The 70,378-nt window shown below is 37.9% G+C and overlaps 6 protein-coding genes across 13 annotated transcripts in view; 2 read left to right on the top strand and 4 right to left on the bottom strand.

The window, feature by feature from the left end:
- The window catches only part of cldn19 (claudin 19), a 10,789-nt gene extending 8,107 nt beyond the window's left edge, over positions 1–2,682 (bottom strand). The window contains exon 1 of one of the 2 annotated variants that reach the window (XM_043252524.1): positions 2,005–2,682. In XM_043252524.1, the coding sequence (XP_043108459.1) occupies positions 2,005–2,227 (223 nt within the window). In that variant the 5' untranslated portion in view covers positions 2,228–2,682. The remainder of the gene's footprint in view (positions 1–2,004) is intronic. The other variant, XM_043252525.1, reaches the window with a different exon arrangement.
- A 13,288-nt stretch (positions 2,683–15,970) lies between these two features.
- Positions 15,971–23,851, bottom strand: p3h1 (prolyl 3-hydroxylase 1). Its single transcript, XM_043252918.1, has 15 exons — positions 23,293–23,851; positions 22,329–22,481; positions 21,912–22,101; positions 21,601–21,732; positions 20,377–20,516; positions 20,199–20,288; positions 20,069–20,121; positions 19,868–19,989; positions 19,635–19,792; positions 19,442–19,534; positions 18,509–18,647; positions 18,320–18,410; positions 18,161–18,236; positions 17,659–17,799; positions 15,971–16,731 (listed from the first exon to the last, which is right to left on the bottom strand). Exons 1-15 carry the CDS (start codon positions 23,746–23,748, stop codon positions 16,291–16,293), a joined length of 2,475 nt encoding a protein of 824 aa, XP_043108853.1. The 5' UTR covers positions 23,749–23,851; the 3' UTR covers positions 15,971–16,290.
- An 829-nt stretch (positions 23,852–24,680) lies between these two features.
- c11h1orf50 (chromosome 11 C1orf50 homolog) lies at positions 24,681–28,521 on the top strand. 2 transcript variants are annotated; one of them, XM_043252923.1, is made up of 6 exons: positions 24,698–24,836; positions 25,153–25,235; positions 25,742–25,857; positions 25,941–26,027; positions 26,565–26,696; positions 28,223–28,521. In XM_043252923.1, exons 3-6 carry the CDS (start codon positions 25,777–25,779, stop codon positions 28,406–28,408), a joined length of 486 nt encoding a protein of 161 aa, XP_043108858.1. In that variant the 5' UTR covers positions 24,698–24,836; positions 25,153–25,235; positions 25,742–25,776; the 3' UTR covers positions 28,409–28,521. The 2 variants fall into 2 exon arrangements, with proteins under 2 accessions (XP_043108857.1, XP_043108858.1); XM_043252922.1 differs by lacking the exon at positions 25,153–25,235 and having other exon boundaries at positions 24,681–24,836.
- A 300-nt stretch (positions 28,522–28,821) lies between these two features.
- Positions 28,822–33,079, bottom strand: ap5b1 (adaptor related protein complex 5 subunit beta 1). Of its 5 annotated transcripts, none has more exons than XM_043252916.1 (4): positions 32,975–33,076; positions 32,606–32,697; positions 31,935–32,090; positions 28,822–31,541 (listed from the first exon to the last, which is right to left on the bottom strand). In XM_043252916.1, exons 3-4 carry the CDS (start codon positions 32,076–32,078, stop codon positions 28,890–28,892), a joined length of 2,796 nt encoding a protein of 931 aa, XP_043108851.1. In that variant the 5' UTR covers positions 32,079–32,090; positions 32,606–32,697; positions 32,975–33,076; the 3' UTR covers positions 28,822–28,889. The 5 variants fall into 5 exon arrangements, with proteins under 5 accessions (XP_043108851.1, XP_043108849.1, XP_043108852.1 ...); XM_043252914.1 differs by lacking the exons at positions 32,606–32,697; positions 32,975–33,076 and adding exons at positions 32,170–32,293; positions 32,430–32,593; XM_043252917.1 differs by lacking the exon at positions 32,606–32,697 and having other exon boundaries at positions 32,975–33,079.
- Positions 33,032–46,289, top strand: cdc42 (cell division cycle 42). 2 transcript variants are annotated; one of them, XM_043252919.1, is made up of 6 exons: positions 33,032–33,158; positions 38,127–38,269; positions 38,423–38,495; positions 38,876–38,985; positions 40,507–40,704; positions 44,946–46,289. In XM_043252919.1, exons 2-6 carry the CDS (start codon positions 38,165–38,167, stop codon positions 45,033–45,035), a joined length of 576 nt encoding a protein of 191 aa, XP_043108854.1. In that variant the 5' UTR covers positions 33,032–33,158; positions 38,127–38,164; the 3' UTR covers positions 45,036–46,289. The 2 variants fall into 2 exon arrangements, with proteins under 2 accessions (XP_043108854.1, XP_043108855.1); XM_043252920.1 differs by lacking the exon at positions 44,946–46,289 and adding an exon at positions 42,780–43,526.
- Positions 46,290–56,658: 10,369 nt separating this feature from the next.
- On the bottom strand, positions 56,659–68,546 carry wnt4 (wingless-type MMTV integration site family, member 4). Its single transcript, XM_043251422.1, has 5 exons — positions 68,050–68,546; positions 59,262–59,497; positions 59,052–59,183; positions 58,555–58,697; positions 56,659–58,471 (listed from the first exon to the last, which is right to left on the bottom strand). The coding sequence occupies exons 1-5, from the start codon at positions 68,124–68,126 to the stop codon at positions 58,001–58,003; spliced, it is 1,059 nt and encodes a 352-aa protein (XP_043107357.1). The 5' UTR covers positions 68,127–68,546; the 3' UTR covers positions 56,659–58,000.
- Positions 68,547–70,378: the final 1,832 nt, after the last annotated feature.

Here is a 70,378-nt window from a genome sequence, read left to right as displayed (position 1 = left end):
ACCGTGTTTAGTTGTCAGCGCATAATAACAGTTGTTCAAGAAAAGACACTAGAACTTCAGCAGAAAAGGGGCAAACAATGCAAGTTTGTGGGAGGCTGTCTGTACATACAGAAGCCAGAACATTGCAGTCACTATCCAACCAGATGACCTAAGGCTGGGAGGAGGGGGGGGGCAATGGAATCAGATGGTCCCGTCACCCTTTGTGGGACGAGGGTTACAGATTCCACCACCAGCAGTACAGTACTGAGTGTAGTCTTTGTGTATGAGCAGCGGATGTGTGATAGAGATGTTTTTAAAGCCAAATGATATTCCACAAAACAGTAATGAGGCAGAAAGTGTCAGCCAAGGCCATGAAAGGTCTTTGGATGAATATTCCATGCATAAATCTGTCAGATCTCATGTGGAAAGTTGTTCCTTGATGAAGCTAAGTGGCATTAATACCAGTATTTTAGACAACATTGCTGTGGTGTTTGCTTTGGAAATTCAACAAAGCCTACAGCAATGATGACTACGATTAATGGCGCTCTTTAAAGTAATAAGATATTTTTCGATGGTACTTTGTTGCATTTTCGGTTCAGCAGAGAATATTTTCCTCATAAAGAACCATTTTCGGCTTCATAGGATTGTTGGGGTTACTAATTGGTTCTTTGGAGATTAAAACTGCTTTTGATGTTGCGTTATACTTTAGTTCTTCTGGTCGATAAATTGATCACAGTAGATGCTCTTTGTGTGGAACAAGTTCTCCATTGGAAGTTCTCCAATTACATCATATAAGAACCTTTTTGGTTTTGTTTGGAACCTTTATCAGACAAAATCTGTAACAACAAATGTAGCCAATCTTATTTGCTGTCAAATGTTTGTTTGCTTATAATCTCCTCTAAACAACGATGAAGACGACCTGTGTGTTGTGTGGGGATGTGCATTCTGAACATATCTTTGGTGTTTGCCTAAACACTGGCCTTTTCTTCTCAACACAACTGCCATTCATCACTTCGAGACAATACGCTGTTATTAAAGCAATGATGCAGAATATAAGATGGCAAACTGTTTTCTCTGAACCATGCCACATTTATATTTCGTTTTCATTTTGAAAGTGTCTCATAACTCCGTTACAATGTGTCACTGCCTGCAATGGTATGATATTTAACCACAAATCACAAACAGATGTGGCTATGATGCTATTTGTCATGGAAGAAAAATTTAATCATCCTAAACGTGCAATCATCAGCCACCATTCATAATTGATTTTTAGAGACGTCGTCTTCCCAGGACGGTCCCAGAAATAAACGAGAAGTGACTGATTCTGATTAGACATAACAAGACCCCACAAAATTGACAATGACAGTGGCGCTAAATGTTGATTAATCGGCATGTAATTGCATTCAACGGCAGTCTGGTAGAGTCAGCGCTTCAGTGAGGGTAATGTCACATAAGACTTTCATTATAATATGTCAAAATGCACATATTTTAATTTGATCGATTAAACGAGTTGATTAAAACCATGTGCACACAGCAGCTCTCTTGTTTGCGCTTTTTTTTGCCACCAACCTATTCTAGCCAAAGAATCTTGATTTAATTATTATTTCATATAAAGTTTTTTTTAGATTTGTGTTTTTCATAAAACTTGAACAAATTTATCGTATGCTCAAAATGAAAGTTTCTTTACTGGCATCTATGGTTCTGTTAAGTCCATGGTACCTAGCCTTTGCACAATGAGAGGAAAAGGTTCTTTTAAATATTAAAATGTTCTTCACACTAGAAAAAAAAAACCCCAATGGTTCTTCTGGAACCCTTATTTTCATCAAAGTTTAACATACTTATGCCATTCTATCTAAACCAATATGCCTGACTTTCTTCTTCTGTGGAATACTTTGAATAATATTTTTGCTTGTACATGGAAAAACATCCTACTAAAGACCTTTTTGTGTACTCATACAGGTGACATGAATTTGAGTAAATGATGGTAGAACTGTGAACCACCCTTTTTCTTTGTTTAGTACTTACCATCCAGCGAGAGCAAGGAGTCAAAGATCTTGCACTGCACCTGGCCCGTACTCTGAGATGCACAGGACATCCACAGGCCTTCATACAAGCCCACGGCCATAATGATGGCATCCCCTGCATAAGAGGACTGCTTCCATTGGGGCAGCACCGTAGTGGAGATGATGCCAATCCATCCACCCAGAGCGAGAAAATAGCCCAGAAGCTGAAACCCAGAGTTTGCCATAATTGTCCTTTTCAAACTTCGGTTTCAGAGTAGAATTAGAGTTCAGCGAATTTCTCCAGTCAGGAAGCCACCTGCAATTCCCTCAAGAACGTGTAAAGAAATCCACCTCGCTCAGAATGAGTCGAACGAATCGAGGTGAGCAGTCAAAGTCTGTCTGATTCTCGCCAACTCTTCGGTCACTCGTTGTATCCCTTTGTAACTCTCGTTCGCTTCAGTATCTCTCATTTGGAGGCTTCCTGTGACATCCCCTGATTCTGTCTAAAACTGAGTCCTTCAAGTCTCCTCTCTGAAGGTACCCCACTTCTGGAGCCTGTGGAAAGAGCGTTTGAGATGCCCAGGATGCCGTCAGGATGTGGTTGAGTGCTGCTTTACTGTCTGCATAGCTGTTCTTGTCACACACCAGTGCGTCTGGATGGTGCTCAGGGGGCAGAGCAGCGGGAATGGGGGGAAAAAAAGGACGGAGAATACTTCACAGACAAAAAAAAAAGCCTTGACAGAGTGAATGCATTGGGGGGTGGAGTGCCAGGCTGATGATTACTCTCTGATTGGTGGTTTAGTGAAGAGAAACGCCTACTGAAAATACTGCAGGAGGGACTAATTAAGCCCAGATGTCACTTGTGGAGTCAATCCGCAAGAGTGGGACGTGCGATACTCCACAAAGCCCTAATTGCGTAAAATTCTCAAAGTGAGCAAGTGTCTTCAAATCTTCACAGTCATGTGTGGATTAAAGTTATTGCTCCTGTGTCAGAAATGTGGCATCTGTTGGGTGAAGTTGTTTTCCCCATTTGAATGCGTTCCCCCACTGACCCTTGTGAAGCACTACAGAGGCGCATAAATCAGCGTTTAAACTGTGCTCGTTTGAAAGGAAGTGTCACCCGCACACAAAAACTCTTGCTTCTGGTGGAGATTTAGGGGTTGGCCTGTGACAGCTCAGAGGATCTCCATGGGAACTCGCTCGGTTTAATCACCGAATGAGGGAAACACACAGCGGGTCTTGCTGCAAGGAATGGAGGCGCCTTTTGGGTCTGATCATGGAGCAGTTGAACAGATTGTGAAAAACTTTCAGTAACAAACGTAGAAAATGATTTTCATTTACTCATTTATTTTTGTGGAGAAATTGCAAGAGACTTGACCAATGCAACCATGGCATCATGATGTCAGGCTTTTATACGCTGCTGCTAATGTGTTCCACACATTACCATATTATTTTCAGATATTATTACATACATGTATTAGTGTGAGGCTGTTGACCTGCTAACTTGACCTGCATACATACAGTATAGTTAAGTAAACTCATATATACTATACAGCAAATGTCAGCTGTCTAATTTAAATTTTCTTGAAAAATGTAACTATATTATCATCAAGCTCTTTATAAATCTATTTATTTACAAGTATGAATAACTTTATGCTCACACATACAATGTATTTATGTAGGGCGATATATAATGTGAGACAAATTTCAACTGCTTGATTGCTTGTATTATTGATAAATGTATTATCACCTAGCTCTCAAAATCTGACTACAAGGCATGAAGATAAGGGTTCATTTGTAAACTAGTTAGACTAAGTCTGTTACTCACCATTGTGTCTTTCCAAACCACATTTTTTTTTAATTACATCTGAGAACACAACTGATGCATTCAAGGCTCAGAAAAGGTTCTATCATAATAATCCATTCGATATTAGTCGTTCAGCTGTGATTTTATTAAGCTATGAGTATACTTTTTGTGCATCTAAAGATTTTGACAGAGAGTATGCCTTGCAATTTTTTATCTAGCCTTATGCATTCGAACTTTAATATATGTATTACATAGTACCTTTCTGGGCCTTGAACATGTCTTAACTTGTGTTCGGAAGATGAACAAAGGTCTTACAAATTTGGAATGATATGAAGGTGATAAATGAATGAATTTAAATGTTTAGGTGAACTTTACCTTTAAGATTATAAACATTAGCATCATGATTTTCTGTAAATCCTCTTTGAAACAATGTGAATTATAAAAGATTTTCATCCTGGCCCAAGTGAAAAGCCTTAGATCCATTCAACAGAATGCTTCTCCTCGTCAAGTCAAATTATCATGATTTGAGTTTAATACTCTAGGTACTTACAGGTAATTAATTACTCCAGGTAATTCATTTTCATTAATTAATAAAATTGCAAGTCATACTCTCTGCCAAAATCTTTAGATGCATAAAAAGTATTCTTATAGCTTAATAAAATCACAGTTGAACGACTAATCTCAAATGGACTATTATGATAGTACCTTTCTGGGCCTTGAATGCGTCAGTTGTGTTCTCAGTTTCTACCAAATTCCTAACTCTACATATGAGCAATAGCAACAGTAATGCTTGCCTTATCAAAGACCACAAATAATAAAATACATTGAGGAAAGAGAAAGAACACACTGACCTACATATTTTGCAAGCATAGAGCTACAGCTACAACAACAAAAACATCCCAAAAAAACCTCCAGACCTCAAACTGCAATCAACTTTTGGACCATTTTAAATTAGATAATTAATCTGGCGTCTAAGAACTCGTAGATGGCCATTACACAAGAGCTGTGAACAGGGAATTATGAAAAACAAGTCATTATTTCATTGACCTCGAAGAGGTGGAGCAGTTCTGTGTTTTCCAAAACGTCTCATTAGGTTTTTCTTTGAAGCATCCTCTCGAAACAGGATTAGCCTCCACGGTCCATCCCGACACAGAGTCAAGGGTCGAATGCTCACTCGGGGGCCCCTGGGATTGGTGTTATTACAGGGAGAGGGGTTAATTATCTAGATAGCAATGAACCTTCTTTTTTTTTTTACAGAGACCACAAGACTATCCATTCCTTCTTTCCATTCATCCACAACCCCATTCCTCAATACAAGTCACACACATGCACAAAAATAAATTCATAATCTCAGCCCCCGTCCCATGCACCGATAACCCTAGGGTTGCTGTTTACATTCGAGTGGGTCTCACTGAACTATGTAGCTCAGACAAACCCTTTTACAAACAGCTCATCAGCCCATCTCTCTGCATGGATTAAAATACCGTGTAACCATGCTTGTATGCGCCTGCACAAAACCCACCGGGGGTAACAAGACAAATCCAATGTTCACGGGGGTCAGCATGGGAGATAAATAGACTAATAGATGAAGTAGATTAACTTGAACTGCATACTTCCTTAATATTTTAACAATTGAAACAATGTCTTGTAACTGGTAATGTAAAAAATGTGTGTCAAATTAAATTACTAAATTACATTTTTATTTTATTTCTCCCTTTGTCTTGATCTGTTTCACAAATGTATCAACAAATCCTGATTTCTAGGACAATTACCACCTTTTTTTTTTTTTTTACGCAGGGCAAATTTAGAAGTTTACAAAAGATTTGGGTATATGGGTATTAAAAAATGTGTCTGTTTAAAGTACTCCTTATTTTGCAGACTTAATTGTCTATAGTGAAGTTATATATGGCTCAAGTATTTATTCTTTTATTTGCTCTGTAAAATGGTTGTGTAACGCTGGAATACAATTCATTGTCTATGGATTTCCAGACTGAAGGCAAGATGCTCGAATAGCTTTAGCCATGGAGACAGTTTACGATTTCACGGTTTACGATGGAAAACGATTAAAACAATACCAACCTCATACACTCAACTGTCCTGTTGCTTGTCTTCTCCAAAGACCTGTCTGATTTCAGATTCAGACACAATCAACATGGTAGAGTATGAACGATACAAACAGTACGTTGAGTAATTTTTTTTCCAAGCTGAGAAAATTGTAGCTATAATTGAACATTTACACTCAAAAGTACCTTTTAAAAAAGCAGCATGGATAAAGATGGAGGTAGAGGAGACAAAAAAGTGGAGAAACTAAAGTGGATTTTAGTGAAAGTGTCCCCCCTTCACAGGCCCAAACTTCAGCGGCTTAGGAGCTCTCTGGGAAACTTTGACCAGTGAAAAGACCATCTGGTCAAGTTCACTGCTGGCTAATTAGCAATGAGACATTCAGAGGCTTTTTTTCACCTCTGCAGACTGCAGAGGCTTGTGTAAAAATAAAGTTACTTGCAGTTCAGACAAAATGGAGAGAATCAGCCAGAGAAGAGATCCACACATATGATGGATTGCTTTTATATTAACTGACTGCAGAATTGTTGTTATTCTATAACAATAAGCATATAGAATGGCGTGTTTGTTGTGTTGCATTAAGGTTGAATTACCAATCAAAGGACAATGTTACAATCAACTTTATTGCCAGCATGGGGAAATTTACACTGCTACTACTTAATACATTGTCCAAATTATCCCTTATATCTAGTTACATACAGATTATGTCTTGTCAAATATGTTTTATTTGTAGTGCTTTGTAGGAGCTAAAGTAATAAATGGGTAACACTTTATTTTGATAGTCCCTTATGAACATTCTGTTGACAATAAGTAACATTGCACCTACATGTCAACTAATTGAAAACAATATGTGATCTAAAAAACGTAAAAAGTGTCAACAGACTTTTCAAAAATATGGGCAAAAGTATTACAATGAGCTATTTGTGCTAAACAAAAGACACTAAAAAAACTGAGTATAAAAGGTTGTTTCATTTTGTACAAACAGTCTGTAAATCACATGACTTAGTGTGTTCCACACAGGAAACTGGTTAATGAGATTGATGAACTAAACTAAATTAGGGCGTTATCGAATTGTAAAGTATACTCAGCCGCTGTTATGTTCATGAGGTTAGAAGGGTGGGAATGTTGCGACGCGATCTAATTTGAAAATCTAATTTAATATTGCACAAAGAGGAACAGAGTAGACCATGCGTAGTAAATGTGTTGAACTGAAGCAATACATTTTGACATCGAGCTGTCAGTATATAGACAAAAGTGGTCCTAAGAGTATTTCCTATTCCAAAAGGCAAGCTGTCAAGCCAGTCCGTAGATATCTGAAGTTGTCAGTTTGATTAAAGGTAGTAAAATTGGACAAAATCAAAAGCGGATGAAAAAATGTGTAAATGGAAACTGCTGTACTGGAAATGATTGTCAATGAAGCTTTAACAATGTTATTGAAAAGAGGAAAGAGAGTTTCGAACATGATCAAAGAGTCTGTCTCATGTGACAATGCCTTTTCTCATCAATCGTTCTGAAACCCATATGTGACTGTGTGACCCCGTTCCAGATTTTCTGTTGCCGTACGCTGAGCACGAAATCCGTCCTTGCATTAAGGAAGGTGGTCAGGTCCTGTCCGTTTTTCCACTCCTCTTTTTCCAGGCCCTTAAGCTGAGCTTAAAAATCAGCTGACATGATCAAAGATACCAAGTCATATTCCAGCTAACGAGACCCGAGTGTTCCCGATGCATGGAGGAGACCTCCCAGAGGACGGGGACCTGCGCCATGCGCTCGGACATGGGAAAGGACCGACTTTTGTGGCCCGTGCCCCATTACCGTTCCCATAATTGCTTTTTCCATTGTCGTCACCCACTCATCCTTCTTTTGCCTTTATTGCACACATACAGCTAAGGGAAGCCTCTTGCATTCATCCCACTCAGACAGAGGGATCTTTTCTTTCACCTCCCTTCCATCCTGTACATTTGGAGGGTTCGTGTCGAGCGCGCTTCTCAGGTCATCAGAATGCACTCAACTGCAGCGAGGTCTAGAAAGGAACGAGAACAACGGGGGTCCCTCTTATTTGGCTATGCACTTATCTAGGTCCGGATGGGCTCTTTGTTGTCAACGGTCCCTGAATTGCCTCTTCCACCTGACCGACAGAAAAAACATCAGGCTGGAGTGGTGCCTATAGAAAGTTCTGCTCAAGAGTTTCCACCTGGGCTGGAGGGAGGGAGAAAGCAGCCAACATCAACATGCCCTCGAAGGGGGCCAAGCCCCGGGGCAGAGCAGCTGAGTTGGACGCGGGGGCTTAAAAATGGGGGATTAGAAAGGGAATGTGTTGGGCTAATCCACCATTATGTGGCGGCCCTCAGGTCTTTAGTGACCTCAAAGAGTATAAGGGCATTCTGCCGCCCAGAGAAAACCAGAATACTGTCCGAGCAATATCTAATGTGGCGGCAGAACTTCATTTCTGCCTGGAAATCAAGACAAGTGTCGCTAGACCTTGCTGTAGCCTGTTGCATCCATGACAACTCAACATCTTTATCTGACAGATCTGCAACCAGGAAAGAAATTGCTAATTTTGCCCTACTCAATCCTAATGGTTCCATTAACTCTTTCCCAGCCACTCATTTGCAGAAACAAATGATCGCATATGTAAGTACTGCAGATGCATATGTACAATAACGTGATGAACAAACAGTTAACAGCATCTTTAAAACTTCAAAACCTTACCAAGTGAAACAATGATCAAGGAACTGTTTTTTATCATCATTCTAAATGTAGTTTTTGACAACAATGTGATTTTCTCAGCTTTTTTGTTCAAAAGGTTGCTCTTAACATACTTTTTTTGAATAAAATTGTAGTGCAAAAATAGAAAAACAGTAGTATTACAAAATTTAACATTAAGAAGTGTAATTTTCTAAAGAAACATTGTCCAACAGTGACATCAGCAGGTAAGGTTACAGGGGAAGTCAGGGTCTCGCCTCCCCTGAGCCCATTGAATTTTAACAGACCACCTAAATCGTGTGGTGGGTTTGGTTTCATAATTGAATTTAATGAATAGCATATTGATATATTCTTTTTATTTTTCTGGTAGTGTAAGTAACATTTATTTAACCATGAAACCATGTGAGCGGGACATGGATTTGATTTAAAAAGAATGTTCAGATATTCAATCAACAAAATAATATGGGTGCCATGAATATTTTATGAAAATAACAACTGGTAACACTAGAATAGGTAACACTTGTTAACTATAAACTGTGACCTTTCCCTCAGTAACTTACTTATTTGTTTCTAATTAACAGTTGGTGCGGTAGTTGTCACAAAAAATGTCTTCTACTGTAAGAACTGCTCTAAGAGAAATCAAAATGGTTCCTCTATGGCATCTCTGCAAATCCTTTGCTTTGCTTTGAAAATCTAAGGTAACATTTTGCAAATGAATTTCCAGCTAATTTCTAGATGCAATCTCAAAGACTCCATGAAGTTCTTTTCTTATCACAGGTCACTTCTTGTCATAGACTTGCACCTCCTGCCGTTTGAAGTCAAGTCATTCCCTCCTCCAGCCAGTAAGGATGAGCTTCATGGTTCCCTCAAGCACAATCGCAGTGACTTGGAGCCTGTCCCAGCCCGGCACCGGAATGATCCAAGACTTAGGGGAAATAAGATGGCAGTTCATTGCAGTAACCACTGAAGTCATCATTCAGGCATCCATCAAAATATACCAACAATGCCACTCTCTGTCTCCATTTAGACAAGATTTGGTTAAGCTTTTAAGTAACTCGGTTAAAGAAATTGGAATACTTTCATGTGGATTTATGACTCTAGTAGACGTGAGCTGTCAGGATTTAGGGCTTTTGCAGATGACTATTTTAGCTATTGTTAACACTATCTGTAAATTTACAGAATCCCTAAAGGCCTTTTTTTTGACTCGTTTTGTAGTGAACTTAACTTAATTTTCTTGTGGTTAATACATAACAACAGTTGTTTACTGACTAGATTTTCTCTTAATGTCAGCATAAAGGTGTTTATTTAAAGGTTATCTTTTTTTCTCAGTCTGAGGATCACAAAAGCCATTAAATACTGATGCATTGTGGATGTGTGAATTGCTTTTTACTTGCCAGTTAAATGGTTTGTGTAAAACAGTGAGTTACAGTGAGATATTTGTCAAGATTACAGTAAAAAAACTTAAAACTGTAAACATACATTCAAAACGCACATGCACATTCACATTCACATAGAATTTAATTAATGCCAATAATAGCCAATAGCTTATCTAGTTAGATTTATGAACTGCGTCTAATATACAAATGGAGATTAAAATGTCAGTCTTTCTGTTTAATTTGACTGTTAGTCTTAGAAAGTGGGCTAAAGTCATATTGTGAGGAAGTACATGTAGTCTGATATGAATGGACGCTGTCAACATTTATATACTCAGATGACTATATTTCAGTACTTCAATTATTTATTTCATTACTTGAATATTAGCAACTCCCTGAAATGTACCTGTCCAGCAGGATATGGTTAAAGATCGGAGAAGTTGTCATTTTCATTGGCTCAAATAACCCCTTAAAGCTTGCCAGTGTGTTTAAATTCACTCGCAACTGATTAAAACTATGCCAGAAATATTAGGAAAGTGTTGATTATAATAAAAATGTCTCTCTCGTGTCTACCGTTTGTCCTGTTGCTCTAGCCTCATGGAAACTTTGGCTGATTCCATGTCAGGTCCTGTTAGCCTGCTGTTTTTCAGCCACCTTTTCAAGCCGTAGAGTTGGAATTAATTTCGTCAGGACGCGTCCTGCTGCGTCCGGCTAAATCCTGCCCTGGAAGAGACGTGCTGAGGCTGTCTCTGTGGAAACCACTAATGGATACTTTCAACCTCCTCACTTTCATCTAACGTTTCTTTAGTGAACAGAGAGAAAACAAGAGGAACGGTGGATGTTTAGCCTCAACTGACGTCTTCTTTCAAAGGGCACATCATTGACTTCTCGGAACTGGTTTCTTTTACTATTACTTTCGGCTTTACAGGAAGGAGCAGTTCTCAGCAGATTATTGTATCACGAGGCCTAGTTTTGACATTTACAGCAGGGCCCTATATCTCACCTTACTGTAAAAATATAAGAACAAGAGGTCCCTGATTTCATTGAACATCAATATTCAGCCTATAAGCCTATAAATATATAAATATATATACATTTCTTCGTATATGTTATATTATTATATTAACAAAAACCTTTATTTTGAATGTGATTATTAATTGCAATTAATCGTTTGACAGCACTAATGTAGTTAGCACTCAGCACAGAGATACTATTATTTTAAAGTAGTTTTTATATTCCTATTTTTATATTATTTTTATTATAATTTTATTACATGTCAAAGTATTTTTCATGTAATTTCAATTAGCTATTTTGGTAAATAAATGTAAAATGAATAAAACTGAGAAGACTCTACGTTCAAATCAGTGTGCACATCTTAAGCCTAAGTAGATTGTATCCATTGTCACCAATAGAGCTACGACCAATTTAGGCTTACAATGCTTTTGGGAAACGCAGCCCAGATTGTTCACTAAGTCGATGCTAAAAAATATGTAGTCCTGCACATCCCTGTTAGTGAATAACGAACAGGTTGTTTAGTGGATTTGTCCCTCTGTGTCCCGTAAGGCCCAGGGGTGACTGCCATTACCAAGGTCTGATAATAGAGTAAGACAAAAGATCTAGTATGAACACAACAGAACGTGTATCATACCGCTTGGTACGGACCACGGATTACTTCTGCGTGAAAAGGCATATATACATGTAATACTGTATGCCAGTCACAATGTTAAGGCTTTGCTTTTCTTTTCCGTCCGAACAATAGCCAGCCACATACACCACAATCTCTGAAGCAGACAATGTGTTCTGTGTCTCTCAGAGTTTGTATGACACGGCGGGCAGCCCCACAACAAAGACGGCATACAGCGGAGACACACGCCAGAGAAAAGGACTGTAAATGCGCTCGGGTAGCCATCAAACATCTCTGAATGCAAACAAACTTCATGCGATAGTTTCTTCACGAACATCTCTTCATAAATAAATCATGCATCTCATTGGAAAGTGATGTACGTCACAGTTTGAACTGATGCTAGTTAACCCGGGCCCTTATGCACACAAGTCAGTGTCCTCATGTAAGGGGTCAGATGGACACGTGTGGGGTGTGCAGATGACAAAAGAAAACATGCAACACTACAGAAAGTGCTTCCAAAGCCATTAACATGGAAGTCTGAATTATTTTGCATTTGTTTTACATCTCATCAGCTCAAACAAAAGACAATGGATGGTGTGGTAACAGTAAAGGACCGAACCAAGTATCCAAACACCAGCAATAGCAACACTGTATAGTATGTAAAGTATGTAAAATTAGCAATGTCTGAAGTGTGTGGTCTGTGCTAACCTACCAACAAGACCTTTGTGTTTGATAGTTGGTCGTGAGTCGCTTGTTTGTCCTGAACAGTTGTATGTTCTTCAGGTCCCTCAAATTGTTATTTCTTCCCCACACCATCTTTTGCGTATTTGAATCCTCCTTTCCAACGTTGACTTTGAGATCCATTTTGCTCGGAGGACAACCAAGGCATATGAAAAGTGAGTGATATATATATAATACTAACTTTAACTGGTTTTGTTGCTTGGTGGTAGGGTGAAAAGACTTGGACCAGCAAAAAATGGCTACTATGCTATATAACCCATCTTGATCACCTTATGTCCCATTTTTCATAAACCTTGACCAAGGTCCCTAATGGCTTGTAGTCTAGATGGTCAGTAACCCATACCAGCTTAGACCATCTAGAATTCAGATAATCATATTTCTTTTTAGCTCAGAGAAATGCTGAAATACACACAAATATACACAGTCTTTCCTACAGAGAAAATAACTTACACTGACCTGAGTCAGTACATAACTAGCAAGTGTTCAAAAGTATCCCTTTACTTCAGTCTATTTTCTAATAATGTTTTCAAATCTGAGTGTTATGGGTACGTTTTTGTGGAGAATTCAAGCATGGTGCGCGAGTAAAATTTCCATGACTTTTAGGCAATCACGTTATGGATCGTTTATAGCCTTTTGTTACAGCAGCTGGATAAATTAAGTGTCAAGAAATCATTTTGATGGCGGATTATAAAGCAGAATTATATGACACCCGTGTGAATGAAATTAAAATATGTTCCAGGTTTAAATGTGCTTATAGCCTGGAATTACACAAGATTTGAAAAGAGCATAATTAGCTTTTTGGGTTAAAGGGGTTTTTTTTAGGTACAAAATTCGAATGTTATGACAATATCGTTTAGGGGACAATATACGGAATACGGCACAACGCAATAAAAATAATTCTGCAAGGAACTAGAATTCCAGGTTGTCAAACATAGATGGCGACAAAGGGGCGAAATTTACAGACTGTAGCTTTAAACAGCCAACTAAACTGAAGGTTACTAAATATTATAAATAAGTCCACATGAATTCAAAATTGACTATATTTACTTTGTTAGCTCACGTTGCTATTTTTGTGTTGAACAAACGCCTGAATGAAACGCCTACTTTACTACACCCCAAGGCGCTCTATTTCCCATCATTCAATATTCCGTTTCCCTCTGAAGTATGTCAGAACGCGGAAGTAAAATAGGTTGCAAACGTCCGGTTCCTGTGGACTTCAACTCAAAAACCTACATTTTAAAGCTGAAGCAATGCGTTATTTTTATAATGCAAATGTTGAATTTCAAGCTGCTATAACCGGAGCATTTTTAAAGCCTATTTACAAAGAAACGGGATTTTTTGCCTTCTGAAGTAGAAAGACTGAAATAGCGTTTTCTTTTTTTCAGTAGTCAAGTTATTAACTAGCTTAAAATAGTAATAATCGTGTCTTGTATCCTCTAAAGGGAAATCTTAAAGGAAATTAACCTGTTTTTGTATTGATTATTTCTTTCTAGAACACCCTTGGTCGATGTTAGAGCATAAAACTAAGGGGTAATTGATAATGAGGCCTGTTGAGTAACATTTTCACTATAAGAGTCATTGTCCCCATCAGTCCCTGGCATTCTGCTCATGGCTAGTTCTGCCCACTCCTCAGCAGTGGGAGGTACACAAGAGGAACTGTTTGTGCCGCTAACAAGGGGAGGTAAAGATACATGAGGGGTCTCATTGCAGCTGCCACAGGTCACCTTTCACGTTCACCTCCACTATTCAACTGCCAGAACGCTCCAGGTGGACTATTCAATGCCTCTTTGCAAGCTGTGGCCTAATAAGTAAGAGCAAAACACATCAGAATGAACTGAAACAGTCGCTCTTATGCCGTAAAACTTTGTGTCGTTATACAAACTCTTTCAATGCAAATGATAACATGTCAAAAAATAGAATTCAGAGAACGTTGTATTATCATTTGCTCAAAAGATTATAAGTAAACCAACAAAACATTGGGATTTGGTGCGCTAGCCAATTCCTTACCGCAAAATGTGGATATTATTTACTGGTTAGCATGGGAATGCTAAATATGCAAAACAGCTGTTGCAATATACTGTACGTGCAAAAAAAAATTCAGTTCAAAATATCCTAGAAAGTTTAGTCACCATTAGTTTAACATGATTCGATACATGCTAATAGCAGTTATTAATTTACAAAAGTGACATTCTCATTCTAAAAAGTATTTTTTCTAGGCAAACATTCGTCAAGCTCATTAATATTTTGAATGTTTTCGCTAAAGTGAAAGGCTGTCAATTTGAAATGCTAAGAGCTAAACGCTAAAAGGTAATTTTGTCAGCTTTGAACGGTAGCACATTGATAACTTCACACTTACCAGACTTTGACGATGGATTCGTGTTTATTTATTGCGATATTACCGAGTTGTTCGTCATTGTAACATTGCTAAGAGCTGTTTAAAGTGTAATATAACATTACAGTGGTAATGTTTTTAATAAAGTATACTACAGTATTTATTACAGGTGATCGTTCCATTATAGTTAATACAGTATGCTACAGCATTCATTAACAAAGTGTTGTAATTACTGTAATATATGCAGTATAATACACTTTACTATAGTATGGTTCAAAAACACTATAGTTACTATGAATAACTATAGCATGTCCTTTCAAGATGTGTTTTTCCCTAGTCGGTGAATAAAAGGAATCTGAAAAATCTATTTGCAGAAGTAATTGACTTTATCAAGCAGATGGAAGAAAAGACTATTTAAGGAGTAATTGTAGGTGTCCCAAAAACGGCCTTGAATATAATTGGCATGCAGCTGTCCAGAAAATTGCGGGCGAACCAGACACGAAGAACAAACAAAATACTTAAAATAGAGGAAAAAGTGAAAGAAATAAGCACTGTGAAATAGCCATTGTGGCATTGCAGAATGACTATTTTATATAAGAAAGCCTTAAACAACTACAGCTTGTGTTGTTGGGATCAGAACAAATCTATCAGCCATTTCAGAACAAACATGAAACACTCAGCTCCATGCCGCCACCTAGTGCAGTGTTATGGCAGCGCATATTCATGAACTTGAGTTTGCTAAATCACTTTAATATTCTATGTAGAAGACTTTGTGAATGAGTAAGTCAGCGGTGAGTGTGATTTCACCAAGTACAAGCTGTTCCTGGATCAGCATTCAAATCAGCCAATCGGATTTGAGGGATAATATTTTCAGGAAATATCTGTTTTAGGCTTATGATGAAGGTAAAGTGCTTCTTGTTAATCATTTATCATTTTCCACTGATTTTAGGAATAAAGGGTTTGGTTTAGGAGTAGGGATTGGGATAAGTCTATATTTTTGAACAGTAATGTTGATGCAGGATCAACATTAAAAATTTTGATCCTGGATCATGCCTTGTTGATTCGGAGACAAATTTCCAATCAACCAATCAAAAATTTTATTTCAGGAAATATCTGTTGTAGGCTTACGATCAGGTTTAGGTGCTTCCACACACTTGTTAATCAGCTATCATTTCCCACTGATTTTAGCAATCAATTATGAGTAGGGTTAGGTTTAGGTAAGGGATTGGGATAAATTGATATTTTTGGACAGTGCATGCTGGTGCTAATCGCCAAGGCATCCCACAACATCTCAGCATTGTCGCTGTGAGTTTTTGAACCACTCAATAAAAATGTACTGCACCATTATCATTTAAAAATATGTCGCTTTTATTCAGCAACTATTGTGGGAATGCAAAGTGGCAGATGTAATCTCTGAAAGCTGCCATAGTCTTTCAAGGAGTGTGAAATGTTACTGCTGTATTTTGGTTCCTGAGACAAGAAATTATTTAATTATAATTCAGGTAAAACAGAAAATACAACATGTCAACTTGATTGTCAAGTCTGCAAATATGGTTTCAATTTCGCGAGTCTTTTAAAAAATGTACAAAAACACAAACCCATCAGTCAAAAACCCACAAACCCTCCTCTATCAATGAATTAAACACAGAACCTCTTCTGCATGAGGCTCATAACTCATCCTTGTGGTCTTCAGCTGTAGAGTCTTTAGGTTCTGTGCTTTTAACAGTTGCTTTGCCTGTTTTCTTCTTTTCATCTGACGTTACAGGTTTTGTCTTATTAGCCGTTTTTGATTTCTTTTTCTCTGTTGTAGTGGTTTTTGTTTTGTCTGACACTTTGCTTTTTGTTTTGTCTGATTTAGCTTTTGTTTGGGTTTCTGTTTTCTTTTTAGATGTCTTGGCCTTTGGTTTTTCGCTTTTCTTAACCACCTTGCTGTTAGTTTTGTTTTCCTTGGTAGCTTTGCTGGGTTGTTCTGTTGATGTACTTGTCTTTACTGTTTCTCTTCCTTCGTGTTCAGAGGGTTTTGTGTTACTGTCCATTTCTTTTTTCTGGGCTTCCTCTTCAACTGGGCTGGAAAGCTTTTTCAGAAGTTCTTCAGCTTCTAAACGCTCCTGTGGACACAACACAATGCATAAATGTTAGACAAAGAGGAAACTATGAACAATTACATCTTAATACAAAACAGGCCTGTGTTATTTTTGTATTATTTACTTGGTAATATATTGGATGGAGACAACGCATATGTCAAGATGCTTTCAATTCCTTTAATACCACTGATCTTAACATTAGTTCCTCCCGCTCCTACTGGACAAGCCACAATCTGTTAGGCTTGACAGCCACAAATCCTCCACAACTTATTGCAAACACTGGTGTTCCACAGGGCTTTGTGCTAAGACCAATCCTATACTCTCTCTTCATCCATGACTGCATACCTATACAAGGCTCTAAATCTTTAATCAAATTTGCAGATGACACAATGGTGGTAGGCCTTATCAGTGTACGGTTTCAGAACCTGGTAGGATAGTTTACCAACAACAACCTGGCACTCAGCACCCAGAAGACCTCGAGCTGATTATGGACCATCAGTTATCTACATTGATGGAGCCAAAGTGAAGCATGCCAGGAGCAAGTTCCTTGGTGTCCATATCTCTAAAGATCTTTCCTGGACCCTAAACACATACATTCCCATTAAAAGGGCATGACAGTGCCTTTATTTGCTTAGAAATATAAGGAAAACGCTCCTGTCCGCTCCTGGATTTTTACCCTTGCACTATTGATAGCACCCTAACAAACTACATCACAGTGTAGTACAGCAACTGCACTGTTTTGTCAGTTTCTATTTAGCTTTTATTGTTTATTATAGTTTTACTATATTCGCTTCAACTTCAACTTATTCCATTTCAGTTAGTTGCAAAGGACACATTTCTAATTTTCATTTACGATTTAAAGCTTGTTTTATTCAGTTCAGCTTTAACAGTAACAGTACTTCAACATCCCATGAAAGTTCACTTTATAATAGTACTGAAAGTCACACTTGCCTTCTCATTTTGCTGAGGATCTTGAGTGAACTGAAGTACTACAGCACACCTCTGGCCTTTGGTTACTGTGGTCACTCCATGAAGGTTCTCCTGTCCAGCTCTGAATCCCACAACTCTACCACACTGAGGCTTCACCACTGCCTAAAAAAAGACAATACAGTGAAAAAATATCCATCTAAGAAAATTCATACCACAACAACACATTTAAACAACACAATTAATAGAACATGCTGTCACACAGACAGAGACCAAGTCTACCACGAATCTACTTTGAAACTAGTTTTTCAATATACTCATAATAATGCTTAATTTACACTAGATAAATTACATTTGTGTATTAAATTTAACTGGTTGCATTGGTTAATTGAAATGAACTGATTTTCTAATATGAATCAGATTTCCCAATTAAGATTAAGTCTTGTTAATAGCGTCACTTGTTTTACTAGTTGCTCCACAGATCATCGCTTGAATAAAAATAATGCGAAACATTTAGAAATCTTACAGAGACAGTTTTGGCATCCGACTCAGTGAAGATAAAATCTCCCCCTTCAAAGTCGTCACTGAGGTACAAAATGGCACTACAAAGCAAAACAGAATGCATCAGTGAAAACACTACTAACTAAATAACCATGATGCTTAACCTGATCCTTAAGCAGCAAACCTGTAGCCTTGATCGCTGTACGCTGACAGCTCTTTGATACAGCTGTTGAGCTCGGAGATAAGCAGACAGTCTGTGCGCTCTTCCTGTTTCTCTGGTATGAAAGATTCCAACACATGCTTACTTAAGAACTAAATAGGTCTGTGTTCAAGATGAAAAATTACACTGATCTCTCTAAAAATGTCCGTTTACCCATGGCAGATCGGCAGACCAGGTTTGAGCTGGAGAAATATAGTGACGATTCCAGTCCAAAATAGGATTCCAGAACCTTACGAATCTTCTCACTGAGGTCAGAAATCAATCGTGCACTCTTCAAAGGGACCAGACCATCCTAAGAACAAAGAGAATCACTTTTGTATGTGCAATACAGAGACAGATAAATCTAAATCAGCCTAATACTCCAAGCACAAATGATTTTACTTCATAAAGGTTGTTTTCAAAGCAATGCAATATTCGGTTAACCAAAGAAATGTCTTCAGCAAACAAAATTTTTTTTTACTTAAAAAAAAAAAAAAAAATCCATGGATGTTCAAGATTCTTCATGGAACCAAGAAGCCAATAAATTTTTTTTATTTTAAGATATTTTATTTTAGGTGTTTAACTTTTCTCCAAACACCTTTAGAGGTAATTAAGACTTAATACTAATTAATACTTGCAACAGTGACAATTTAAAGTGACAGAAAATACGTCACAACAGATTTCAAAATAAATGTTGATCTTTTGAACTTTCTATTCATCAAAGAATCCTGAAAAAAAAAAAAAAAAACTATCCTAGTTTTCACAAAAAAATATTAAGAAGCACATGTGTTTTCAACACAGATAATAATATGAAATGCTTCTTGAGGCTGCTGAAAATTTAGCTTTGATCACAGAAATACATTTTAAAATGTATTCAAATAAAAAAAAAACTGCTATTTTAAACTGTAAAAATATTTTTGATCACTTAAATAAATGCAGCCTTGGTGATCACAAGCAGGTTATGAACAGTAGTGTAGCTTCCAAGCCCAACAAAAACAAACTAAACAACTGACAAAGTGTTGCATGTTGCTTTAACTGGTTAGAACATGGTGCAAATATTAAGTTTCATGAATTCATTGAATTCAAGAATATTTAAATAGGTCTAACCTGCAGAGCTTTGAGAACCGTAATATCCTGAAACATCTCATTTGCTGAATGGGGGGAGAGTGTTGCTTTAAAACCATCTTGAATAGCCGCTGTCTGCGGGATGCAAGTAATAAAAGAGAGTAATATTTAGGTAATTGCAGAAAATACCTTTTCGTTCACTCTTTTGGGAAACAGAATGAATTGAGAAACATACACTGGAGAAGCCAAGAAGTTCCTGACAATCATCGGATCTGGTTACGCCATCCAGGACGACCCTCTGTGAACCGTTCAGGGCTGAAGATGTCAAGGTTATTTCAATGTCATCAAACAGACGTTTGCTGGCGGTTTCGGGAGTAGAGGCTGGATTGATATCTGAAAAACACCAATTGAAGGACCCAGTCATGTGACTTGTCTATGATACATGTTGGTTTTTAATTGAAATCTTACCGTCTTTCGCAAACTTGGCCAGGTCTGAGGATTCTTTACTCTTTTCTTCCACAAGTGTCTCGATCTCCTTCATCAGGTTACTGATCTCCTCTGTAATCCTCGCGGCTGTTTCTTTGTCAGCCCTGGATACACAAGAGGAAACCAATGTCAGGTCAGCTGAACATTTTAATATATCAGATGCAACAACAACGGTATACTTACTTTTGTTTGTCTCTTAGTTTCTTGGGCATGACCTCCTCAGGGGTCCATGTGTCCTGAGACAGAACGAGGTAAAGACTTTAGTGTAATTAAACACAAAATATGAGAAGCACAGTCCTAGGCACACACTTACTGGATCAACAAACGTTTTACCAAACATCTCATAACCAAAGTAAAGAAGCTCTTTTTCCAGCAAAGACCTCTTAATATGCTGCTTAACAACCTGCAACGAGACCAAAAAAGAAGTTTTGTTTAAAATGAAGCTGAAGTTGTTATTGTCGTTGAATGCTGAAGTCGTTACTGAAGGTCACCTCTCTGGCTGAAATGTTGATAGCTTTGTCTTCTCCAAGAACAGCGGAGTAGTACGCCAGGTTCTGAGCCATGACTGCATCCTCAGGGTGGAAGAGCAGGTATGTTTTAGCACACTCAATGGCCTGCTCGTATTTCTCACCTGGGAGAGAAATATTTCAAAGCTTTAAAAATGAACTCAGATGTAAATAATACGTGATGCATTTAAACCATTTTGCAATGCACAAAAATCTAACTTTATTAGCAACACTCCAATGTATCAAACTCCTGTGCAAACTCACATACAATGCATTAATAATTCATACTAAATCTAGCAGTGTTTTTGAAATATGTAATTTTTTAATATTTTAGATATTATAGATTTTAATATTATAGATACACTACTTGTGTATTTATTTATATTTGTAATAACCTTTTCATATATTTTTTTTACTTATTTTCCAGGGTTATTTATTATTTACTTTTAGTACTTTTATTTATTTTAGTTTGCTGAAAAAAGGCAGGATTTCTAATTTTTAAAAATGTTCTAATAAAAGTTTAAGCTTTTAAGTTAACGCTTTTTAAAATCTAAACTTATTAATTACTATTTAATTATATAGCATTACTTATATGTTAATTATACATGATATTATATTATATATACTTATTTATTTTAGATACAAAAACTAGGTAACTAAAACTAAAATCATCAAAACGTTGTTATTATTTATAGTGATTTAAATGTTAACTGAAATAACAAAAGAAAAAAATTATTTAGTTTCCAGTGCAACATTTCTGATTTTTATTTTTCTTAACTTGATGTAGCTACTCAAATACTATGCATAAAGCTAAAAAAAAAAAAAAAAGGAAAATTTGTCACTCTTTATTTTATTTTCCAATTCTCACTATTAACAAAACTACTAACTAGGACTTTATCCTTAATGAACTTCTAACTCGCTGCTTGTTAATAGTTGGGCAGTAGTTGTTAAGTTTAGGTATTGGGTGGGATTAGGGATATGGAATATGGTCATGCAGAATATGTGCTTTATAAGTGCTAATAAACAGCAATTCTATTAGTAATATGAATGCTAATAAGACACTAGTTAATAATGAGAATTTGTCCCTATGCTAAATTGTTACAGAAAAACTATATAGACAAAGCAACATTGGTTTTGGTTTGTAGTTAATGATAACAACAATGAAATCTGGTACTGAATATGATTCTGCTGATGAAGAGCATGTCGTACTGTTATAATATGAGAACTGAAGGTAGTTGAAATGCGACGGGAGGAAATCTTCAAAAGGCTTCTCTCTTCCAGCGGTGGATGCCAGATCCACAGCACAGTTCTGTTTGCAGTTCAGAGCATGAAGGTAATGATCTGTGATCAAAGCAAATATAGACACGACTACCTCAGAAAATCCATATTTATGAAACATTTAGTGTACCAGGAAAAAGAGAATTCAGATGAGACATCAAATGTCACGAGATTTAAAAATGAAATCAAATTAAATGAAAAGATTAAAGAGAATCTGCTGAAAGCATCGGAATACCACATGCCTGTCATAGACTGAAAGAGATCGGCGTTGTACTCCATGTAGTTGTAACCGTCGTAATCGAACGATCCCTCGCAGAGGACTCTGCATTCTTCATAAGCTGTGAAATATTCTTCCACAGCGGCCTCAAAGTGCTCGATGGCTGGGGCAAAACTTTCTGCACTATAATGAATCTTGCCCTCTAAAAATTCAGCCTGAAAATCAGCAATTACATTAAAGCTTTCTACAAACATTTTATAAGGCAATAAGGTTGTATAAAAATCAATCCATCTGATAGATAGATAGATAGATAGATAGATAGATAGATAGATAGATAGATAGATAGATAGATAGATAATCTGTCTATTTATCTGGATATATATGTAGGCATATTCACTCTATATGCTGTAGGGATACTCAGATTAATAAACATTGCTCGTACCATGTTCGGTCTCTCCTCCAGGTCCTTGAAATCTGTCTGTTGCACCCCAGCCATCATCCCGTAGTACTCTAAATTCTGTTTCATCTCTATGTGGTCGGGGTTTGCCATGAAAAATGTATTTGCTGCTGCCACTGCCTTGTCAAGCTTGTTTATCTGTAAGCACAAAGAGAATATTGGTTAGAAAACACAAGTTATGTTTCGGAGACTAAACTGTTTTATAGCAAAAAATAAATAAATAAATAAATAAATAAATATAATATAATATATATATATATATATATATATATATATATATATATATATATATATATATATATATATATATATATATATATATATATATATAATTTTTTAATTATAGTTTTTTTTTCAAATTTAAAATTATGTTGTTTTTTTTTATAAAATACATGTATGAGAAAACTTTTTTAAATCTGTATTTTATTTATGCATCACATGGTGCTGTCATTAAAAGTAGTGCTGCTGAAATTTATGATGACTTGGCCGTTCAACAGCTCATTCAGAGCTGATGATGTGATACATTATGACTTTTTTTTAATACAGAAAAGCTCTTTTTAAAGCCTGTATATCTCATTTAAACCACCATTTTAAAAAGACTGTGGCATTTTAGAGCCCCTCGGAGCAGTTCTGGAAGCATCTAAAACTCTGCAAGGCTCCACCTAAAGACGTGGCACAGTGATGTGAGTTTGGGGGGGTTGGGGAAACGTGGAAGAGCTTCTCAAACTTAACCATTCAACCACACGAATACCGTGTATAAAAAGCACTTCTGCTCGGACGCATACATATGCACTTATATAAAGCATTCGATGACAAGATATTCTTCACCTACAAAAAGCTTCTCCTAAACGGCGTTCTTCTAATGAGATGCACTGATTTGTCTCCCTTTCTGTTTATTTGTTTATATTCAATGCGTTTTCATAACAAGTTTTTAAAGTAAAGTAAGTACCTTAAAGTAAGCCACTTGCAGGTAATTGTAAGGCGTCCTTTTCTTGAACTCCAGCTCTACGGTCTCACTAACTTTATGAAGCGTCGGCGGTCCCAGTTTCTCGCTTTCACACGCGTTCACGCAATCGGCCCGTCTGAGAATCCTCTGGAAAAACGCTAAATCCTCCACGGCCCCGGTCCCCGGGATCGGGACGCCCACACCTGGGAAAGGTTCCTCGAAAGCGGTGTGATTCGCGCAGGACAAGCGGCAGTGCGTCTGGATTCTACGCAGCGCCGCTTTATTCCGCAAAGCTCTTTCCATGTTCAGGATCACAGCCAGCCAGTCCTGCTTATAATACGCCTCCACCGCGTTATCGAAAAGCAGGTCGTACGGCTCAAATATTCCATTGCTTTGAGCGTCGCACGAGGTGAAATGAGAAGTGGAGAGGATTGAGATGAGGGACAGGGAGATCCACATCTTGGAGACTGTAGGCCTGTGAGGTAGAAGTCGGGTTTGGAGAATCTCCCCAAGTCTTTGGAGAGGGTGGAGCCGTGCAAGAGCCTGCCCTGTGTAAGAACTGAGACATTTAGGGCAACTGTGTGAATCTGGGTCTAGCCACAAACATTTCAGCTTAAACTTCAGAAGTCTTAAACTTAAGAAGCATAGTTTAACACATACATTCGCACATGAACAGTCCAATACAGTATTCTGGTAGCATTTTCATGCAATTGTCTTTATCGAGTTATTTTGAAAAAAAATTAACGTTCAGTTTCACAATAAATAAATACAATTAATTGCAGTCACAGACCACCACGGATTCATTAAAATGGTATTTATTTACAATGCTATTTTAAAAGTGTTTTCGTTTAGAAAAATTTATTCTAAACCTACCACACTAAACAGTTTTCTTAGTATTACGGGGAGAAATACCTACAAACATTTGATTGAGAAATGATATAATCATCTATTATATAAATGATTATCGGTTAAATAACAGGTTGATACTTTTCGATTTTTTAATAATAAAAAGATATAAAAACAGAAAAAAACAGTTTACGTAATATTTATAAAACGTCAAAAAGTGAAAAATTACTGATACATTTGCACTGACTTGAACTTTTTTCATTGTATAATGTCAAACTTTAATCTTTCTTAACTGCAGACAACTAGCGTTACATTATCTGCAGTCTACATAACTCGACATAACAACATACGCGAAGGTTATCCCTTTTCATGCACGGTCGATTTGCATTTTAATTATTGATATATTAAATATAAATATGCCTTTAGATATGCCAAAATATTATCCTAGAAACACGTACAAGAGTTTTACGCCCGATTAAATCTATAGAGAAATTAATACATTATAAAATAAAGATACTTTTAAACGGGCAAATAGCAGGGCAACTACTCGACGGACCCCAGAAACGCCTCCCTTGTGTTGTACAAGACTTTTTTGACACCGGTGAGAAGTCTCGTGTTAGTTTGCTAAACTATACGGGTATTTAATTATAGAATGGACAAAACTGTCAGTCTACCACAACAACTGAACAAAACCACCACGGGTAAGACGAATGCTTTCAGTGGCAAACTCAATATATAAGTCATATGTTGGCCGTTTGATCACCTAACATCAGTGAAAGATTGAATTGCTCGATTTGTTAACCATTCCATCGCACCATAATTCTGTTTAAAACAGTGTTTGGATGTTTGAGCTCTAAAGTGTTAGCAGTGACAAAATATATGCTTGTTGTGAGCCGACAGAACTTTCGTAATGTTATGAAATATCCCTTTATCATTGGTTATTACGTCATGCCATGATATAAGCTAACGTACTCACATGTTACACATTTTTCATGATTTTTTTTCTTTTAATTTTAGCATCACGAATACTGATCACCTCTACAGGCGTTTACTTGAGAGCTTATTCAACATGTTACATAAGGCTTAGAAACTTCACCAAAGTACGTTAGCCGTATTTTTATTAATTACTGTGGTAACTTACATCAGTTCAGTGCAGAAAGCTTAAAAAAAGAAAGCTTTTTGTTTGTTTTCTCTAAATAAAAAATACTATTAGGTATTGTAATATATCGTGAGTAAAAAAATTATACCGACGTCGAAATGAAGGATTATAGTGATACAGTACATGTAGTACATTAGGTTAAAACCTCTTATAACAGCTGAGGTCTGTAACTTAATGGTTCTATAAATGATGACCATTTCCTGAGGATTTGATATCTCCAAATGCAGAAACAACACGACTGTTGACTTTTCTTTTTCTTTTCTTTTTTTATAATAAAATGACCATGATTTAACATGTGAAATCTGTATCGGAGCAGTCTCTAGTTTTTTTTTTTTTTATATGTATACAGTATGTAGAAAATACAGTATTTTGGCAAAAACTGTTTACCATAGGTATTACTCCTCTACAAATGAGCTCTGTGCTTTGTCAACACTATTAATATTATAGTAACCTTGGTGGAGACCAGTAGTAACCCAAGTGGAATGGCACTAGTAAGTCCCTACCAGACCAACCGGTTTGGGGATCCCATGGATCTAGTTGCTCTGGCACAGCAAGTACAGAAGGTAAGAGATAGCTATTTATCATTTTAATGATGGTTTTTTTTTTTAATCAATTATATATTTTGTTTTTTTTTTGGAAAATTTAGGGAGATGAATTCGTCAGAGCCAATGCTTGCAACAAACTCACAGTGATTGCTGAGCAGATAAGATACCTTCAGGAGCAAGCAAGAAAGGTGAGAATGAACTGTCAATCAAATGACCTTTTTCCTTTTGCTAATACCATAATAGCAGCACCATAAATATCCCTGGTCTTAAAGAAATTGTTTACCATTAACATTGTCTTTGAAACATTACTCAACCTCAGGCCTTTCAATATATATATATATATGAGTGTTTTTTTCCATCAGAACAGATCTTTAGAAATGCGCATTGCTTCTCAAACAGTGGATCCTCTGCAGTGAATGGGTGCCGTCAGTCTACAGTTTTAAGTTAAAAATGTCTGAAAGTTAGATTTCTTACCGCTTTGCGCTTAACTAGATGTTAATTGATTTATTGGAAGCAAGTGGATTATTTTGGTGTTTTTATCAGCCGTTTGCAACGCTACATTCCTTGAAATCTGTTTTCATGGAGGAACAAACATCTACACCATGAATTACCTGAGGGAGAGTAAAGCACATCTTTATTTTGGGTGAATTATTATTTTAATGTTTAAATATCGCTGTCCATAATCTGAAATGTGACAAATAAATAAAGACTAAATCACGCTTCAGGTTTTGGAAGATGCCAAGAAAGATGCTGAGCTTCACCATGCTGCCTGCAATGTTGTGAAGAAACCAGGAAACATGTATTATCTTTATATGCGTGAATCCGGACAGCGCTACTTCTCCATTCTGTCTCCAAAGGTCAGTTGATTGCCTCATTATGAGTGTCTGGGTCTTATCAGCTGACATGAGTGAAAAGAGAGATCAATCTGAATTGGTTGACGCCAACTAGTAGTAGGGTGACTATACCCTTTGGCCATTTTTACAGGACATGTCCTTGTTTTGGCTGTTTGCACTGTGCAGGTCGATCATTGTATGACATTCACGAGTGATTCATAGAGAGCAGAGCAGGCGGCCCCTTAAGCTTTCAAATCATTCGTGTAAGGATGAAAGAACCTCAGATACTTTGATTTCCAGAGAAGCAGACAAAACAAACATATGGGCGTCTTTGAGACACCCCACAAAGTGGGGGTGCAGGAAACTTCCTTCGCTTCTTCCCATTAGTTTCTTTTTAAATCCATTCGTTGACCTTTCCTACGACGCAGTGTGCTCAAAAAAATGAAATGAAATGCCAATGCAAGCAAATAAACGTTCACGTCTAGTATCATTTGAAATATTCAGTAAACTAAAAGGTAATAAAGATTTGAAGATTTGTTTTGTTTACTACAGTGGGTGTGTGCCTTCTCACAGGGTCTTTCATGCAAATGAGCTTCTGTTCCCATTAAGGTGTAAACTACCCAGGTCTGGGACCTTTGTATATTCCTCCATTTGGGGGATGTTTAATATTGGTTTAGTATTAAAGGATTGCATTTAAAAGGGTCAGGGCCTTCTGTGGCCGGAAGAAATTCATCTTTGATATTTTGATGTATTGTATTGATTTGATATCTTCGAATTGGCTGTATAGTTAGCATGATACATATTTACCCAACTTATAACAAATCTGTATAAATTGGCTAGATAAAATACTATTGAAATACTAACATGGTTCGGGCATATTCCATAGTATTAGCCATAACCTCTGGTTATTGTCTAAGCTTTAGTTAAATTATGTAGTTAAAAATGCTATTGAAGTATTGCCATTTTTTATAGTGTAAGCCAGAGCCTCTGATTATTGTCTAGGCTTTATTCATGTTGTTATAGTTAGACTAACTATAGTGGGCTAGATAAAACTCTATTTAAGTATTAGCAAAATAAAAATAACCAATTAATATTTCTACCTAAATTCGACGTCATAATAAAACTGAGTCAGATTTGAATTTAACAAATTAAAGAACTTTGCGCCCTGAAAAGACAGAACACACAGGAAACCTTTATTCACTGCTGGATACAGTCTCTGGGTCAAATCATTGACTTTACAGTCCCATGATTCTTTTTTGTCATACAATGATCGTTGCAGCTATGCTTTAAGTAGAACGAACAAACAAACACATGCCCATATTTGCGTTGCTTTGATCGTTTCTCTCCAGATCTTATTGGTCCAACTACTTGAAATGTTTTAGGCAATTTAAAAATCCTGGCCAGGATGTGTTCAGTATAAATGGCACACATGACCACCAAATGTTTATTTTGTGTGATTGCAATATTAACTCAAAAAACAAATAATTGTGCTATAATTATGCACCGCATTTAACAGCTAATTTAATATCATACGTTTCAATATCTTGCAGGAATGGGGTCCTAGTTGTCCTCACAAGTTCCTCGGTGGATACAAACTCCAACATGACATGTCTTGGACACCGCAAGAGGAAGTTGAAAAGCGCGATGTTGAAATTGGCATCATGGACAAACTGTTGAACAGACAAACTGCTCTTCCAGCCTGTACAGAGCCCAATTTTGAAGGTCTTTCACAGTGAAAGGTCATAGTTCACTCACGGACTGTCTTATCGGCTCATGGATGCAACATTATCTTAAAAGCTACTAATAGTTTATATACAAGTAAACTGAATTAAAATCAGACTGGAATCTTGGCCTTGTCACTTCTATTGAACCTGTAAATATGTAATTCAATCATGCATTTAATGTGTCTTTACTGTGAGATTTTCTGTTTTTATTTTAAATGTTGTGGTCTGATTAATCTTAATGTGTTTACATTGAATCAGTTATCCGGCACCTTAGTTGATTTTTTCATTTAATAAATAAGTAGAAAAGTATAACTTGGTCTTCGCAAAATAGCATAAGATATGTGCCCATCATATATATACACACATGATATATATTTTATTAAACATGATAGATTTTCCATCCAAAAAACGAATGGTGACATATCAAAAAAGCATTTATAAAAATTAATTGGTTAAAATCAACTGTGCAAATTAACACCTGCAAAACACCAATTTAGCCATCTGTTTCTGTTGTGCTGCATTTATCTGTGATGTTTTGGAGGTAAGAGTTCACAAAAGGTAACAACTCCCAGTTGTCCGTTGCAATGTTGACCCGAGCAGCATCCTCAGCCTGTGTAATCTTCAAAAGGATGTGGTACTTGGGTGGAAGAAAGAACAAGACTTTCCATGATCTTTTGCTTTGCTGATCTGTAATAAGGTAACCTTGAAAATGCGTCTTGATCAGATCAGCAAGACTTTCATCTTCAGGTTTAAAACAGAACAGACTAATCGCAGATTTGTCTGGATTCCCAGAGGCTGCGGCCTCCCAGGTGTATTCGAACACTTGTTCTTTGCATTCACAGGATGAGTTTGGTGGTAAAGGCAGAGGAAGGAAGATCTCGGGGAATGAAACGCTCACATCAGGCAGTCTGCTGTGCCAAGAGTGTCCGTCTTGTGTGGTAAACACGGCACTGACGCTTAAACTAGTGGGATAAGGTTGAAAGGGCTTGAGCTTGACTTTTACCTCAGGTGGCTTTCTATCTCTGAACACACATGGTACATGTATGTCACTTACCTTTGCATAGTTTAAATCGTTCAGCTCGAAATGCAGACAGATTGTAAAGACTTTATCGAATAAAGGATCCGTGTCTTTAGCATGAGTCAGATTGTACCTCAAGGTGACCTCAGAGCCGAATCCAGGTGTCTGAAACTGTCCTTGATAAACCTCCAACCAATTTTGATCCTCTCCCGTTGCCTCCATTGTGCCTGAAGAGCTTTGTGAGGCTTTTTCTTGCACCTTGATGAGTTGCAAAACATGTCGGTTAGTTTTATGAACAGTCAGGTTACTGGCGATCCCCTCGCTCTCTGCCATAATTGCAGAATGGGATCGCTCTTTGGCACGTCCGCCATCGAGTCCTTTGGCGAGAACTCCTGTAAGCTTTTCCCACGAAAGGTTGGTAAGCAGTGTGTAGTAGAAGCGAGCGTGATCCTTAATATCCGTATCGTCATAATGTATTGATATGTACTGCAAAAGGTCTGCCAACTCGATAAACACTTGATCGATGGAGGGGTGCTTCAAAAGATTGCGGCAAACGGCGAGAACTGCGTTTCCCACCTGCCAGTTGCCTCTTTCACACAAGTTGGAGTTGATGAGGACATTGAGAAGTAGGTAAATGGTGTTTCTCTGGGTAATCTGACCTTCTTTAGCCACTCTTTTTAAGACTTTTAAGTGCCAGCTCAAATTATGAATCGTCAGCTGCAATGGAGGCAATTCCATAATGCATTTCTGAAGCCCTCTTAGCAACTTGACCGACCAGACTGGGTCATCCAGATGCTCCTGGATGCGATCTGCGAGGCCAATCAAATTGGGAGCGAGTTGCGAATGTTTGGAATACATATCGCATAATTTGTTGATGAGCTTCTCTGAGAGTTCTCCCATGCCGTTAAAGTGCATAAGAAAAATAAACAACGCTCTGAAAGAGGTCACCACCACTTCTCTGCTACCATCATTGTCTACGATTTTCAAAAGAGCCATTATGTGATCAAACAGGTAGCCGATTCCTTTGTCCGCTTCGCCCTCATCGGCCTCGAGGTGCACCAGACAAAGAAGGTTTAGCCTGCAGAGCATAGTTGCACTATCATTGAAAACCGTTGGATGAAGAGACGCTGCCAGACGTGGCGTAACCAGAACGGGTAAGCTCTCTTCTCCGCTGCTGGATATAGGCCGGTTCTCGGGGAAGTGCAGGATGCATTCCATGTAGAAGAGCTTTTCGGGAATCCTCAGGAGCGGATGCTGGGCTGTCCCCACGAGACGCTTGAGCAGGAAGTTCTCATCCTCGGGGGTGAAAAGGCTATCTGTGAACATGTCCTTCATAAAAAGAGTGGCATGCATAAGTGAAACATCTGCCGTTCCAAATAGTCGCAGGAGCTGTGATTTGAATAACGTCGGAGAGAGTCCCGGGACCATGGCGACAACTTCTACAAGTTCCCTAAGTAGGGCAGACTGGGAAATAGGTGTTAGAAGGTAAGACTCCTCCAAAAGCGAAGACATTATAGATTTAAGTTCTTTACAATCCAGTCCTTGTGGCAAGCGTGGGACTTGCACCAGGAGGTTTACTGGCAATGAGGTCATTGCTACTTGATTGCATTTCCATGCAAACCCTTCATTTCCTCCTAAGATACTCTTAAATTCTAGGTCAGTAACATCTTTTTGGTTCGCCAAGATCCTTATGGCATTCTTCAGCCCGAGTGTGTAAAGCAAACAGTAGGACTGATGCAGAACTGTGGTTTCTTGCTGTTTTAGAAGATACAGGGCCTCTAACTTTTGAGAAAGAAGACCAGGGTTACAGGCTTCCATTTCTCGTAGGCAATCACAAGCAGTGGCCCTTATTGGCTGCTGGGATAGACCACATCTGTAGTCATTGGTGTCCTGGACCGTCTGAAATAGCAGGTCAAGCCAGTCTTCAGCCGTCTTCGAGTGGGTAGCCAGGCAGGATGTGCATATTATCACACTGGTGATGGCTAAAATGACATTGCACTTGAGCACGATGGATTTCTGAGGCGTGTGAGAGAAGACTGAAAGGAGTTCAAGGGCTGTTTCCTCTCCCACAGAGACAGAAGGGCAGAGAAGGGTTGGGTGCTCCAGCAGCACAGACACAAGAAGTATCTTAAGTGGGATAAAAAAACATTACAATAATCACAAGAAAAGCTAATTACAGGGAAAATGCACAACATTTCAACAAAGCTTTATAGTAATTAATAGATCCAGTAACTGCAAAAGTTATTGTGGAGCAGTGTTTTAATAATGAACTAAATCTAAAACTATGAAAAAAAAAATTATCAGTTTAATTAAATATTACATATACATATACATGTATACCCATTTTGTTTTGAAAACCTTTAAAATAGAGAATATTTGTAACATTATATTGATATGTAAAATATTATTACATATGAATATATTCCTACTAGTTCAACGTCTGTATGCATGCACATCACATAAATTACAATATAAATTACAGTGCCAGTTAAAAAAACATGCAGTACGTGCGTTCGTTACCTTGAGTTGATCATTAGCCTTATCATTCCGCAGTTCGTGCAGGAGATCAGCCAAGAAACTCTCAGTGGTGGTGGTGGCCAAAAACTGAGATGGACTCAGTAGAAAGGCAGATATTCTCTGATCCCAGAGATCGGCAATAGTCATTCTGTAAATAAACTATGAGAAGAATACGCATTGATTTAACAGTGATTTAACAGATAAAATAAAAGCGCATTCGTTAAATGCAAAGACTTGCCTATCAGGTCACTCTTAAAAACATAAATAATGCAATTTACTATGCAACGTCCAACTATTGACGTCTCTGGATATCATGTGTTCTGAAGCGGTCATATGATACACAGCGTAGTGACATCAGCACACTTTAAAATAAAAGTAAATTAAGTAGCCGATATTAAAATATCCCATAATAACATTTGTTTTTATTATTTATTTGTATTTTTTTTATTTATAAACCAACCTTATTTTATATATTTCACTCATATTATTTACACTTACATTTTTTAACGAGAAATTACGCTTTTATTTTGAAACGGTGACGTTATCTCGTTTTCTGACGAGCTCTTTACTGCCATCGTGCGGCGAGTTGAATATTTAGAGAAGTAGGTCAAAAAGTAACCTAAATTAGAAAATTAAATAAATAATTAAAACAAAACAAAAAATTAAAATCATACCCTCTGCAAAGAATAATAAGCTCCTGGTTAGCAAGATAAGGTGATCTTATCTTGACAGATATCAGAGTTTATTGCCGTCATTACAAACACTGCTGCTGTTGCAAAAGATAAAAATGATATCAACATAAACATAAATAAAAAAAATAAGATATATTTTAAGCATGTTTACTATAACACATTCAAAGCTTACATGGTTATCACAGTTTGTGTGAAACTAATTAATTAACTTTGACGAATTGCTATTCTTATGTGCACTTAGGTTTAAGTTGTGCGTTTTTTCTCCCACCTCCTTAATAAAACATGAATTGAAGCGTAACTCGGATTGAAATAATACGACGCATGTAAGTGGTTTACTGTATTTATACGCACGTGAGAGGATAAAACTTTGCATACGTCGTGTTAGGTTTGCATTTTTGCAAAAACCCTCGAAGTTCTTGCTCTAATGAAGTGTGATGGAGTGACGCAGCGTCGCGCCCCTGCTCTTCAGTGCTGGAAACCCCGAGCGCGCGGACCTGCCAACGCCCGGCGCAGAGAAACAAACAGAAAGGATACGGTGAGTGCCAATGACGCTCAAAATATTGACTCGATTTTTCTTCTTATGATCAATATCAGCGCTCGGCCTGGTGCCAAATCTAGTTATGAATGCGTACTGTATGCGTATATGTATATTTAAACGGGCATTTAACGAATCGAACGCGTTAAATGGAACCGGACGGCAGTTAGCACAGGCGGCTAGCTGAGGCTGAGGAGAACCGGTCAGATTTTTTTTTTTTTTTTTACCATAAGCGCTGTCACGGTTATTATCTTGCTACCGTTATCGCGTACGTGTAAAAGTCTGTGCTAACGTAATAATTCATTTAAGTTTTGTCTTTGTCTTAAACACGGAAGCTATTTCTGGCTTTCGGTCTGTCATCCTTTGCAGTAGCCTGTTGACGACGGATAACTGTCATCATTTATTAAACGCAGATTTTCATGTTAGCGTATTGCAGCTAATTTGTCTTAAAGGCGAAGTGAATTATTGCGCTCGCTGAGAAGAACCCGTGCTCGAATGCTTAAAATGTGGTTTTGGTGGCCTTGAGTGGTTTAGCATCTTTGGAAATTCAGAAATGCTGCGTTTTTTTATTGAATTGTGTGGCACTGAATCTGAGTTTGAATCGTTTAGTATCGATGACACTGACAGGCCTGTTATTGAGCTCAGCGTTATATATATATATATATATATATATATATATATATATATATATATATATATATATATATATATATATACACACACATACAAACTCGGATTCACTGCCACACAATTAAATAGAAAATGCAGCATTTCAAAATTTCCAATGTGAGATAATATATATATGACACTATTTATTAAATCAGTGCAATAATGCAATATTCATAAAGGTTCTTGTTATTGCTCTAATTTCATGAATGCGATTCAATGAGGTTGGAAGGTACTAGTTGACCATTGTTCCCTGTTGATAGTTGATTTGTGTCAGGGATGTCTCTGTCTCTCCTAACATATGCATTATTTCTATAGTCCGTGTTTTTTTTGTTTTGTTTTAAAGCAGTTATTGATTTGTCTGCAGGTTTTGGGTTGTTAAAAAAAGAATGCTAATGGATATTTGCATCCATGGTACCGTTTTTGTTTCTTCTTGTAAACCGATTGAAGCACCAAAGTACTCCCTCTCAGTCTCATGAATTTGTTTAGTAATTCTTTTTTTTTTTTTTTTTTTTTTAAACTTGCATCATTATGTATTTTGCAACAAGTTCTTTTTTGCTTCTGATCATTGAGGAAACGCTTTTCCTGCCACAAATGAATCGTTAAACTATCACAGGAAGAAGGAGGCAGGACTTGCATGAGAAGAATGAACAAATCCAGCTAGAACTAATCTCTCCTTGTGTTTTTTTTTTTTTTTTTTTTTTACGATAGAAACAGGAAAAATGCAACGTTTGGATCATTACTTACGTTTTTAACATAACGGCCGTTCATTCCTAAGTGTAAAAAATCTAGCTGGAATCAGACAGCAAAACTGTTTACCTCCCATTTACGTTATTAATGCTAGCAACGTCTAAATAGTTATAGCGCGTTTCATTTGTGTTTACCGTATAGTCATATGCTAAAATAAAACGATTCTACTTTATTTCGACTGTATTTTTCACATTAATAATGTATACGTATCTCCTCGTTTTTGTGATTAACTCAGAATTGTAAAATGCAAACTTGGAATTTTGAGAAAGTCAGAATTGCGATTGAGTTGAGTGGGTTTATATTTGTTTATATCGGAATTGCGAGGTCCGAATTGTAAGATCAAAAGTTGCAATTATCTTTTTATTTTTTTATTCCATGGTGGAAACAGGCTTTCAGACTTCTTACTGTGTAAATGAAGCTGTGACTATCTATAACAAGCTTTACTGGGTCATTCAATCCATACGCCTGCAGTGGTTTTATTAATTTTGCGCGTGTGTCATATAAAGGGCCGACGATGTGTAGTCGAGTATTTTCCACCCCAAAAATCAGGGTGGATTTGGGGAAAAATAAGAATTAAGAGGTGAGGCTGATTCAAATAAGCTTGTCCAAATGTACCCTGGTTTTAAAGAGCGCGGATTTGCTGTCTAGGTTAGCGCATGAATCAAGATTACATTGCTTTGCACAGTCTAGAGCTTGAAGGAAACTCAAGTTTGGCCTTAATGCAGTCATTTCCAGCACACCACTTTTTGTTTGCGGGTTTTTTCACTGACTGTAAAATGAGGTCAGGCCTCGCATCCGCAGATTGCAGCGTGCGAGGGGAAGGAAACAGCCGGGATGGGCTTCCATCTCCTCGTCCTGACCATCTGTGAGCTCGAAGGCTCACCCGCTTACTGCTGCATAGCTCTGCAGAGGCTTAGCTGCTGCTCAGGCGCGCCGCGAACGGCAGGAAATGGTTCTCTCAGCCTCGCGCTTCAATCCCCTGCTTCCCCTCGGCACACCAGAGGAAAAGGCTGTTCATTTGTGGCCCCCGCGCGCTTGGGTCGGTGTCGTGTGGATGGTGGTTTAGCGTACCGACCCGCTGCGCGATGTGCAGAAGCTGGTGACGTTATGCTTGAGTTTAAAGCTGCAGTGACCCACGTTCGGAACGGAGGAGGGGAATTCGAATGGTTTAAATATATCGGAAATTCGGGTCCCACTTCATAATAGTGGGACTTAACCACTATGCACTTGCAGCAATAAATAAGTACTATTTACTTATTGTATTGCAAAACACTTCTGCTGCTAGAGAGGTGGGATGAAGGTAAGGTTAGAGACAGTTTTGGTGGTACGGGTAGGTTTAAGTTGTAAGGTATGGATCAGTAATTCGATATCATTATGTATCGCGATTATAATTATTTTTAATAACGATTTGATTTGATTTTTAAACATTTCTGATATTTCAACATGCATTACTAGTGTTTCCCATACATTGATTTATTTGTGCCGTTTAACTTTATTGAATAAACAAGCGGTATATGAATGTATCTCTGAAGGGAACTGTCTTTTAGAAAGGCTTTCGAAGGCATTATCTGATAAAAGTAGCGTTGATCAGCCGATTCGATTACAGCCATTACTGGAAAAATCGCTAGTTTTAAGACTTAGCGCCTTCCGCTGGCAGAGAATAAGCTTGCATTTTCAATCGGTCGGTGCATAGAGCGCAGATTATGGATGCATCGATTATTGAATAACCGAATGGAATGGAATAACTGAAAAGGCTGAATAAATTACGCTGAAAATGCTGCGACGTGATCAAATATAGGCGTATGCAGCAAACATGTCGGCGGTGTAAAAGCGTTTAAAGGTGTCTGAGAAAAACACTACAACCGTTTCAAGCAGCGCATCTCAAGTCTCCGACGATTAGAGGAACGGAATAATTAACATGCAGACCGTTACGTTTTCTAAAACGCACACGTTGCTACATGCAATTAAAAGCACATTTTGGCTATTTAAAAAAAACCTTGTTCGGTATTCAGCCTTCAGGGCAGTGCTTCATTTCGTTCAGCTTCATTTCTGTGCATCCCCAGCGCAGATTGCGGAGGTGTGACGTTTTAGTCATTTTATGGTTAATTTAGCAAGGAAACCATTTGAGTTCTCCTAGAACACAAGTTGAAACTTTCACACCAACGCGTCAGAATGTTATGAAAGAATACAAGCAGTTGAGCACTTGAGGTTGGACTTTTGCATGAGCACAATATGAGTGGTGAATCACGTTATGTAATGTTTGGAGTATCACTTCACTTTTGTCAAATCAGTGTGCATCTTTTGCTGATGCTCTTCTAGTATGTGTTCTGACTGTCTAACAGATTTTAAACTCAAACTGGCTTTCCGTATTAAAAGTACTCAATTGCTTCCCAAATCATCTTCCCAAAACTTTGTGAGCGTAGGAATATATCGCTGCTGTTGGAACTACAGTCTGAGTGGGAAAGATCTTGCAATTGATGCGCCTAGTTTACAGTCGGGATACAATAGCAGACAAAACGACTTGAACCTTTTAAATATGTGTGATTTCCAGTCTAGCGATATGTGTTTCACTTAAATCGGACAAGTTTCAGGCTTCAGTCGTTTCCATCAGCTCGGGGCAGTCGGGAAATGCAAAAGACGTAATGTATTTAAGTGAAATGATTTTTTCGGTCATTGTACATGCAGTTTCTTGGATGCAAATAATATGAGCCAATCTTATGCCAGACTAATTAAAGGACATTTATTACTGCACAAATGTAACTATCTGTGAGACATTGAAGGGTGTGAGATTGATTTGAATATGACTTATTCTCGCTTCTGCCGCAGTTAATAGGGGACTGATTAATTTCACACATTTTGTGTTGATGGCAGCTAGGCTCGTTAGTTACTAACGTGGGTGTATTATGCATGCAGACAAACAACACTTTAGCATTAGACATATCACATGGAGAGATTAGGTCTAAGTCCGTTTTGGTATTATACTTAAAAATGTAGATGAGTGTTTTTACACCGCGTAAAGTCAGCTCAGTATTTTTAATTAAAATATAGTTCTGTTGGCATTTTGAATATTTGATTACGCTGACAATACAATATTTTGATTACAGTGAGTCTGGTGCTGTTTTAGTAAGGGGTTTGATGGATTTAGTGAATAACATGTAGAAAGGAATTCAAAGCCATTTGATTGTGAATCTGTCGACACTGTTTGTGCTGTATGCTTGGTTTGTGGTGCAGGAAAGATTTTAGCTCTTCTAAATACAGTTCATTCTCTAAATATTGCTATCGTGAACGATCCCGTTTTCTCATTTGCTATTTGTCCTCCGCTACTCTATACATGTTATAGAATACAATTAAGATTTTCTAAAACCATTTTGGCTGTGGTTTGTTCCGCGTTTTACTCTGCACACGTAATAGTAGTGGGCATAGAGATGTTTCGTAATGCGCATGTGCTTTAGTGTCTCTTTTTACACCTTAAAACTTGAGACTGACACGCTAGCGGCGAGCCAGCTAGTGCTGAATAAAGTCTCACGTGAACGGTTTTGTCTTTCATCGCAGATCTTGAATGAGAACAGTGGATTTGTAAAAGCACAGCTATGCAGACGATCAAGTGCGTCGTTGTTGGTGATGGAGCAGTGGGTAAAACCTGTCTATTAATCTCCTATACAACTAATAAATTCCCCTCCGAATATGTACCAACGGTGAGTATCATTTTCTATTTTTATTTTTTATTTTTCCCATGTTGCCTTGTGTTTTTGAATTACTATGTCCCGACCCGTCATGTTGGGTGCTGGATTTCAGTGGCTGTAATTTTGTAATGTTTCGTGAACACTTTCTTTTTTTTTTGTTCATAGGTCTTTGATAACTATGCAGTTACGGTTATGATTGGTGGTGAGCCGTACACCCTCGGGCTGTTTGACACTGCAGGTACAACACAAATTACTTGGTTAACCCTATTCTCTTCAACGTATAGCTTATTAATTAACGTCATCCTCATTGAGCTTTAATAAAGCCTTTTTGGCAGTAGGAATTTCTCTGGCTTTTAAAGTGTCTTTTTGGTTGGGCTGATGGGGGGGGGCATTCATGATGATCATTGTTATAGAAATTAGACCTCAGGAGCTTTGGAGAATTCCACACATTCCTGTGGAGGGTGGTTGAGCTTGAAACGGCTTTTTCTGGAGGATTGCGGGACCAGTCTTTTGCTTTGCATGTTTACAAATGCATGACTGCATGACGTCCGTTGGCTACTCGGGATTTCAAATGCATTCTTGGCTTTAATTTATCCTTTCATTTCCATCTCTTTGCAGGTCAGGAAGATTATGATAGATTACGACCCCTGAGCTACCCTCAGACAGATGTCTTCTTAGTCTGTTTCTCAGTTGTTTCACCTTCTTCGTTTGAAAACGTCAAAGAAAAGGTGAGCTTGAATCATTTCAACCTGCCGGGGCAATGTATTTTGTTGGTCCCTAGGCTTTATGTGTCGTGCTGTCTGAAGTACAAAAAAAAAGCCCTTAAAAAACCCTTAAAGATTTATTGAAACTGAGGGTGGACCTTGGTTCTTCAAGAGGGATACATGGACATGCTCAATTTTCCACATTTTGAAGCTAATCTGGGGCACATTGAGATTTCAAAGGTTCACTTTTATTCTGACTTTAAAGTGGACTCGAATATATAGAGTAAGTATTAATGGTAGCTCTTTATTTTATGGTTACACCTATTATTAGAGTAGGATCCATATTACTAGAATATTAGCTATTTATTAGTGCTAATTAATAGGAGTGTGCCATATCATACCATCCCTGATAATGGCAGTATACATTTTTTACATGATGATAAGTCTCTTATTGCGATATCAATGATATAGCGGCTTGATGCACAGAATGTTTGGCCAAAAATAGCAAAAATGCTAAGTTTTACCAAACAAGGATGTGTTGCGATCAGATAGAGGCTCGCGCTAATGCAGCAAACATGATGGCAGTGTGGAAGCATTATTAAAGCATTAGTTTCAAATTTTTGATCATTTACTCAACCCCCTTGTCATCCAAGATGTTTATGTATTTCTTCAGTCAAAAATAAATGAAGGTGATGGTTTTTGATAGGTTATAGTGAACTTCAGTGGACAGTTGAAGATCAAAATTACAGTTTCAGTGCAGCTTCAAAGGGCTATAAACGATACCAGAGGATTATGTGTAATAATGATATTTATAACAACATACAGCAAGAAAAGTAACCAATTACCAGGGAAGGTAACTATTGCATTATTGCAAAAAATTCTAATCGACAAATATCTTAGATGCCTCCAACAGTAATTTATTCTCCATAAAATAAATTATTTTTAAACACTGTACACCAATACAAAGCATCTTAAAAATACTTAACACTGAACATTTTTAACATTCTAGCATACATTATAACAACAAAGCACAATTAAACTTAACATTAATAAGTCAGTAAACTTTTTTTTTTTTTGGGGGGAGGCTGTTTTTGAAACTGAAATATACCCAATCCTAACAAATCATACATCAATGGAGTGTTTATGTACTCAGCTTATTTGTTAAGCTTTCAGATAATTTATAAATCTCCAAAAAAAACAAAAAAAAAACAAACTTATGACTGGTTTTGTGGTCCGGGGTCACATATGATAGGCTTTATTATAATGCTATTGCAGTTGTAATTAGAGATGCATCCGAATGAAAATTCTCGGCCAAAGCAGATTTTTCACAATTGCATAAATGAAATAGCCAAAATGTGCTTTTTTACAGTTTTGTCTAGCTTTTAAAAGAAATCACAAATCGGTTACAAAACAGTTTAGTAAATATTATTTATTTACTAAATACTAAACGTTTCTTAAATGTACACCTAAGAGTCTAGTCATATTGGTCGTTTATAGAACAACTACACAAGTAATTGGTCTGATCCTTTGGCCTTTGTCTTACAGTGGGTACCTGAGATCACCCACCACTGTCCAAAGACCCCCTTCCTGCTGGTGGGCACGCAGATTGATCTGAGAGATGATCCTTCTACCATCGAGAAGCTTGCCAAGAATAAACAGAAACCCATCACTCCGGAGACAGCAGAGAAGCTGGCCCGTGATCTGAAGGCTGTCAAATATGTGGAGTGCTCCGCTCTGACGCAGGTGAGGGAGGTCTCACACATAGCACACAAATGAAATGTTGTGTTCATAAATGTATACTTTATAAATGGAAACGGCTGCTTTAATTGGTCAGTTAACATGCCAAAATATCCTCAGTAAGGTAACGTTTGCAGCTTCAACTTTTGTGCTTTTTGACTTGGGATGTCAATGTTGGCTTTGTGTCCTGTCACAAATCTAAATATATTTATTATTATTTTTATTTATTTATTTTTATTTTTTAAATCCTCACCGTCTCGCCTTCTAGAGTCGCAGAATGATTTCATTGCTGTGGTAATCGTGGGGAAATTGAAGATTTTGTGGCCGTGAATTAAGAATTAATTTCACTTACATCGGTCCATTTCAATAACATTTCCCTAGAAAACCCACAGTCGCGAATTAATATGTTGTTGGAACTAATTAACAAGTTTCAGGAATGAATAGCCTGCATTTGTCCTGTTCCCGTCTGCAGCCCTGTCAAAGCAGGGAAGTAATAAAACATTATCGCTACATTTCTATACATAACTTTGCATAGTATCTGTTTTTATGTATGTCCAGAGTTTGGATCATGATAAAAGCCTGGTTTGAAGTGATTTTCGCGAAAGATTCAGTTCCTTCAGCTCATTCTCTAACTCTCCCAGAGGTAATAAGTTGAGTTTTACCCATTTTTAATCTGTTCAATTTATCTCCGGGTCTGGCGACAGCACGTTTAGCATTGCTTTGCATAGATTGTTGAATCCGATTAGACCAGCATTTCATTCGAAAATGACCAAAAGTTTCTGTATTTTTTTTCTTTTTAAAACTCGCTCCTTTTGTAGTTAAAGTTAAAGGCCGGTGAAAAAATGAAAAGTTGAGTGAGGTTTTTTTTTTTTTTTTTTTTTTAGGCTGGTATGATTAATATCTAATCCCGCTCGGTCTTAGTACATGATATAACTACAGAAAAGTCAAGTTTTAAATATTGAACCTCTTTGGTCATGTTTGATCGCAATGCTACTGGTCTAATTGGATTCAATGATCTGTGCTAAGCTATGCTAAAAGATCAGCTGAATAGATTCCAAAATTGGTAAAACTTAACTTATCAACTCTGGGGGAGTTGGAGAATGTTTCCAAAAAAAAAAAGTGGAGTTCTTCTTTCATCCACCATTGATAGCTTTAATCGATTGATTCATTACCAATAAGATATGCAATCATCGGTTAATCATTGACATCCCTAACTTTGACTGTTTACATGACACTGTTGTTTTGGGGACTGAAAATGCCAGTTTTAAACTCCACATTATCATTTCTGTGTAAAACAGTTTTTGACAGTTTTTACAGATGTAAATGCAAATTGTTTTGAATCATTGCATGAAATTATAATTATTATTATTAGGAGTAGTAGTAGTAGTACTTTTAAATGCGAGGGAAAAGCTTTTCTGTTTTTAACTACATTGTCGTCGTGTAAACTCAGATTTCAACATCTAAAAATGTCTTCAAGTCATTCTCAGTGGTTAGAAATGTCCTGATGATATAGAGTTAAGATTTGAGTCTTCCAGGTGTGTTTTGTACTCATTTTTATATTTATTTCAATTTATATACCGTTTACATTTTAACAAGAAAGTGGAAGCTTCATAGCATTTGGTCAGAGGCTCAGAGACTTGGTGACTTGTTTGAATTATGTTTTTTTGAAAACTATGTTTGGTTTGTGATCAGAGATTTGATCTGTCATTGACCTTGTTGATGATTGCTAGAATAATGCATTATGATGCGACTGCATAGGGGGTTCTTATCTAATGGGTTTACCGGAATTATAAAGACTTTCATAATAGGATCACTATTATTTCATTTCATTTCGTTTTTTTTTTTTTCTCCAAATGTTAATATCGTCCGTAGGCCTGTGTGGCATCTGCGCCTGTAGAAATGCTATTTAGCGGTTCTTTCTGTGCAACAAGCAACTTCTCTTCCTCACTAGCTGCTGTGCTCTGTTAAAATGTGCTAGTTCCTCTCTTTGTATCTCACCTCTTCTCTCTCTTTCTCATCTGTGCTCTGTAACTGCTAACATTGGTGCTTTATTCTGTTTCCCTTCCCTTCTGTGTTCATAGCGAGGTCTGAAGAATGTATTTGATGAAGCTATCCTAGCTGCCCTCGAACCTCCTGAAACGCAGCGAAAACGGAAGTGCTGTATATTTTAAACCTCTCTTTCTAACGCCCCAACTCTTCCCCAGATGTTTGCTGCTTCCTTTAGTTACCTCTTGCTCCACAGAAGTTTCCCAATCTCTTAAGTGACGTCACATGTATCTTGTTTCACCAATACTAAAGGATTTGCTTTTGCTATTTACTTTTGTTCTACTTTTTTGTTGGCTTTGAAGATCGCTAACATTAGACCCATCTATTGAGAGTGACATTTGTCTCCTTTCTACAAATTTTTATTATTATTATTATTATTATTATTATTATTTGCACTTTGGGTTTAAAAATAAAAATGTGGAAGTTTACAACGAAGGGTTGAATATATATATATATATATTTTGCTTTACGTAATATGTTGCTTTAGACATGAAAGTTTCTAGTCTTTATTTCATTATTAGCGTTACGAGCAGGCAAAGGTAAAATAGTTCAATACTTTGCTGCTCAGTTTATTTTCAAGAATCATTATTCCTTATGTCAGTGTATTTATTTTGTACTGCAACAATTGTATCATATAAAGTTAATTCTAAACTTAACGTATGGCTACAATTTGCAATTTGGTGCCATTCTTATCCTTACAACGTCTTGAGAGTTTAAATGGCTTAATATAATCCTGTGAACTGATTTGTGCCATTAATAAAGGACAGCTGCAATTGCCATTACTTAATGCGTCTCTCTCATCAATTAATGCTGTTTTCAAACAGTTGGGTTTCGATCAATTTTGATGCCAACACTAACACAACACCGTTATACATTACCCACAGTGTCTTTTTGGACAAAGCGCAATCCACAGCTATCTTCCACCAGTTGTTCGTGAATAAATCACTATGGCTCACACAGTGGGGCCTTGTCACAGAATTCATTTGAGACATGCTAACAGAGCTCGACTGGACAATAACTTCTCAGACCGCCCTTCTGAGGACGGTTTTCTCAAACAATGTCATACTTATTGTTTCCAAGTGCCCAGCAGTTCCTCCTTGGCTCTAATCTGGGCATGTGCACCGAAAAGTGTATTGTACATGTTCTCTCTTGTAGCTGTCACTTGAGCTGTTTTGTCAACAAACAAAAATATGAAATTCTCGTATAAAAAAAAAAAAAAAAAAGAAAAAGTGTTGTTCTTGCTCAGTTTGCCCAGATGAGGGCAGTCTTGTAGCAAGTCTACAGTGCAGGTCGCAGATCACTTGTCCCTGTGAATGTTTGTTATTTCACCCAGAGGCCTCAGTTTCTGTTCGACCAGCCCTTCACCTCACCAACCCTTCGGTCTCTGAGCCTGTGTTTGCTTGCACTTCCACTTTCTTGTTTGACACCTCGCGTTACGTCAGAATGACTGCACCGCATGGCTAATTCAGTTGGGTTTTCAGTTGAATGGGTTTTACTCGATACTTGCAGAGGAAGTATTTCAGATCATTGGCCAACCATCAGAGATCTTCATTTTTAGGTCGTTGTCAGGCCCACGTGGAATCAGTTTAGAGAATCGGTCTTTAATAAAATCTGACATCCCGCGTGGGCAGTCCACACAAAAATGAAAGTTGCCATCATTTTAGTCTTTCCAAACGTGTATGACTTTCATTTTTTTGTGCAGAACGCAGAAGATATTTTGAAGAGCGCTTTCCCACTGACTTCCATTTATATGTACAAAAAAATTTAATGTAAATCAATGGGAACTCAAACTGGTTACCGGCAAGTTTCTTCTAGTTTAGTGTGCACAATCACCCTCACTTTTAGATACTAGTACAACACTCTTGCACAGTTTGAAAAGAGATTTTGCAGCATTTCCTTCACAATAAACACAAAATACGTCCCCCTTTTTTTGTTTGTTATCTTTGCTGTTCTTAGTCGCCTGGTTTACTGTAAATATTACTTTGTTATATGCACTTCCTACACGTTTAAATTTACTTTATGCTGCCTATCCATCATTTATTTTCCAATGCTCCTCTTATATTTTGCGTATTCAAATTCATTGAATCACGTTGCATCTGGCAGAAGTGAGTTTTGCTCCCAACCCACCCATTGATTTTCTTTTTTTGTCTGTGCGTTGACCCATGTTGAGTGTCCATCTCTCCCTTGCTTTGTGTTCACAGAAAGGCCTAAAGAACGTATTTGATGAGGCGATTTTGGCAGCCCTGGAGCCCCCAGAGCCCAAGAAGAAGCGTAAATGTGTGCTGCTATGAGCGCCCTGTTACACATCCCTCCCCCTCCCTTCTTTGCTCTGCTAAGGCTGGTCCACAGCTTTACACTCTAAAAAGCAATGTGTAAAAGAAGTGAGTTTCAATATTTGCTCTGCAATAAAGATATAAAGAGTACCCACTATACACATGCACAAACACACACAACAAAAACCACACATGCCCATTAATATAAAAAAAAAAAAAAAAAAACCTAGAGGGCCTTTTCTAGTTTTGATTCCAGGAGTCTTACTTCTGTACTTCATGGTGAGATTGATTAGAGATGCTGCCTTGGTTTGCCAGCCATGTTTTGACTTTTAATGTAAAAAGTAGTACCGCTGCACAGGGGTATCTCGGTCGCTAAAGTCTTAAGCGGGTTCGGGGTTGTGTTTCTTTTCATTGTGCGTTCAAAATGGCAACCGAATCACTTGATCGTAAACGCCACTAGCCCAAGAAATAAAAGAATTGTTATATTTGGAGATGTGTTCGCGAGTCCGCCGTAATCCCTCTCCCACCCTCGAACAACATCACCCGAAGTGCTTAGAAATAGCTCCTTGTTCTTTGCCAATATTCCCATTTAATAGGCGTTCAAGACGGTAGTCCTGTAAATGGTTTGTTTGCTTTCTGTGCATAATTTTGACTCGTTGCAAAGAAAAAAAAAAAAACCTCGGTCATTTCAAGCAGGGAACTTTCTAACAGTGTTAGCAGAACAAGTGGCGTGTTCTAATGCGTTGCTAGGGACCATGGAAGCGTTTTTCCAGAACTTGTGATTCATGTAGGTAAGCCTCCAGGTTCCTTCGGATAGGATAACATTAATAATAATGTAAGCTGACAAAAGTTGTTGTAGGCTCCAGTTGTTTTTATTTCACCAAATGTTTTTTTTTTTTTTCTCTGTGATTATTGATTTTTGTTTGTTTTTATTTTAATTTTGTTTTCATCAGAGGTTCATTTCACTCCGTTCAGTTCACAGCAATCCTCTGATCCACCTGTTTTTTTTTTTTTAATCAAGCATCAGTTGAATGTTTATATTGTAGTGCAAGATCACCTCTCTCAGAACCAAGAAGCACGTTTAATAGCGCAGCACAGGTGGATCAGAGTTAGTTTGATTCCAGTCTATGACCCTTCCCTAGTTGTTTGTTTGTCTGTTTTGATTTGTTTGTTTTGGTGTAAACCAAATGCTCTGTATGAAGTCCCTCCTTTGTACTGTATATGCATTCTTTTGAGAAAAAAAATATTAAACTTATACCTTAATTGCCTTTATCATGTTCCAATCATTTTCTTAAGGTGCTGCATGCACCCCGGCAAGTAGGCTTTTGATCCGTATGAAAGCCGTTTGATATTTCATAATCCGTTTGATACTTAATGCTTGCACATTCCTGGCTGTAAAACATCATTAAAGATCCCATTTTACCTCCAATCTATGTTTTCATCGCGCTGCCTTATCAGGATTCGTAAATTACGCTGAGGTGGATGAGTTAACACATTCCTTGAACGTTTTATGTGTTTGCTGTCAGTGTGCACTTTTGTTAAACGGCCACAGAAAGCCATCAATTATGAAGTGTGGAATGGCAGGCGTTTCTCTGCTTGGTTGGCGGAGGTGTCCACCTGCATGACTCCACTCATTATCGGCGTGGTTATCAGTGTGTAGGTTCAGCCTTGCCAGAAAGCCGATGCAGACGATGACTGTTATGAAAACATCCCCAGCTGTGCTGCCGTCATCAGGTGAGTCTGTCAAGAAGCCGCCGGGGTCAGGTTTCGCTCCACAAATCAAAAGGAGGAATTAGGGTTTACTGTTTATTTAAGGATACATATATGACGTTTTTATCACAATCGAGCGTGTTTTCTAGTCATAAAGTGAATATAATAAATTCACCGTACGAGTCAAGACCGTGTAGTTATGTTCAGTTTCGCGGTGTTTGTTGTACTTCCCGTGGGTCAAAGACATGCGTCATATACGCAATAGATATTTAACAGAGCTTTAACACAGAAAGCGCAGAAGACAAACACTAAATTATCTTTCGGGCTTGGGCCTAGTCCTAGACTAAAGTGAAAATCTGAGCCGTTTCAACTTGCACTGACTAAATCTCAAAACATGCCATAGTTTTGTCTCAAGATGCACACCAGTAATGCTTTTTTTCAAAGGCATGTTTAGAAAAATGACTTATGAACAAATTGAACTATGGCCTTATCCTGGCTTAGGCTAAACCCTGTCTATGAAACCGGGCACAGATATACTATCGGTGTATTATTGTTATTATATTAGATCGTATTTTGAACAGGAATCATTAGATGACTTTAAGAGACTTTAAGGATCTCGGTACAGTCCCCCAAAACTAATATATTGTCATTTTAAATCTCTACCCATCTTTGCCACAATCCTTCAAATCACCAGGCTTTACCTGTTTGTCAGCCAGTTGCTTTTGCATGATGATTTATTCCTTTATAGGTCTTAATGAGCGCTTCACAAAAGATGTTGTTTCATTTTACGTATATCTATAACAATGATCAGGCACTTTGCTTGCAATGAATATGCTTTCTATTTATCTAAATTGAATTTGCTGTTGACCAGAGATAGACGGATGCAATCAGATTCGATTTAAAAAAAAGGATATCGAATAAAACTGAGAATGTCACAATGCAGTATCTCCATCCGTTGGTTTTAATGGCCTTGTGCATTAAAAGAAGGTACGTTTTTTCCCTCTCGAGACGTTTGTACTCAATGACTTGTACACGTGTATCCCTATGCAGGTCTTCCCCATCTCTTCATGCTTTGTACTCGCAATTTCCAGGTGGATGATTTTGAAATGTTAAACTTTTATCCGAGAATAGGGGTGATTTGTCATCCGGGCAAGACTTAAACAGACTGTCCAAGCTGTCCACTGCTTTTGGATCTCTCCTGTCCTAAGTGGGAAAGCTGTAAAGCTGATTCCCATCCAAAGCAAACACTAGCTTTGACGTTAGTTTCGTTGCCCTGCCATGCTCTTCTTGGAGAGGGTTGTGATGTCTCCCGCAGGATGGCATTTCTCTTCATCATGCCTGAAGGGCCAATTAGAGCCAAAGGCTATTCCTAGGAGGCCGCAAAAAATCGCATAAGCCTCAAAAGGCCCATAAATATTAGCAGTAGGGGTGACAGACCCGACTCTGTCTCTTTCTGGGATGGTGTTGTCAAGCGTAAGTCTGCACGGCGAGAGATCAAGCCGCAGATAAGCCAGAAGAGGGCTTGGTCGAAGCCTCAGATGTGCCAGTCGATGTGGTATGTGTTGAAAGGTTAGGCCGTGGACTGCGACTGCTATGAGCATTGAAATATTACAGCGTCTTAAATCAAAAACCCACATCCCCTGCTCCCCGCCACCCTTTGGCCATCTGTAACGTGGCAACAAGCAGAGCTTAAACTCAGTTGCATGGATACCGCAACTGCACTTTATGTTGGATCGGCTTTGGGAACATCTTAGTCTCTCACACTTTTTTCCCCACTTTTTTTTTTTTTGTGCATGAAATACAACTATGCTACTTTTTTGGTTCCTTTTGGTTTGGATAGCCGGGTTTAGGCTATATATAAATACTATATAATAAAATTATTAGGTAGTAAGGTAGTTGTTAGATTTAGGTATGATTAGGCATATAGAATAAAGTAATGTAGAGCGAGGCAATATGCTTAATTACTATGAATTAATGGCTAATATTCTGGTAATATGCATGGTTAAAAGCTACAAGTTGAGAGTTTACTCATGCATTAAACTATCAAAAAAATATTTTGGCGCAGATTAACGTAACAATGGCATATATGTATATGTATGTATGTGTGTGTGTGTATATATGTGTATATATGTGTGTAAGTAAGTGTTTTTAATGTTGTCCCTATGAGAAGAAAAACATGCATACTAAGGAGAAATTCTCCAAGATGCTTTTTATTTTTATTTTTATTTTAGAAACATGGCAAGTTGAACCTGTTAAGGTAAAATTTTAAGAGCTGGCTGACACATGAATTCATCATAGTTACATTACAAATTCATTCAATGCTGATATTAGGCATATCCATTTCTGCTAAGCATTATGATCATAATTGATGGCCATTTTTACAAGCCTACCTAAATCTGCCAAAAACAATGTCCAAGTTTAACAAAACCGAACATGCAATAAACAGGTCGTTCTAAGGACACCCATAAAGTTTGCGAATAGGAAAAAAAAAGTTTGGGGAAAAAAAAAGAAAAATATTATCTCAAAGTGTCTAATCCATAAAATTGGTATGCGCCTTTAATGTTGGAGGTCATATCTAACAAATCCTCAAACGCATCAAAAAACATAGTGAACTTTCGGATAAATTTCATATAAACATTTTCTTAATTTCATTAGAATTGAAGAATATTTATCTTAAATTCTTATGCGCTTATCTTGTAAACTGAACTTACATCTATACAATTATGTACTTCATAAACGCATACATCTAGTACCTTAAACTAGTCATGGAGATGCATCTCCTCTGTTGTAGACCTGCTCTTCTTCAAGCTCCAGGTTTTTAGTGTGTGACTTAGAATGTACATTTCCCTTCTTTTTTCTTTCATGAAGATCTTACCTTGTAACAGGTCAGCTCTGGTCCAGCTCCTCCTCCTGATCAGATCCAGGTCATAGTCAGTTGGTTAATATGAATATGAAGACCCCTAGAGACCACTTTCATCAGCTTTTTGTGATATTTTCCATTAATGGTGGGTGGTACGCTTTTGTGCCTGGAGGGGATTTTGTTGACTCTATAGGATGCAATTATGTGAGATGGTTCACTCAGCAGTTCATCACTGAAGACTTCATAGCCAAATTTCTTCATTAGCTCACTGCACTCTTTTAGTGTCAATTAGTTTCACCTCCACAGTGTTCTGGGTCACCGGCATGTTCTCCATTTTGATGTCCCGATGGAAGACACCGTTCTTGATGCAAACATTAGGGGCTTTAGTGGCCTGCTGTGTGACCTTTCTTGCTGTTCCCTCGCCAAGACGCTCTCCGTGGAGCTTCACAAAACTTTTTAGGTCCATGCATGAAACGGGCCGCTCCATGACCATGATGTAGCGGTCTTTCTTGTTCTCATAGTCCAGAGGTTTTATGATCTGAGGAACCTCTGGGGTTCTTGTTGGCCGTGATGTCAAGCCTATGTCCTTGGAGACGCATTCGGGGTGGCCAAGCTAACGGAAAGGAAAGATGATGCTTAAGTGGAAATGGTTTCCAAATAATGACTATGTAGTCCACAAATCACCCTTACCAAAAAAGTAGTATACTAATACTAAGTTTATTTTATTAAGTACACTTACGCAAAGTTCACGTGTATTTATAAGTATACTTTATGTAGTAAGTATACAAATATCATTGAACTAGTTGGACTAAACTGGCCCACATTCTATTATATAAAAGTATACTTTAAGTATAACAATAATAAACTTTGAGTACACAACTAGTTCACATCAAAGTTCTAGCTTCATGCATTTTTTGTAAGTTTTTTTTTTTTTTTTTTTTTTTTTTTTTTAAAGAAAAGAAGATAAAACAGCACAAAACAAAAAGATTAGGATTCAGAATGAAAATAAAAATGTAGCTTTACTGTCATTATTACCTCTAAATTGGTCGACATTTTATTTCATAACCTTACAGAGCTTTGATGCTGCTTTATGATCGCGTGCATCGGTTGTCTCGGGTTTCTTCTTAATTTATGTTTTTGTTTTTTTTTGTTTTTTAAACAGAAGACGTGTACTAGCGCCCCCTACCGTATAACAAACTACCCTTAAACAAGATTTTTTTTTTTGTAGGGCCAGAACAGTATGCCTATTGAGAACTCATTTGTAGTTAATTACTATTAATTTTATAAACTGAAAACAGTAACTGAGAAGTAATTGCAGAGAGCGCAGCCGACTCAGCACTCTGATGTATGGCATGCCAGAACATTTCACTGCTACCTGGGAGCCGTTTCATTAAACATAAGCAAGACTGCATTCATTAAAACACACACACACATATATATATATATATATATATATAAATTGATGAAAGCATGCCGAAACGAGTGTACAGAACTTTCTACATTTAATTTTACAATCATCTCTGAACTTCATCTGCCATTTTAATTTTTGCGCTTCTCCTAGATCAATTGTCAGATGTTCACCGAACTTTGCAGCTGTAGATGTTTTGAGGAAAACATTATCAAAAGAATGCAGTGCATTCAATAGAAGGACAATCGCACGTTCGGTTTAATGACTTTTTGATGCTCATCATATACAGAAACCAGTTTGGAAGATTTATTTGATTTATTTTCTAATTACCTGAATAAATTTACCCACTATATACGTGAACATTGCAAATCCTACGCCACATTTTTTCAGTGTATGTTTTAGGTGCAGAGAAGCCGGCGGTGACTTCTCTAATCCTTCAGTTTAGTTTATTGTGACACGCCAGTTCTCTCATGGCGTTCAGATACATGTGTCGCATCCGTGGGCCACCTCCTTCAGTCACCGCTGCGTGAATAAGAACCCCTCAGGTGTCTGGGGTGTCCCATCTATCCATAAACCCTCAGCTTATCTGTTGACAGCTTGTCCCGTCTGCTAAGCGGCTCAACTCTCTGACCATACTTCCATATCATGGATGCAGAACAACCATGTCCAAACTAGTGATACCAGCATGCAGTCGCAGTGCAGGTGGCTGGGAGATCTCAGTTGGAGAGGCGGCATAGCTGAGGTTGATGGATTAAGTGTAAGGCCTGTTTATGGCCGTATCCTCTTTTTTTATTTTTGGTATTTGCGATCTCATGACGGTCCCCACACCTGTGGATCTGATATTTGGCCACATGGAAAGCACCTCCGTACTTTTAGTAATTGCATCACCTCCGAGATATGCGGATACAAATTTAGATTCCTGACTGCTGGGCAGAGGGGGTTTGCATCAGGCTGGAAGGCCTTATATATCGCTGCAAGATGGATGAGCCAGTGTAGAGGAATTCTCTGGGGTTCACGCTCAAACAATACTCTGCACTGAGCTGCTGCCCCTAGCTTGAACCTTACAGTCTTTTATGCCGCTCCCAAAGACAACCATTAGTGTTTACCTGAAAATAGGGATGTTTTAGCAACCAATGTGGGAGGGCCGGATCGGGGAGGGTCCACGGACTGGGATTCAAACTCAGGACGGCCGTGACACAATGGCACTGTCGCCCTACTGAATATAAGGCTGTCCACGGTGGCTCCGTCAACTTAAACTTAAATTAATATTTCAAACTAAGGCCATCCATTAACAGATTTGAAGAAATTTAGTCCCTCGGTAGGCTCTCTGCAGTGAATGGGTGCCGTCAGAAAATGAGTTCCAATTCCATATTCTATAATAACACTTCCTGCAGTGAAAAAGTCTATCTCCTGTACTTGATCTTTGCATATTTCTCTCCTGGTTCAGACTATATGCCTTTTTTTCACTAGAGAAAGCTGGAGTGGTATGGTTTGCTGTGATGTTTTTAGCATTAGGACTTTTATTCTGACAGCACCCATTCACTCCAGAGGATCCATTGGTGATCAAACTAGCTGTGAAACGTTATAGTAGATTTCAAAAAACGAGTTGCAATTGGTAAGTTTTGCTTTTTGTTGCCATCTCTGTTTGAAAACCTGCAATTGCAAATCCTCGCGCAATGTTTTTTTTTATTGGTGTGCGTAATAATCACAGATTTTATGTCCTGGAATATATGACCCAAATAAGACAAAAAGGAAAAAGGGAGGAAAAAAGCATTACAATAAATCGCTCTAGCTATGATGATTAAGTGTACCGATCGGTTAGCTCATATCACATCAAACCCTGCGAATTATTATTGTTGTTTATTTTTCAAATGATTAATGTTAACAACATCAGACTATCAGTATAGTGTGTATTAGTGTGTAGATTGCAATTTATGTACAGTCTAATGTCTAACTGTGACACCATTCAAATTTAATATCAAGACATTATTTTAACCCAAAAAGCTATTTATGCTTTCAAATTTCAAATTTTTCAAAATTCAAATTTTGTGCAATACGAGGCTATTTGTAATCCTAAGCACATTAAAAAAAATGGAAAATAATTTTATTTAACTCACGTGTTTCGTATAATCCTTTCTGAATTACAATCTGCAATCAAAATAATTTTTTGACATTAAATTATTTGAAGTGCTATAAAAAAAAAAAAGCTATAAAAAGGCGATAGTTTTGATGATAGTTTTGAACACTGACTGGTTATGTACTTGCCAAGTTATTGATTTTGAAAAGTGTGCAACGGCATCTTTAAATATTTCTTTGTTTTTATGGTCGTCTTTTGTGATAAGGGAAGTGGATATTTGGCAGTAATGGGTGAATGCCTGATTCCTATTTCTTTTGTAGTGGATTTCTGAAACGCCCGAGGAATATTAATTACTGCTTAATTCTACACCAGTGCTTGGTATCGGTATAAGGACTATGTGAGGGCCCCGGGTCATTGCTCAACCTGAAGCTTCACCAAAAAAAAAAAAAAAAAAAGTGAAGGAAGAAGGGGGAGGAGTATGGCAACTGTCATCACAAACAAGAAACATCTGTCTCATTTGTGTAACTTGTTTTCTTTTAATATGAGAAGTATGTTGGTAGAGATCTGTGAGTTTTGAGGAAGGCCTGGGAGGAGAGAAGAGCGCTTACATTTATCTTTTTTTTTTTTTTTTTCAAATTCACTCCTGGATTCATTCTTCCAGACCTTTGGTGAACTTGTGCCTTTGTCTGCAGACACAGCCACTCCTCATGTCCTGTAAGGTGAGTTTAACTACGAAAGAGTGAAACATTAGTGGAGAAATCTGAACTCAGAACATTTTTGACTTCATCATTTTTTATTAGCAAAAAATTAAAAAAATAAATAAATAATTATTGTTATTATTTGTACTATAATCGTATATATATATATATATATATATATATATATATATATATATATATATATATATATATATATATATGTGTGTGTGTGTGTGTATATATATATATATAATGTATGTAAATAAATAGCGTATTTGACATTCACTTTAATGTCCTGGCTAATCAAACAAATGTTACTGTGATTACTTCAGAGACCGAAGTCATATTAAAAGTAGCTGAAAGGCTAAAGCCCCTGATCTTTGAGTTCCTTTATTGAATTGTAGGTTGATAATTATGTTATGTCCCTGGAAAAGCCTTTCCAAATATTAAATTACTGTGTGGTATTTTCCATCAAAGAGGCGGTGACAGGGCCATTCTGTTGACAGGATTAGATTTCTCATAGTGAAATCTCCCTCAAGCACATTTTAGATCTATTCTCATACACGCAGATTTTTCCACATTCAAGCCTGCGCATTTTTTTCCCCAAATAGCTATAGGAGAGATTTCTAACAGCAAACAGACAGGTTGTCCTCTCCTAGGTGTGTTTAAAAAAAGTCACCCTGAAACATCCATGTTGGTGAATCCCGCGTTTCGAAACCACGCTGCACGAAATGGCAGCGAAACAAAAACAGTTGCGTTTCAGGCCCCAATATCTCTACTTCCACAAACACAGGATGTGCTGGATATTATGAGGATTTTGCCATGATTTCTCCAGCCTGCATGCACAGATATGCCCCCTGCTTTAATATCCCGGCGCACAATAAAAGACGAACCCTCTGCTCTTCAAACCTCGCCTCTTCCTGTTCCTCAAAGCAGCTTATTAGGAACAGACGTCGGTATGACCAAAGAACTGCGAAGAATACGGAAACAGACAGATTTTAGACTACAGCGATACGCACGCTCTCACGCTTTTTCCAACATCTGTAACAAGCCAGAGGTGATTCGATGATATGCCAAACATAAATTAAAGGTAAAATGTGTCAAGGAACACCGGAGGGTGTAATCTACCCATCCACTGTTACGACAGCAAAGTCAGGCCCTTGATAGAGTAGACAGTGGTGTCCTACAGCAAGGGCGGAGCGGTGCGGTCTGTGGTGTTCACTAGCAATAGAAACAAAAGATTTAGCTGCCAGGAGTCATGCTTTTTTTATTTTTTTTTATCTGCGTAACCATGTTTCTGTTTGCATTTCCGTATGCATTCAATTTCAAAAAAGATTTCCACAAAAACGTTTTGCAGCAAAACTGTTTTCAACACTTGATATTTCAGAATAATTTGAAATGTTTCTTAAGCCGCGGACCCACGTTAGATTGATTTCTAAAGGATCTGGAGAATGATGCTTTGCGTCACAGCAAAAAATGTCGTATTTGATTGTGTGTTAAATTATATAGAAAAGTTAAATTATACGAATATTTGAATCATAATATTACAGTATTTTACCGTATCATATATGTCATATATAGCCCTAAATTTGTGTATACATATATGTAATAAACAAAATATGCAAAAATATGTGGAAATGTGACACGATACAAGTCATTGGGCAACATTTCGGCGAAGTGTTGCTTACGAAAATCGTCCCTGGGGCCGCTTTGTTGCAGCACAGAACCGCATTTATGCATGTCCGACAAAGCTTCATTCCTGCCATTATTCCATGAATAGTTTCTATAAATATTTATTGTTCTTGGCATGATGGCATGACTCTCCGAGTGTCAGAGAGCATGTCACTAGGCAGCTGACGGACTGCTCTGATCCATCGACCCCTAAACCATTACACACGTAAAGCACAATAAAAATGCAAAATAACATTGGTAATGTTATGGATTTTTCAGAAATCCTGTGGTAGTAGGTGTCGCTAACCTGGGGATTTCATAATGGCCATGTACATAATAATTCAAATGTTTGTGGTCTCTTTTTCTCACCAGGGCTTCATTTTTTTTACATGCTGTAAAACAATACTAAAGCAGTAGTGAACTACCATTTTTTTTATTTAGCTTTTAGAATAAATGTTCAAATTTAATTTAATGCGATCAAAGCTGAATTTTTTGCATCATTGTCATGATCCTTCAGAAATCATTCTAATATGCTGATTTGAGTGAAATCCATGATAGATTTTTTTGTAATGTAGTTGTCCTTACTATCTCAGTTTAAATCAATTATCACATGAATAAAATTATTAGTTTTCTTAAATCTCACAGATAATAACAGTATGCTAAATGTGCTATTAAGAAAAACTACCTTTTTTTTTTGAAAGAACATTCAGATTCAATATTGGTGTTTTAACATTTATTGGTGTGTTTATATTTTCCTTAACATTAACCTGCCAAAAGGGAATACTGATGGAAATTAGCCAGTGTTGGCTAGCTCTGGTGCATTTTACGTATTTAATGTATTATTTATATGCAATGTCCTTGATTAAATAAATAAATTAAATGGAAAAAATGAAAATCCTGGCAAACTTTCATATGTGTAACTTAAAAGAATATTCCGGGTTTAGTCCAAACAATGGCAAAATATTGTTAGAACAAAACAAATTTGACTCAAACTTTGATTTCTAAAAAAAAAAAAATTATTATTTGTTGATTATTTAAATGCAAAATGTTTCAAAAAGTTAAATAAATAAATGTTTTGAATTCTAAATTATATTAAACAATTGGATCATTTTTAAAAATCATTTTAAAGTAATTATTTAAAGTTATTTCATAATCATATGAAACAAATTTTATATAATTTTATGAATTGTAATTTTTACAGTGATTTTATGGGTTCTGCATTAACCTCGACGTGGCAACAAAGTTAAATTGAATGCAACTAGCAGGCTAGCGGTTTAAACGAATGTTTGTCGTAATCAGCATTACGCAACAGGTGACCCCGGGATTTTTCTTCAACGTCAGCAGCAGCGAGACAAGCCGACCTTTACGAAATGAAATCTTTGTGTGAACCCGTTAAACAAATCTGCATGCATTCATAAAGACCATATCTTAAAAAAGTTGGTTAATATTGTCCAGCGTGGTCTCTTTGAGGAAGCTGTCCCCATTGGCGATTCACCCAATAAGCACAATCACAAACATGTCAGTCTTTGACACGGCATATATTTCAATTTAACATACATTCATATGAAATATAGTCCTCTTCAGTGTATAAGTCTTTACAAACCTATGTTTCTTTTAAAAGCATACTGGATAGCAAGTTTTACTATAGAAAAGCTTGGAGTTATGGTATCGTACATAAATAATTCAGTCACTCGGTCTGACTAATGGAGCAGGGAATGCTGGGGGATTTGTTTATTTGCGGTATGTGCGTCTGGAGAGGAAAAGTGCTAGAGTCATCGTGCACAGAATCCATGGTCCAAGCACCCCAAGCGGGGGTAAACAATTTATGTTTGTCAGTTTCGCGCCAGATGCATGGTTACAGCGCAGCACCAATCATCCGTCTGCGTCGACAGCTAGTTAACTAACGACTTTGATTTTCAAAGAGCTTGCTAACACTTAGATTTCCACTCCGGCTTGTTCGGAGCCGGTTTGCGTCCCTAGTGAAGCAAGCCTCGCTTTAATACTCGCTGTACGTTATCGGCGAGGGATTCTTGAATTCAAGCAGCATCACAGGAACGAATGGCCACGAGTGCGGAAACTATTGGAAAGTACATGTACACCTGGACTGTGTATCTCGGGTTAGTCCGAAGTCCATCTTTCAGGATGAAACCATAAAGCAGCATTAACGATGAAAAGGCTTTTAAAAAACGTTGACCTTTCTCCATGATCCCAATGGCACTCCTCTGGTGCTCGTCACATTTAAAAGTTCACTCTCTATTTGATTGCAATAAGTTAAAATAGATATATATGAATATATATATATATATATATATATATATATATATATATATATATATATATATATATATATATATATATAAAAATAAGAGAGCAACCACAATTAAAAACAGAATGAGAAGAGAGAAAAATACTCTCAATTGGGACCTTGGGTATATTCGCCCCTATATTTTAAAGTCTCATGTATGACATGTTCCTCTATTGTTGCATGAAATGCCGGGGAATTTGTCTGGTTTCCCTGCGCATGTAGGGAAGTGGTGAGGATAAGTTCTGCGGTCTGGATCACCGACACGTGTGCATCTCCACCATCTTGCGGCACTGTTTGCACTTGACGTAGCAGCACCAGTGGAACTTGCAGCTGCAGCGGTCCACCACCTCCACCTCCTCCGTGTGGAATCCGCGACCGCAGCACATGAGCTCGCAGCCGTCGATGGCCTTCGAGGTCTTGTTGCAGAAGCGCCCCGCCGTTCCCATTATGCCTGGAGTTCTGGGGTCGTGTTCGCAGAAGTCCGGGCTCGGGTCCAGGTACACCAGATCTTCGTCCGTGTGGGGCTTGAACTGAGAGTTTCGGGGAACCAGGACCTTGGTGGTGCCCACTTTGCGCAGCTCCACTTCTGTGGCGCCGTCGAATTTCTCCTTGATGACGTTGCCCACTTTGCGGAACGGCGGCATTGCCTTCCAGCAGGTTTTTACCTCGCAGGAACCTGAAACGCCGTGGCACTTGCACTCCACTCGCATGTGGTTCAGAATTGCCTTGGGATGGTAAAAGAAAGGTCGTTTGTTAACAAATTTTGAATGATGGAAGTTTCCTGCGTGACGGCTGTTAAGCGCCTTACCTTCCTCCCCGCCTCGTTGTTATGAAGGTTCATTAGCGCTCTGTTGGAGGACTGCCCTTTACTTCGTTCTCTCACGTCCACGAAGGATTGGGAGAAAGCAACCCCATATGCAATGTTATCCGAGCATCCTGACCACTGGAAACCTGTTGGGGATAAAGGTGGTCAAAGACGAAGAAGCGTAACGAGGAATCAGGTGTTTTGTCAGTCCATCAGGAGACAAAGGCCCTTTTAGTGACATCAGTGGTCAGATTTACTATCAACTTGTGCCATATATTTCATATTATTTAATAGCAAAAGTAGGCGTGTATATATATATATATATATATATATATATATATATATATATATATATATATATTGCACCATACACCTTGTGGTCTGGGTCTCAAAGACTATTTTAGCTATTTTAATCACCATAGTCCTAATCATTTAATCATAATTAATAATAGTGGCTTCACGGCAATTAATCAGTTATCATAACTATTATTCAGTCATACCTTCTGGGCTGACGCCGTGCACGTTGCGGTCACAGCCACACTTGTCCAGCTCTCCGCTGCTGCAGGCTCTGGTCACTGCGAAGGCTACGCTAGCAGCAGATATGGCGTACACAAATGCAGCTTCCCGTGTACCTGTGACACAATCAAGCAGCCGTTAAACACGCACACGGTTTTAAGCATGTCCAGCTGGTTTAATGTGAGGCTACTTACCCTGTGTAACCACTTTGCCAAACACAGGGACGCTCTCCAGCGTCGAGCAGTTCCAGCGTCGGTTGCGAAACTGAAACTGGCACTCGTCGATGGCGAGCTGAGCGCCCCTTCGGACCGCGTCCATCACCTCCACATTACGCTTGCAGATCTGAACCTGCCTCTGGATGAGGCCTCTGAGCTTCTCGCAGGTTTCTTCGTCCGAGATGCTCCCCACCGACGACAGCTTCGCCAGGTATCTGAGGACATGCCAGTAGAGTTTTGATCATTCAATGTTTTCAATACAGGCGTTTGTAAAAAATAAAATGGCCACACTTTTTTTAAAATTTCAGTTCTTGCTATTAACATTAATCATTAATCATTAACTACAACTTTTGCCTCAATAAACCCCTAATTTGCTGCTTTTTAATAGTTAGTAAGGTAGTTGTTAAGTTTAGGTATTGAGTAGGATTAGGAATGTAGAATATGTGAAAATAAATATATTTTAATAAAAGATGTGTTAGTAAGCAACTAGATAATAGTCAGAATTGGTCCATAAACTAAAGTGTTACTGAAGAACCTTGATGTTTTTGGAGCTAAACTAAAATATATATATATATATATATATATATATATATATATATATATATAAATAAATGTAAATATCAAAATATTTTATAGCAATATAAGTCTTCACTGTAACTTTTTATCAATTTAGCACATCCCTGCTGAAAGAAAGTATTAATTTCTTTGAGAAAAATTTTATTTAAAAACTAATTTACTGACCACAAGCTTTTGACCGGTAGAGTATAATGTTGAATATATTTCCATAAAAAAAAAAAAAAAGAATCCTGAAAAAAATTATCACAGGTTCCAAAAATGTATAAATAATTTATTTATAAGCACAAATGTTTTAAACATATATAATACATCAGTTTTAGAATGATTTTGAAAGATAATGTGACACTGAAGCCAGGAGTAACGATGCAGAAAATTCACAGGAATAAAAAACATTTTTAAACATCAACAAAACGAATTTCTGTGTTTTTGATCAAATAAATGCAGCCTTGGTGAGCATGAGAAATTTCTTTTAAAAGCAAAAATATTTTACCCTGGTAATTGTATTAATTTATTTGGTTTTAGCCGTATTGGGGTTTCGACCATATCCCTATTTATTTATTCATGTGAAATGGTTTGATTTATTTTTTTGTAGGATCTGACCCATGCATCATTCCACTAGTGTGGTGATTCAAAATAGTTTTTTCATTGACTTCATAGCACAAACAGCACAATAAACACACGGTAACATAAACAGCTTTGCCCTCCTTTGACGTTCTTGGAAAGCTGTGCTGGACAGATGACGTAAAGGTGATGTTGAGAGAGACGGATAAAGACTATCATCGTCCATCACCTCCAGGGCCAGGGAGGTCGGGGCAACACCATCGCTTTAAAGGGTCTGCTGAGCTGCATCTCTTTAAGGCACCTTATAAAAATAGTCTAGTACTGCAGCACATCGCACAGGTTTTCATCCGTACACACCAAGCTTGGTTTCATTATCATCAAGACTGGTGGAGATCAAAGTCTTCACTGTTTAAAGTCTGCGCAGATGCATTTAAAGAGTTGCGTGCAGGTGATGTTTGCAAGGGCGCTCACGGATGGCTTTGTTTTGCATTATTTGTTTCTGAAGGTCTTTTGGTGTGGTGCTGGGTAATTCCAAAGTGCACCCAAGTGTACTGCGGATGGGGGTCTCGAAAATGGCTTTGAAGGTGCTGTGCTGTATATACTCAATTAAGTTGCGAGGTCTCGAGGTTTATTGATTCGGAACGTAGCTCAAGGCTAACCCTCGAAATCAAGCGTGGATCGGATCTGACTCATGACATGCTCATTATGTAAATGTGAATATTTACACTCTTAAAAGTTGAGACGGGGGTTTCGGTTCTCCGAAGAACATTTGGTTATCAAAAGAACCGCTTTTTTCTGTCTTACCGTGAAGAACTAATGGCACCACTGTAAAACCAAACAGTAAAATTTAAAATAATAATAATATATAGCTAATTGTACTTGGCAGAAAAAAGTTACTTTACCTAGATTAAGATTAACTCGAAACAAATGTGTTACAGCATACTTCTAGTTAGTGATGGCCCTCAATTGTTACCTTCAAAGAGATATTGTACCTGATTTAACCCATAAAACGTAGTTTTGTTGATATAGATTAACGTGTTTAGGCTAATTCGTCGATATTTAATCGTATTTTTCAATTGGAAACAAACAAAGCAGTTAATCACATGTTAATGCAATAACATATGTCAGCATTTCCATTCATTAAACTTAAATTGCAATTAAAGTAAGTTCTGCAGACTGAATCTGTATGTTCGACTTAACAGTTGAGATGCAACTGGCCTCGACTGTTTAATATCAGGATAAAGAAGCTTTATTTTTCGGGTTCTAGTTAAGACGGCACAGCTGGTGCACCCCGTCCCTCTCTGCTGTTGACAGGAGCTGATTTTGAAGGCCACGGCCGGGGCAGATAAGAAACAAACACCTCCTTGTCCACCGGACCGCCATCTCTGCTCTCTTGAGCTTCGATAACGCGCTCCTGTCCGGCCAAAAAGACGAAGCATGACATCAGCGGAGCGGCCAGATGCACATGCATTCTGCTCGGAGGGTGTTCGACTCTTTTTTTATAGCATCTGTTGACGATTGCATGTTCTTGCATGCGTGTTTACAGCTTTTGTTTGTTTCACCAGTAAATTAGCTCTGTGATCCTGACCTGATAATGAATCTGGCAGCCAAATGGCAGAGCGGGCCCATCCGTTGTGTGGCGGGATAAGTGCTGGATATATGTGCCAGATGCTCTCATAAGACTATCGACCTCGGGATTTTGACTAACAAACACCTGAAGAACGGGCCGCTGCGTACTCTTCTGGGAAAAAGATTGTCTGAGACCTTGAGAGAATCTTGTTTTCGCTGCTTCCCGATTCGTGCTGCACGCTAATCGCGGCGCTGAGTTTGAGAAAGCAAGGGGAGCCGAACCGTGGGATTTTGTGAAAGAGTGGGAGATGCCTTCCTCTGTGCTTTCTGGGAGTTTTTTTTTTTTTTTTTTTTTTTGGGAGCATTCCACCTGGAGCATGGTGCCTTCTTCCTTTTGTGTCATGTTTGTGTTGAATTACATCGCCCTGGCCTTCGAGCGCTGTTGGCTCCAGATGGCTTAGCCAAGCGCGACTTAGCACGCAACCGTGCCGTACGAGAGATTTTGGAAGAGAATGAGAGAGAAAAAGAGGAGACGTTGCACACGTCTGGCTTCATACGCCTGTGCACGCATAAACACACTTCCAGTTATATAACATACACTACCGTTCATGCTCAACGAGCCTGCATTTATTCGATGAAAACCTAAATAAAATTCTAAATAGATGTAATAGCTGTTCCTTAATGTATTTTAAAACGTAATTCATTCCTGCTTCCAGTTTTAGGATTATTTTCTGAATGCAAAGTGCACCAAAAACCACTTTTGAACTCACTTCCTCTCGGTATCTTTTTGTGAGTTTATTGAATAATCAAACGATGGATGTTGACATTTCCTGTCTCTCTGCTGTAAATCGCCGAAAGTAAATATCAGACCTGTGCAAGCTACCGACGGCGAGCAAATACGCAACGCTGCGGCGTCCAAGCGCCACAATTTCATGATGTTTACAAAAATATTTGATATTTACATATTTGTCAGCTGTGCGTCACAGGTCTGTATATTAAAAGCCGTTTCTCTGAAATAAATTCAGTGTTAGGGGCATTTAAGGGAACTGATGCATATTGGGGATTCGTATTTCACCCGCATATTTAGCTTTTAGAATTATTATATAACACCAGCTCCATTTAAAGGTATTTAACGTCCCTCTGCATTACCAAGGAGTTTGTTTTGAACAGAAACACTATTGCTGTTACTATAACGCACGAATGTTGGCAATGCTCTTACTTTTCCAAAAAACCTCGTCCCGCACCGTTTGTGGCACTGACAGAAGTGATATATTAAGTTGCTCCGAATTTTCCTATTCTAATCAATCAGATTCGATTTTCAAAGGGCATGTGATGAATTGCAATAAATATTTAACCTCCCAAATTGCCGCAAATGACACAACAACACGCTAGCAGCCTCGCAGGACCTTAGCTGGTGAGTTTTGCATGCTCAAGCACATCTTGCATTTTCATCAAGAGAAGTTCGTTACTTTGTGCTTGTGACATTAAATGTTTAGGAATCGAAAAGCGTTAAAGAGACCTGAATCTTAATTTCAAAGAACGCATATTACTTTGAAAAGTTAAAATGAAGGATTTAAAACGTACGAGATATGTAAACGAAATAATATTTTAATGCTCACAAAGTTTGCATTTATTTGATTAACACTTTAAAATCGCCAAACATGATTATATAATATATAGCAATATATTTAAAAATGCCATTCATTTCTGTGATGCAAAGTTGAATTTTCAGCATAGATTTCTTTAGTCTTCAGTGTCACGTGATGCTTCAGAATATTTCAATTTTTTACTGCTCCAAAACAATTATTATTATCGGCGTCGAAAAAGATTGTGCTGCTTAATGTATTTGTGGAAAGCGTGACACTTTTTTGAGATTAACGAAAGCATTTATGAGAAATGCTGTTTGTTTTACCATTATAAATTCATTCAGAATAAATTTAATGCTGAATAAAAGTATTAATTTGGGGATTTTTAAACGGTAGTGTAAAAACGATGACAGCCAGGGTTGAAAATACAATCAAGATGTCCTACAGAAAGGAGCCAAAATGCGAATCAAACATCCATCACAGAATGCGACATGTTTTCAGAAACAGATGTGTCATTCTTGCTCAACAGTGTTTCTCTCATAAACAGCTCTTGTTTCCTCAATAACTCAGTGACTCATTGGGATTTCTAGGTCTTGCAGACTATTCCCAGCACATGTACCAAAAAGTCGTTTGCTCGTTTGCTTTAAGTTACGAGCGTTCGCCTAGTGCTTCAAGACAAGAGTCTTATTGCGTTTAAACAACTTATCTGCAAGTCTGCTGGATTTCTTTAACTCTAGAGGGCAGTGTTATCTTATTTATTGGCAATATAAAGACTAGCGCTACAATTACCTGAAAATGTCAATTAACTTCAGTCAGTCATGTTAATTTGATGCCCAGGAAAAAAATTAAAAGCAGACTTATGCCATTTTTATTTCCTTATGCCATTTATATTTCAAGCTTGTTTCTCTTATAGCAAATGAAATATTGAATTTACGAGATGTTCATCGTGAAGACGCTTTATTCAGACACTTTCAGACAGGTAAATCAAATAAAATATTGATCTGTACAGACGAATTCAGCTTCGCTAATTGTCCCATATGAACATCTGCTTCTGCAAAACAGGACCTTTTGGATCACATGCCTTCAAAATCAAGTGATAAAAGATATTTAAATGTGATTTACATCAATTCAAGAGGCAAATTATAGATTATTGCAGAGTCCCAACTTAGGTGCTAGGTGTGATATAGTTTTTGAGGGAAAAGAACGATGAAGTGCCAAAGTGGCTCTCGATATGAATGAATTTTTGAAAAGCATTGTTTCTGCAAAAACATTCATGTTTATTAATGGGCTCTCCATTAGTCTTTCTTTCGCTGTGTTTGTCCGTCACCTGTGTTTTATGACGTCTTAAACATCAGGTTTTTATCAAATGGACCTTTTTAATAGGCTGCTGTATGAGTGGCGGTATGTGACAGCAGCTTTTACAGCTTCATTACCCTGTTGTCACTGGTGTTATTTGTGCTATCAGTGCTCGGCGCCAGGATGTATTTCGCATTAGAGGTTTCTCTCTTCTCATGTTGCTCATCAGCTGTGAACTATTTATTGACCGTCCTGTGCAAACGTCTCAACCACTGTTTCTTTCCATCCCGTTCAATGAGAGATTGCTTCCCAAACAAATACAACTGCATGCTTTGGTATTATATTCAGAATCGTAACCGTGAGTGTTTTTTTTTTTTTACTTTAATAAACCTTCTGTGACCTCGGCTGGGTCAAAAAACACCACGCAACTCTTTCTTTAGTTCTGAAATTGTTGCATCATGAAACTATAAAAGATATATTCAACAAGATAAACTTTAAAAAGTTTGCATAGGTCTTTTTTTTGGTTGCTTAAAGGAATAGTTTAGAATTGGGATAGTCAATTACAATTTTTCTGAAGCCACCCTGAGATGTGTGTCTTATGTTTACCAGTGGAAGTCAATGGGTGCCGTCGGCATGAGAGTCCAAAACATCGCGATAACCCACAAGCAATCCGCAGGACTCCAGTACGTCTTGTTAAATGAAAAGCTGCATGTTAGTGAGGCACTTGCACATCGGTTTAGTTTGATCTGTGCATATTTTTCTCCTGATTCAGAAGAGAGGAGGAAAGTGTTAGTATGCAGGGCTTATATTTTAGTTATATAAGACCGTTTGAAGTTAACACCTTGATGCAGCTTTTCATTTCACAAGATGTTAATCAACAGACTGGAGTCGTGTGGATTATTTATTGTGACGTTTTCAGCTGTCGGGACTCTCATTCCGACGGCACCCATTCACTGCAGAGTGGTGAGCAAGTGATTTTCTCCAAATCTGTTCCCATGAGGAAACATGCTTATCTATATGTTGGATGTCCCAAGCATGAGCAGATTTTCTTGGTCAAACCATTCTTTTGAATATCAGATCGGCCAGGATTTTTCAACAGGATTCTTGTAGTAGGATATTCACCCATCTGCAACAGGGAAAAGACTGAACGTTTGGTCATTTAAAATGCTGCTCCAGCTTTAGGATTTTGAAGGTTGATCAATACCAGTATGCTGACTTTTCCCAACCAAGATAAAAGAAATACCCGTCGCCTGTTCGAATGCATTAGAATAAAGATGGAAAGCGACTGCAGTGTTTATTTAGAAAAGAGTTTGTTTAGTAACATTTTACCATCTGTTATTTATAGTATCTAATTAGTGATTAATTCCTGCCATTTTAATGCAAACTAACTGCCGGTGGTCATTCATAAAAGATTATGAAGCAATGCAAGCTCGCATTCGCATGGACGAGCGCGTGCCGCTGATGGAGGTCTGAAGATGTGCAGGTGCTCTCGTGACCTGCACCTGCACCTCAAACCTCTGCAGGTGCTGATGGATGTGCTCAAGAATAATACGGTCACACGAATGAAAAGCTCTCGACTGTACTCCAAAACATTTAATCATGACTACTGAGCAAAAACTCGTCTACACCCTAGTAAACAAAAGAAAGTTATCTCTCCTCATATAGAGCTACAAATGTTTACAGCCTAAGCACCAAAACTAATCCAAGCCAAAACACTAATCTTGAAGAACCTATAATGAAACAGAGCCTTTTGAAGTCTACACCCACTACACGGCAAGTTGTATTTTTAAGATTTGCTCCACTATAATCCACGTGCTTCTAATAAGCAACCGACAGGAGACAAAACAGAAAAAGTCTTACCTTTAATCAGATTTTATTCGAAACGGTTTAGACAAAACACGAAGGGTTTTCTCAATCGTACTCTGCGTCTAAATCTCCATTCGAGATCAATCGTGTTAAAATCGCTGTTTGTTTCAGTTGAACTAAAATAAGGTTGCTTCGAAGTTTTACCTGAGGAGTATGTCTGCAGGTGAACTAAAAAAAAACCATGCAGTTTTTGCAGAAATGTTTTATGTTCGCCGAATGCACTTGACACTGCTTTTATCGGAAGAAATGCAGTTAATAAACCTTTAATGTTTGGATGCTCCAAGTTTTTCCCTCTTGTATGAATTAACTGTAAACCTTACAGTTCTTACCAAAGCCTGAAGTCCCACTGATGGCAATCGAGTTCAATTACCTGTTTTCCTTAAACGGTATTTACAGTGTGGCTAGACTACATTTCAGCTTCTTGACCACGTGTTGCTCATATAACTCGAAGCGATCCCGTTTTTTTGTGTTTGCTGAAGAAAACCTGTCTAATGTCTATTTGGCTACCTGCTAATACCTGTCCTGAGATGGGGTTGGAATAGTGTACAAGCTCCTGTCAGAATGATCATATTTTGTAGACAGGTAGGAGGTTTTCCTTTAGTGTGAAGCTTGTCTGTACATGTCCCGAACCTGTCACCACGCCTTTAGTTAAAAAACACTCTTCCATCGAAAACTCAACTACATCTGGATAGATTAAATGATGTGCTATTTCTGCCCCGAGGATACAGATTAATAACTCCAAACACCTAGAAATGCTAACGTCTTGATGTGGCCTTATGATAGACGCTGTTCCGCTTCTTAAGCGTATAGCCAAATGTCAAAATCGTGTAGGAGTTATTAGCCATAATCGCACATGATCATAATCGATTGGTTTATAGAGCTCTCTATAAAGAGTTGCTGCTGCTGCTGTCATGTCCTTGCGTTGCCGCGGGCTGCGCGCAAAACGCGCCAAGCGCGGCCGTGCCAAAAGCACCCGGACCGAACGTCTCCAAATAACTGCTTTCATTTCCTTATATTTCGCGCCGTCCGCGCAGCGCTCGCTTTGGCGTTTTAATTTTCTACCAAAGACCGCTTTAGCCTTCTCTGAGGAAGTTTGCAGCTGTTTTGCGCGCCGCTTCGCGTCTCCTGCGCTTTCAAAATAAATCGCAAGGCTAATCTGGATGCCTCGCAGCCTGTTCTCGTTCACGGCTTCAGGCTCGCCGTTCGCAAGCCGCGTTTGGCATTTGCTTTTAATGGTTCTGACTGATTTCAGTCATAACAGTTAACCTAGACGTCAAAACATCACATGAATGAAGAAAGCGATATTGACTTACAGCCAGTTGCTCGCATTGGCAGAGAAGAGTGCTAGAAAGAGCATAAGCAGTGACCTTATCAAATACTCCGATGACATCTTGAAAGGATAAATCAGGTAAAGGTCGCTGGCTTAAAATCCCCAGGAGGAGTTTATCAGGGCGCCGCGCGGAAAAGTAGCATTAATCCATCATTGCGCATCCATTTGGATGGGAAGCAGGTCTGTCCGGATCAACAGTTCTTGTCTCCTCGCGTAAACCGGCGCAAGTGCTCTGTGTAGTTTCTACGCAGCGGCAGCAAAATCGCTCTAAGCGGTATCCTCTGATGCGATTTCTTCAGAGCGCCCGCAGCGGTTTCCACGGCCAGCTTTTACGCAGCATCAGATAAAGATGAACTACGCGCGCTCCAGCCAGCAAAGCGGGTCTAAATGACAGCCCCGGTCCCGCGCGCGCAGAGAACTCATCAAAACGCGAAGTTCAGCTCGGTTCGATGACCCCCGTGGATGCCACTCTGAATTGGGTCTGAGAGGGAATGCTGAATTTACTGACTCCTGAAGGGTTTGGTAGGGGCGGCGCGTCACTTGGGGGAGGTTTTGATGTGTGAGAAAGCAGATAAAGGCGGGTTTAGTGCATGCATATATGTTTTCTCTTGCTCTTGGCTGCCAAGTATTTTTTTTTTTAAAGTTCTCCAGAGGGACTCAATGCGGCAACTATTCGCCGTGCATGAGGTATAACCGCTTATGATTTTGGCAAGGTGTATTTTCCCTGGCCTCAGTGCCCCCCGAACGCAAGTACTTCGCGGTTGGGATGCTATTTATAGGACGTCTAGCATTTTGACAGCTTTGGACAAAAATAGACCACAGACATCGCTGTTATTATGGCATATTAGTATCATTATTAACGCTGTGATGCATAGTTGTCATCTGAAATAAGAACGAAGAGCAGTTTCAACGCTAAGCGTTTTTAAAGGTGAAATCCGATTTGAGCAGACAAATAAAACAGGTTTATCTTCGTGTTGGACGGTTGTGTGAAATCAGTCGTGGTGGTTTCACTTTGGGTCGTTTCCTGTCTGCATAGTCACAGAAAGGGTTCATCATAAGTTCATGGGTTTTAACGTGGTATTCGAGATGGGAAACCGCAAACATTTTTCTGTGCTGGTAAAGGTTATGCGTAATTGTTTTTATCTTGCAAGTTTACCAGGCTGACAGACAAGTGCTTGACTGGGTCACTCGGAATCGCTGTTGACCAACAGAGGGAGAAAGTGAGTAACAATAACTGATGCTTAAGTCAAGCCTGGCGTTTCTGGCGTTCTGGTTTCTGAACTGCAGGACTGCTGGGTTTTAATGTTAGGAGTTAGAGGTTGTTTTGATGATTTTTAGAAAAATTAAATTAAGTAAAATTAAATTAAATTACATTAAATAATTTAATTTAATTTAATTAATTACACAGAATATAATTAATTTAAAATAATTTAATTTTCTTTTTTTAGCTCAGTGTAGAGCATTTCTCTTTCAAAACTTGCCTAAGTGTTAAAAATTTTCAGGCTTCATTTACTATTCTTTTTTTATTAATTATGTATTTAAAACTGACAATCACACTGATGTTTAAATATTGCAGGGCTGCATTTATTTGAAAATTACAATAAAATATTTACATATACAATACAATACAATATTTATATATATATATTAAAATCTAATTAAATTGTTTTTCTAATTTATTATATTTTGATGTGATTTATTTCTGTGATTTATGATATACTGTGAATCTTCAACATCATTATACTCCAGTTCATTCATGATCATATGATGCTTCAAATGCCTGATATTATACTATTATGCTGATTTACTGAAATGTAAGCATTTCTTATTATTATTATCGTTGATGCACTTTTCAGTTAAGTATGGAGTATAGAACAGAACATTTATAAAAAATAGGAATCTTTTGAAACATGTAGTATTCGCTATTCATCATTTTAATGCATCCTTCCTGAATATTACCTGAATATAAGGTACTGCTTCACGATGCCATAGAAGAACCTATTTGGTTAAATGGTTCCATAAAGAACCTTTAACATCTGAGGAACAAAGCGTTCTTTGTGTTGAAAGATTCTAAAAATATAAGAAAGAGATGGTTCTTTAAAGAACCTTTGACTGAATGGTTCTTTGTGGAACTAAAAATGGTTCTTCTATGGCATCGCTTTAAAGAACCTTTTAAGCTCCTTTCTTTTGTAAGTGTAATGACATTAATAAATTAATAAGAAAAAAGCCATGCGGTCAGGTTTAGATCAAATGCGCTTTGATTCTTGCGTGAATTCTCTCTCATTGGGCCTTTTAAATACTAGACTCAGTGT

Source organism: Puntigrus tetrazona, chromosome 11 (assembly GCF_018831695.1).
Source record: "Puntigrus tetrazona isolate hp1 chromosome 11, ASM1883169v1, whole genome shotgun sequence".
Lineage (NCBI taxonomy): Eukaryota > Metazoa > Chordata > Actinopteri > Cypriniformes > Cyprinidae > Puntigrus > Puntigrus tetrazona.
This window is presented reverse-complemented; position numbering and strand designations above follow the sequence as displayed.

What these genes read in the sequence shown, in the direction of transcription:
- p3h1 (XM_043252918.1), bottom strand. Translation starts at nt 23,748, where the DNA reads ATGTGGATCTCCCTGTCCCTCATCTCAATCCTCTCCACTTCTCATTTC. An exon ending in GGCCAAGTTTGCGAAAGACG is followed by an intron (nt 19,793 to 19,867) that starts GTAAGATTTCAA and finishes GGTGTTTTTCAG; the next exon opens with ATATCAATCCAGCCTCTACT. An exon ending in ATCCTCAGCAAAATGAGAAG is followed by an intron (nt 16,732 to 17,658) that starts GCAAGTGTGACT and finishes TTGTGTCCACAG; the next exon opens with GAGCGTTTAGAAGCTGAAGA.
- c11h1orf50 (XM_043252922.1), top strand. Translation starts at nt 24,788, where the DNA reads ATGGACAAAACTGTCAGTCTACCACAACAACTGAACAAAACCACCACG. An exon ending in TGGCACAGCAAGTACAGAAG is followed by an intron (nt 25,858 to 25,940) that starts GTAAGAGATAGC and finishes TGGAAAATTTAG; the next exon opens with GGAGATGAATTCGTCAGAGC. An exon ending in TTCAGGAGCAAGCAAGAAAG is followed by an intron (nt 26,028 to 26,564) that starts GTGAGAATGAAC and finishes ATCACGCTTCAG; the next exon opens with GTTTTGGAAGATGCCAAGAA.
- ap5b1 (XM_043252917.1), bottom strand. Translation starts at nt 32,078, where the DNA reads ATGACTATTGCCGATCTCTGGGATCAGAGAATATCTGCCTTTCTACTG. An exon ending in AGGCTAATGATCAACTCAAG is followed by an intron (nt 31,542 to 31,934) that starts GTAACGAACGCA and finishes ATCCCACTTAAG; the next exon opens with ATACTTCTTGTGTCTGTGCT.
- cdc42 (XM_043252919.1), top strand. Translation starts at nt 38,165, where the DNA reads ATGCAGACGATCAAGTGCGTCGTTGTTGGTGATGGAGCAGTGGGTAAA. An exon ending in CCTCCGAATATGTACCAACG is followed by an intron (nt 38,270 to 38,422) that starts GTGAGTATCATT and finishes TTTTGTTCATAG; the next exon opens with GTCTTTGATAACTATGCAGT. An exon ending in AGTGCTCCGCTCTGACGCAG is followed by an intron (nt 40,705 to 44,945) that starts GTGAGGGAGGTC and finishes TTGTGTTCACAG; the next exon opens with AAAGGCCTAAAGAACGTATT.
- wnt4 (XM_043251422.1), bottom strand. Translation starts at nt 68,126, where the DNA reads ATGTCATCGGAGTATTTGATAAGGTCACTGCTTATGCTCTTTCTAGCA. An exon ending in TGGCAAAGTGGTTACACAGG is followed by an intron (nt 59,184 to 59,261) that starts GTAAGTAGCCTC and finishes ATTGTGTCACAG; the next exon opens with GTACACGGGAAGCTGCATTT. An exon ending in GCACGGCGTCAGCCCAGAAG is followed by an intron (nt 58,698 to 59,051) that starts GTATGACTGAAT and finishes TATCCCCAACAG; the next exon opens with GTTTCCAGTGGTCAGGATGC.